Source organism: Ylistrum balloti, unplaced genomic scaffold (genome assembly GCF_031769215.1).
Source record: "Ylistrum balloti isolate Yb309-2 unplaced genomic scaffold, AGI_CSIRO_Ybal_v1 Utg371078, whole genome shotgun sequence".
Lineage (NCBI taxonomy): Eukaryota > Metazoa > Mollusca > Bivalvia > Pectinida > Pectinidae > Ylistrum > Ylistrum balloti.
Window position 1 is genome coordinate 3,269 of NW_026782595.1, and position 72,089 is coordinate 75,357.

The window sequence follows — 72,089 nt, forward strand, 5'->3', positions numbered from 1 at the left end:
CGTTTAATTTCACATGCATCACGATCTTCAAAACAGATTTATCAAAACACTGAAATACTGTCAGAAAGACAAAAACTAATTTTTAAACTAAAACTATAACTTCACTTGTAAACATTATAATTAGCATAGCTGTAGCCTAAGTTCAATACATGCGATAGCTCATTTCAAATGAGTATTTTGCAAAAAATACCCTGGCCTTGAGGTACTTCTAAATTATCTCCGATCAGAAATTTGTCAAAAAGAGCTATTCTTATCTACAATAGTATGGACAGTGACCGATATTTTATGGCGGCAGTGCCCAGCTTGCGCGTCGCCGTCAAGCCTAAATTCAATACATGCGATAGCTCATTTCAAATGAATTTTTGCAAAAAATGCAATTGCTAGTTCAGTATAAGTATTGACTTCAGATTCAGCTTATATATATATATATATATAGAGTGATACTTACCTACATAAAATACCCGCCATCTTCTTTCTGCCGCCGTCTTCTTTCAGGGACCAGCAGCAAACAACACCCCGGCTGTTTCCGTCAAAATTTTATGCTACTCTAAATCATTCTTATTTTAGTTTCATTCTTATTTTCAACTACATATTTCAGTATTTTCAAAAGTTTTCAACAGTATTAAACAGGATGAAAATTTTCGAAAAAGAAAAAAAAAGAAAGATATATGACACCCACAATGCATCACGCGGAAAAGAAAGTTAAGCCGCCATATTGGCATCGCCTTGCAAAATTTACCACCATAAAACGTGAGTCTTTGTCATTGTATTTACAAATTTCGATGTCTGATTATCATTAATACACAACACAAAACGTTTTCTTGATGTACAAGTAATGAAGAAAATGTCGATAAGGTTGTTTCATTTAATGACTGGCATCAGCAACTTGTAGGGGCGATAATCCAATGATTACGGTAATGTCCGGCAGATGGAGTAGGAGTAAACTTTCGATTTATGAACCAATGAAAACGAAGTACTGATACTCGGGGCCAGGGGCGACAGCAACATGCTGAAGAGCATTGAAAATGCTCTTAGCATAAAAAATACAAAGTATTTCTTATCACTAGAAAAAACTAGACAAACACAAAAATCTATAGTGAAAGTATATGACAGTCAAGGTAATATTTTATCAAATCAATTTGACATATTACAGCGTGAAAGGAGATATTATGAACAATTATATACATAAAAAAAACCAGACGTAAAACAAATTTATAGTTACATAAACAATATAAAACTAGAGCAATCCTTATCGGAGAGTGAAGCAAATACATGTGAAGGACTACTTACGTTAGAAAAATGTACAAAAGCTATTTATAGAATGAAATTAGATAAATCACCTGGGTCAGATGGACTGACAGTAGAATTCTACAGAAAATTTTGGCCTAATTTGAAATCAATTGTTGTAAACTCATTAAATGAAGGCTATCTGACTAACAAATTATCAAACTCACAAAGGAAAGGTATATTATCTCTCATATATAAAAAGAAGGATCCACTTGATTTAGGTAATTGGCGACCGATAACACTATTAAACACTGATTATAAATTAGCAGCCTACTGTTTAGCACAAAGACTAAAACCTATACTTCCAAATATAATAAATACAGATCAGAATGGATTCATTAAGGGCAGAAACATACACTACAGTATCAGACTTATTCAAGATGTTATTGATTATGCAGAGAAATTTGATGTAGATGGGGCGGTTCTTTTCTTAGACTTTTCTAAAGCTTTTGATTCTATTGAATTTGACTATATGTTTGCAACTTTACAACATTTTGGGTTCAGGGAATCTTTTCTTAAATGAGTTTCTACCTTGTATAATGATATCAGCTGTGCAGTTTCAAATAATGGTTGGATATCTAAATCTCTTAAAATAACACGGGGAATTCGACAAGGCTGTCCCTTGTCTGCCTTATTATTTGTTATTACAGTAGAAACAATGGCATTAAAGATAAGACAAGATGAAAATATTAAAGGTATAAAGTTTTTCAGTAAACAAAGAGAGTTCAAAATATCTCAACTGGCAGACGATACAACTTTGTTTTTAAAGTCAAAAAAAGATATAAGCAAAGCATTAAACTTAATTGAAATATTTGGTACTTTATCAGGATTAGTCCTAAATAGACAAAAAACTCAAGGAATAAAATTAGGACAAAGGTTACTTATAGGTGAAAACTTTGAAAACATTGAATGGTCAAGTACATATGTGAAAGCATTAGGAATATACTTTTGTAAAAATAAACAGTATGATTATAAAAACTGGGAAACTAAGATAGAAAAAATTTAAAAACTTTTAATTTCTTGGAACAAACGGAAATTAACAATGATTGGCCGAATACAAATTATAAAGTCCTTACTTATACCACAAATTACATACACCTATTCGGTGCTACCAATAACAAAAACAAAAATAAAAGAAATAGAAGGCATATTGTATAGTTACATCTGGGGAGGGAAAAAAGAAAGGGTTAAGCGAAAAACTATAGTTCAAAATTATGAGAGGGGAGGATTAAATACAGTTGACCTCACAGCACATGTTAAGTTAATGTTAATAAAATGGGTGAAAGCGCTAACAGACGAACAGGATAGTCAATGGAAAATAATTCCGGGGAGATACCTTACCAAGGCTGGGAGAAAATACATAATTTTTGCTATGAATATTGATAATATAAACCAATTGAAAGAATTTGACATTCCCACATTTTATAAGAAAATTATAAAGGCCTGGATTGAAATGGGAGGGGGACAAAAACAATATCCAAAACACACTGTAGACATTGGAGGCCAGATAATATGGGGAAATAGATTCATCACATATCAAAATAAAGTTATAGTCTTTGAAAAATGGATTGAATCAAATATTATAAGAATAAAAGATTTATTAGATAATCAAGGAAATATTAATGAAAATATTATATTAGCAAAATTAAGAAACAAACACAATTGGATTTCAGAATTCACTATTTTAAAGAAATCCATTCCAAATAAATGGAAAAATAAATTAAAAAACTCAAATATACACAAACATATATGGAATACAGAACCTTTTAAACCTACTATAAAACTGAAAACATCAACAGCTATATGGGAATTAGATCAGTTGTGCAACAAATATACAACTATCTTAAACACTTAAAACTCCCAAAAACCAATCTCCTACATCTATTGGGCTTCCCAATTTCCTGATGAAGAAGACTTAGACAAAAAAATGGCAAATGCTCTGAAATTCACTTTCACTCACATTTATGATAATAAGCTGAGAATATATCGATGGAAATTGATTCATAAAATCTTAATAAACAATCAGTTATTATATATATATAAAATAAGGATTAATCCACTATGCAACTTATGCAGTGTAGTTGAAGATTTTGATCACTTTTTTACAAAATGTGACTTTATAGTTCCTATAAACAATCAACTGAATAAAATTTTTGAGTTGATAGGCTATAGAAAAGACATGATAACATTAAAAAACTTAGTGCTAGGTTATAAACTCCACAGTGACAACCATGTGAATATAAATATTTTACTAACACTCATTGGATTCACAATCTATAAGGGTTACTGTATGAGTGATAACAAACAACAAGTTAACTTAATAAACGTTCTAAAACAAGAATTAGAAATGTTTCTTGAAATTCAAAAACACAAAAATAAAAGTATTCCTAAAATTATAAGTAATTTCTTCAACCACTTAGAATAATCTAAGTATTAATTTTAATCTATAACTCTTGTACGTCTTATCTTGGTCAATGCACCCGGATGGCCGCGAACAGCATGTAAACATAACAACACGTGACCATTTCCAATGTAAAAATAGCTTCCTCAAACCGTTAAGCCTGCCTGAAACAAAGTCATTTGATATTAAATATTACTTTACCTAATACTAATAAATACACTGTAATTACTATAAATTACATAAGACAGTCATAACTTATTATCTAATTTGCAAGAAAGCGGGCTTCAACCAAACTTACGCCTGCTACTCTGTTTCTGTTAATGTATATAGATCTACCTGTAATTGAGCTTCAGAAATATCATGCCACGATAAACAAAAAACGAATTCAATAGACTAAAAATACCCTAACAAATAAACTGAGGTTTTGGAAACAAAATAAATGTCTAGACTTACCATGTCAAGCAGTAAATGCTCAGCGTTATGCAGCCATGTGCTCCGGTGAAAGTACCGTTGGCGCCTATACTCGTGCATGGAATAATCGTGGGTGCGTTCGACTCAAGCGACGCGCATACAACAAATAGTTATGAATACTTAATACGTCTTTTTATTGTCTTAATATTTTAATATGTTTATATACTTATAAACAAATCGAAATTCTTTGTTGGAATGAATGTGATATCTATTTTATCTACTGTAAACAAATAGCTATAGGTCAGGCTACAGCTACAAGTATTTAGGATGAATGGTTATGTGAAAGGCGAGTGAAGAATGTGAGCCCTCCTGCGAGAGGATATTTCTGTATCTATTTGTTTATCACTGAATAAAAAGAATGTAAAAAAAAAATTCACTCTGTCATGTGTAACGTAACGATAGCACAGTGGTAAGCTCTCCGCTCTGAGGTCTTCAAGAAGAAGCCAAGTGTGATTTTCCTGTCAAGCATGGGTTGTCACATGAACAAAGCTCCCTAAAAGAGTGCTCCGCTTGTGCCCATTCCTAATCGCTTCTATAAAAGCGGTCGTGTCATATGCGGTACGATATACTGAGGTTTTGTACACCGTTCCGTTTTCTTGTGAGTACAAAACTGGGTCACGTACTGTCCCTCGTTATTCACGTGAGATTTATCGTGCACTGTTACGCATATATTTCAGAAAACCGGCCGCGTTGTCGTTCTGGTCCAGTAGGACTAAGACCACAATTAAATACTTCCGGGTTCAGTACCCACGAATGAAGTCCCTAAAAAATGTATGTATGTTAGGGAAAAAAATAATATGCCTCTTTGAATTAGATTTTTGCCTATAAATTTGATGTAGATGTGTTATAGAGATGATAATCTAACTGTCAGTGTGTAAATCATTCATATTGAACATGTATTTTGTGCTGCAGGATCCGGTGTAAAAAGTCCTGTTTTCACCTTTACCCCTGACCCGGATGTATATAATTGACGTTGGTGACACATATGGAGGTATATCTCCAGAAAATGCCCAACATGATGGGTTGAAACTTTTACATTTTGCTTCTCAGATGTTGATCTTGGCCAGGTGAAATGGAAATTTGCAGATGAAACTTTGGGACTTAGTTATGAATTTTAATGTTACAATGAAACATATAGTGAAATTAATTGTGGTCTTAGTCCTTAATGACATGCCTAAAAATCCATGTTTTTATTTCTCATACCCACATTTTTTGACCGATTCTCATACAAATTGGCATGGTTGTTCTATATTTCATGACTGATTAGGTAGTGAAATAATTTTTAATTCATCACTTCGATTATAATTAAAATTTTAATTAAATTAAATTTTTAGAAAATTTTTAAACTATTTTCCGGAGTGATCAGGACATCTATAAATAACATCAAATTAACATATTTGTGTTCTTGTGTATTCCTACGCCAGATTTTTAAAAGTTAAGATGGAGGATTTTTTTCAAATTATACAAGTACAAGATCTTAGAAAATTCTGTGGTTAGCCCAGATAATGGCTTGTGTAGGATTTGGATTGGACCTGTAACAAGGACAGGGAAATATGGAATTCTGTCATTTAAGGACCCCAGTGATTTAAAATGGAAAAAGAAACATGCACACAGACTTGCTTTTATTTGTTTTTCTGAAAATTTAGAATTGTCAAGTGATCTGGACTGTTCCCATCTCTGTCATAATAGTTTATGTTTAAATGTAGAGCACATAAGTTCAGAACCTCATTTTGTAAATAATAACAGGCAGTACTGTTTAAATTCAAATGTGTGTTATGGTCATTTAGGGTTCAGTGACTGCATGTTGAATTTGAAAATGTAATTGAGTTTTTATTGATTTGAGGGTATTAGCTATTGTACACTGATGTATACAACATTGTCCGACTACCACCACGTGGAGGTTCCCTCATTAGGTAGTCATATATTTTGTTGTTGTTGTTGCTGTTGTTGTTACATTATTTTGTGGTTTTTTCTGATTGTTGACATGTCTCTAATAAATTTGTTGTCACCTCTTCTTCTCAATACAGGTGGTCCTGAGGTCGGTTGTCTCCCCTACATGGATGGATGTTGGGATCTAGCTGACCTCTCCTGTAGTCAGACTTCCGAGCGGACCTGGACCTTTTCGCATGCTGCTTGTGCTGTTCTGCTAACAACAACATACTTCTTTTCTTGACAGCAGGTTTGTATTGGTGGTGGCGTTGATATATTTCCTCTGAGCTGAGTTGATTACGTTTATGTTTGACCTCCCTACTTGATTGAAGAAGCAGTTGTATTCAAACCTAATGACACAGTGATCAGGTGACATCATATCCTTTCCCTCTCAGCCAAGCTCCTGTCCAGCAAAGTTTGTTGTGGAGGGCACGTCCAAGTATCCACTTCTTAGGGGTAGATGTCTCGATACCCAGACTTAACCCCTGTGAGGCATTCATCCCTGGCTTCTTAGCACTTCCAAATGATGTGCTGTTGTACCGCCCATCCACAGCTAGTCCGATGGTGCTCGGGGAATCATCTCCTCTCAGGGTGTTGGCCTCCACCACCAGTCTGGTCTTCTCGGACATGTCCTTTTTGTTGAGGGCAGTAATGTCCTTGGACACTTGATTTGCCTGTCGCTGCACTCCACTCTTGGCTCCTGCAGGTATATTCAGGTGTCCGAGAAGTAACGTGGCTCCTTTGGTGCTGACAGCCTGGCCACACAAAGCTGAAGGCAGGTACTTGTTTAGAAGGGCTGGCTTTGGTCCGGGCTTATCCGTGTCTGCCTCTCTATGTAGTTTGTACAGTGGAGATCTGTACTGGCATTTATTACATCGGACAGCACAACTCCATCCCAGAGCCCTTTTCCGCTCGGTGTCCAGTTCAAACTCCGGTACCATGCATGATGTAGTGTTTGGTTGTCTGGCGTGAAGTCTGATGATGTTGTTCCACATTTTCACCATCAACACTATGTCGATGATCCGGTTTCCTTCTATTACAGGCTCACAGTTGGATTCTTCAGCTGTAACAGTTGCCGGCCGTAGTATCCGTGTTGGACAAGGTCTGTCTCCAGTATCTGTTGTTACCAGGGAAAGGCCGTCAGGACTGGGCTTGGTGATCAGCTGAAATTCCTGGGTGGTCAGTCTTCTGGTCAGAGCTGGTCTCTCTTCTCTGGTGACAGGTACCTCAGGATCTTCAACTTTAAATACCTGGCCCTTATTCTTTGGAACATTTCCAGGCTTGAAATAATTGTTCCTTCTCTTTCTGTCTCCCTTCATATTGGTAATGGTCAGTAATGGTCAGTAGTGGTCAGCAGTGGTCAGTCAGAAGTAGTCAGATGTATTAAGAATACAAAATTCAAACTGAAGCTGACCACTTGATTGGTCATTGTGATATACACATCATTGCCTGTTTGATAATATAACATCAAAGGTGTTTCAGAGACAGGGAGAGCCCCAAAAGTAAACATAAAGGCCCAAAGAGAACACCCCCCCCCTCCCCTGCCTTTGGCATGGATAGTCTTTGTATGTATACATGTGGCTGTTAGTTAGTCCAGTGGGTGTCATTCACTGTGATTGTTTACTGCAAGTCTTCACTGTTATCTATTGATTATTTCATGTCCAAATCAAAGCTGAAAAATGCTTTAAAGCAGATTAAATGTTCAGTTAATATTAAAATTTGGTAATTTAAAAAAAAATTAAAATTCTACGAAAAAAAATGAAGTTGTAATTTGAAATTGAAAAACTTTTTTGTATAGGTATATGTAGGAATTATTCAAGTTTATATACCAATTTACAGAACTGAAATATCTTAATAATTGCAAAATCTGTTTCATTTTTCCTGACGCTTGGTGTCTGTGATATGTACAGCAAAGTGTATGTAAAGCTGAGTTAAAATCTCAGTCTGAGAGGGGTTTTTCAATTCTTCATAACTCCTGTTTTATTTGACCTACGCTGATTCTGTTTACGCCGAAATGTTTGAAATAGCTCACAGTTGATGAAAATATTTTTTTTAAATTAAAAAAAAAAAAGTGTCCTATAATAGGACTAAGACCACAATTAAATACTTCCGGGTTCAGTACCCACGAATGAAGTCCCTAAAAAAATGTATGTATGTTAGGGAAAAAAATAATATGCCTCTTTGAATTAGATTTTTGCCTATAAATTTGATGTAGATGTGTTATAGAGATGATAATCTAACTGTCAGTGTGTAAATCATTCATATTGAACATGTATTTTGTGCTGCAGGATCCGGTGTAAAAAGTCCTGTTTTCACCTTTACCCCTGACCCGGATGTATATAATTGACGTTGGTGACACATATGGAGGTATATCTCCAGAAAATGCCCAACATGATGGGTTGAAACTTTTACATTTTGCTTCTCAGATGTTGATCTTGGCCAGGTGAAATGGAAATTTGCAGATGAAACTTGAATTTTAATGTTACAATGAAACATATAGTGAAATTAATTGTGGTCTTAGTCCTTAATGACATGCCTAAAAATCCATGTTTTTATTTCTCATACCCACATTTTTTGACCGATTCTCATACAAATTGGCATGGTTGTTCTATATTTCATGACTGATTAGGTAGTGAAATAATTTTTAATTCATCACTTCGATTATAATTAAAATTTTAATTAAATTAAATTTTTAGAAAATTTTTAAACTTTATTTTCTGGAGTGATCAGGACATCTATAAATAACATCAAATTAGCATATTTGTGTTCTTGTGTATTCCTACGCCAGATTTTTAAAAGTTAAGATGGAGGATTTTTTTCAAATTATACAAGTACAAGATCTTAGAAAATTCTGTGGTTAGCCCAGATAATGGCTTGTGTAGGATTTGGATTGGACCTGTAACAAGGACAGGGAAATATGGAATTCTGTCATTTAAGGACCCCAGTGATTTAAAATGGAAAAAGAAACATGCACACAGACTTGCTTTTATTTGTTTTTCTGAAAATTTAGAATTGTCAAGTGATCTGGACTGTTCCCATCTCTGTCATAATAGTTTATGTTTAAATGTAGAGCACATAAGTTCAGAACCTCATTTTGTAAATAATAACAGGCAGTACTGTTTAAATTCAAATGTGTGTTATGGTCATTTAGGGTTCAGTGACTGCATGTTGAATTTGAAAATGTAATTGAGTTTTTATTGATTTGAGGGTATTAGCTATTGTACACTGATGTATACAACATTGTCCGACTACCACCACGTGGAGGTTCCCTCATTAGGTAGTCATATATTTTGTTGTTGTTGTTGCTGTTGTTGTTACATTATTTTGTGGTTTTTTTTCTGATTGTTGACATGTCTCTAATAAATTTGTTGTCACCTCTTCTTCTCAATACAGGTGGTCCTGAGGTCGGTTGTCTCCCCTACATGGATGGATGTTGGGATCTAGCTGACCTCTCCTGTAGTCAGACTTCCGAGCGGACCTGGACCTTTTCGCATGCTGCTTGTGCTGTTCTGCTAACAACAACATACTTCTTTTCTTGACAGCAGGTTTGTATTGGTGGTGGCGTTGATATATTTCCTCTGAGCTGAGTTGATTAAGTTTATGTTTGACCTCCCTACTTGATTGAAGAAGCAGTTGTATTCAAACCTAATGACACAGTGATCAGGTGACATCATATCCTTTCCCTCTCAGCCAAGCTCCTGTCCAGCAAAGTTTGTTGTGGAGGGCACGTCCAAGTATCCACTTCTTAGGGGTAGATGTCTCGATACCCAGACTTAACCCCTGTGAGGCATTCATCCCTGGCTTCTTAGCACTTCCAAATGATGTGCTGTTGTACCGCCCATCCACAGCTAGTCCGATGGTGCTCGGGGAATCATCTCCTCTCAGGGTGTTGGCCTCCACCACCAGTCTGGTCTTCTCGGACATGTCCTTTTTGTTGAGGGCAGTAATGTCCTTGGACACTTGATTTGCCTGTCGCTGCACTCCACTCTTGGCTCCTGCAGGTATATTCAGGTGTCCGAGAAGTAACGTGGCTCCTTTGGTGCTGACAGCCTGGCCACACAAAGCTGAAGGCAGGTACTTGTTGACAAGGGCTGGCTTTGGTCCGGGCTTATCCGTGTCTGCCTCTCTATGTAGTTTGTACAGTGGAGATCTGTACTGGCATTTATTACATCGGACAGCACAACTCCATCCCAGAGCCCTTTTCCGCTCGGTGTCCAGTTCAAACTCCGGTACCATGCATGATGTAGTGTTTGGTTGTCCGGCGTGAAGTCTGATGATGTCGTTCCACATTTTCACCATCAACACTATGTCGATGATCCGGTTTCCTTCTATTACAGGCTCAGAGTTGGATTCTTCAGCTGTAACAGTTGCCGGCCGTAGTATCCGTGTTGGACAAGGTCTGTCTCCAGTATCTGTTGTTACCAGGGAAAGGCCGTCAGGACTGGGCTTGGTGATCAGCTGAAATTCCTGGGTGGTCAGTCTTCTGGTCAGAGCTGGTCTCTCTTCTCTGGTGACAGGTACCTCAGGATCTTCAACTTTAAATACCTGGCCCTTATTCTTTGGAACATTTCCAGGCTTGAAATAATTGTTCCTTCTCTTTCTGTCTCCCTTCATATTGGTAATGGTCAGTAATGGTCAGTAGTGGTCAGCAGTGGTCAGTCAGAAGTAGTCAGATGTATTAAGAATACAAAATTCAAACTGAAGCTGACCACTTGATTGGTCATTGTGATATACACATCATTGCCTGTTTGATAATATAACATCAAAGGTGTTTCAGAGACAGGGAGAGCCCCAAAAGTAAACATAAAGGCCCAAAGAGAACACCCCCCCCTCCCCTCCCCTGCCTTTGGCATGGATAGTCTTTGTATGTATACATGTAGCTGTTAGTTAGTCCAGTGGGTGTCATTCACTGTGATTGTTTACTGCAAGTCTTCACTGTTATCTATTGATTATTTCATGTCCAAATCAAAGCTGAAAAATGCTTTAAAGCAGATTAAATGTTCAGTTAATATTAAAATTTGGTAATTTAAAAAAAATTAAAATTCTACGAAAAAAAATGAAGTTGTAATTTGAAATTGAAAAACTTTTTTGTATAGGTATATGTAGGAATTATTCAAGTTTATATACCAATTTACAGAACTGAAATATCTTAATAATTGCAAAATCTGTTTCATTTTTCCTCACGCTTGGTGTCTGTGATATGTACAGCAAAGTGTATGTAAAGCTGAGTTAAAATCTCAGTCTGAGAGGGGTTTTTCAATTCTTCATAACTCCTGTTTTATTTGACCTACGCTGATTCTGTTTACGCCGAAATGTTTGAAATAGCTCACAGTTGATGAAAATATTTTTTTTTAAATTTAAAAAAAAAAAAGTGTCCTATAATAGGACTAAGACCACAATTAAATACTTCCGGGTTCAGTACCCACGAATGAAGTCCCTAAAAAATGTATGTATGTTAATAATATGCCTCTTTGAATTAGATTTTTGCCTATAAATTTGATGTAGATGTGTTATAGAGATGATAATCTAACTGTCAGTGTGTAAATCATTCATATTGAACATGTATTTTGTGCTGCAGGATCCGGTGTAAAAAGTCCTGTTTTCACCTTTACCCCTGACCCGGATGTATATAATTGACGTTGGTGACACATATGGAGGTATATCTCCAGAAAATGCCCAACATGATGGGTTGAAACTTTTACATTTTGCTTCTCAGATGTTGATCTTGGCCAGGTGAAATGGAAATTTGCAGATGAAACTTTGGGACTTAGTTATGAATTTTAATGTTACAATGAAACATATAGTGAAATTAATTGTGGTCTTAGTCCTTAATGACATGCCTAAAAATCCATGTTTTTATTTCTCATACCCACATTTTTTGACCGATTCTCATACAAATTGGCATGGTTGTTCTATATTTCATGACTGATTAGGTAGTGAAATAATTTTTAATTCATCACTTCGATTATAATTAAAATTTTAATTAAATTAAATTTTTAGAAAATTTTTAAACTTTATTTTCTGGAGTGATCAGGACATCTATAAATAACATCAAATTAGCATATTTGTGTTCTTGTGTATTCCTACGCCAGATTTTTAAAAGTTAAGATGGAGGATTTTTTTCAAATTATACAAGTACAAGATCTTAGAAAATTCTGTGGTTAGCCCAGATAATGGCTTGTGTAGGATTTGGATTGGACCTGTAACAAGGACAGGGAAATATGGAATTCTGTCATTTAAGGACCCCAGTGATTTAAAATGGAAAAAGAAACATGCACACAGACTTGCTTTTATTTGTTTTTCTGAAAATTTAGAATTGTCAAGTGATCTGGACTGTTCCCATCTCTGTCATAATAGTTTATGTTTAAATGTAGAGCACATAAGTTCAGAACCTCATTTTGTAAATAATAACAGGCAGTACTGTTTAAATTCAAATGTGTGTTATGGTCATTTAGGGTTCAGTGACTGCATGTTGAATTTGAAAATGTAATTGAGTTTTTATTGATTTGAGGGTATTAGCTATTGTACACTGATGTATACAACATTGTCCGACTACCACCACGTGGAGGTTCCCTCATTAGGTAGTCATATATTTTGTTGTTGTTGTTGCTGTTGTTGTTACATTATTTTGTGGTTTTTTTCTGATTGTTGACATGTCTCTAATAAATTTGTTGTCACCTCTTCTTCTCAATACAGGTGGTCCTGAGGTCGGTTGTCTCCCCTACATGGATGGATGTTGGGATCTAGCTGACCTCTCCTGTAGTCAGACTTCCGAGCGGACCTGGACCTTTTCGCATGCTGCTTGTGCTGTTCTGCTAACAACAACATACTTCTTTTCTTGACAGCAGGTTTGTATTGGTGGTGGCGTTGATATATTTCCTCTGAGCTGAGTTGATTAAGTTTATGTTTGACCTCCCTACTTGATTGAAGAAGCAGTTGTATTCAAACCTAATGACACAGTGATCAGGTGACATCATATCCTTTCCCTCTCAGCCAAGCTCCTGTCCAGCAAAGTTTGTTGTGGAGGGCACGTCCAAGTATCCACTTCTTAGGGGTAGATGTCTCGATACCCAGACTTAACCCCTGTGAGGCATTCATCCCTGGCTTCTTAGCACTTCCAAATGATGTGCTGTTGTACCGCCCATCCACAGCTAGTCCGATGGTGCTCGGGGAATCATCTCCTCTCAGGGTGTTGGCCTCCACCACCAGTCTGGTCTTCTCGGACATGTCCTTTTTGTTGAGGGCAGTAATGTCCTTGGACACTTGATTTGCCTGTCGCTGCACTCCACTCTTGGCTCCTGCAGGTATATTCAGGTGTCCGAGAAGTAACGTGGCTCCTTTGGTGCTGACAGCCTGGCCACACAAAGCTGAAGGCAGGTACTTGTTGACAAGGGCTGGCTTTGGTCCGGGCTTATCCGTGTCTGCCTCTCTATGTAGTTTGTACAGTGGAGATCTGTACTGGCATTTATTACATCGGACAGCACAACTCCATCCCAGAGCCCTTTTCCGCTCGGTGTCCAGTTCAAACTCCGGTACCATGCATGATGTAGTGTTTGGTTGTCCGGCGTGAAGTCTGATGATGTCGTTCCACATTTTCACCATCAACACTATGTCGATGATCCGGTTTCCTTCTATTACAGGCTCACAGTTGGATTCTTCAGCTGTAACAGTTGCCGGCCGTAGTATCCGTGTTGGACAAGGTCTGTCTCCAGTATCTGTTGTTACCAGGGAAAGGCCGTCAGGACTGGGCTTGGTGATCAGCTGAAATTCCTGGGTGGTCAGTCTTCTGGTCAGAGCTGGTCTCTCTTCTCTGGTGACAGGTACCTCAGGATCTTCAACTTTAAATACCTGGCCCTTATTCTTTGGAACATTTCCAGGCTTGAAATAATTGTTCCTTCTCTTTCTGTCTCCCTTCATATTGGTAATGGTCAGTAATGGTCAGTAGTGGTCAGCAGTGGTCAGTCAGAAGTAGTCAGATGTATTAAGAATACAAAATTCAAACTGAAGCTGACCACTTGATTGGTCATTGTGATATACACATCATTGCCTGTTTGATAATATAACATCAAAGGTGTTTCAGAGACAGGGAGAGCCCCAAAAGTAAACATAAAGGCCCAAAGAGAACACCCCCCCCCCCCTCCCCTGCCTTTGGCATGGATAGTCTTTGTATGTATACATGTGGCTGTTAGTTAGTCCAGTGGGTGTCATTCACTGTGATTGTTTACTGCAAGTCTTCACTGTTATCTATTGATTATTTCATGTCCAAATCAAAGCTGAAAAATGCTTTAAAGCAGATTAAATGTTCAGTTAATATTAAAATTTGGTAATTTAAAAAAAAATTAAAATTCTACGAAAAAAAATGAAGTTGTAATTTGAAATTGAAAAACTTTTTTGTATAGGTATATGTAGGAATTATTCAAGTTTATATACCAATTTACAGAACTGAAATATCTTAATAATTGCAAAATCTGTTTCATTTTTCCTGACGCTTGGTGTCTGTGATATGTACAGCAAAGTGTATGTAAAGCTGAGTTAAAATCTCAGTCTGAGAGGGGTTTTTCAATTCTTCATAACTCCTGTTTTATTTGACCTACGCTGATTCTGTTTACGCCGAAATGTTTGAAATAGCTCACAGTTGATGAAAATATTTTTTTTAAATTAAAAAAAAAAAAGTGTCCTATAATAGGACTAAGACCACAATTAAATACTTCCGGGTTCAGTACCCACGAATGAAGTCCCTAAAAAATGTATGTATGTTAGGGAAAAAAATAATATGCCTCTTTGAATTAGATTTTTGCCTATAAATTTGATGTAGATGTGTTATAGAAATGATAATCTAACTGTCAGTGTGTAAATCATTCATATTGAACATGTATTTTGTGCTGCAGGATCCGGTGTAAAAAGTCCTGTTTTCACCTTTACCCCTGACCCGGATGTATATAATTGACGTTGGTGACACATATGGAGGTATATCTCCAGAAAATGCCCAACATGATGGGTTGAAACTTTTACATTTTGCTTCTCAGATGTTGATCTTGGCCAGGTGAAATGGAAATTTGCAGATGAAACTTTGGGACTTAGTTATGAATTTTAATGTTACAATGAAACATATAGTGAAATTAATTGTGGTCTTAGTCCAGTAGTTTCCCCACTCAACCGGTTGGTTCTATTTTTCGAGTCGTACACGCACCACACTATCCGGGCGATTGCATAGAAGTGCATTTCAAAGTTGCGCATAACGCTATTTTTACAAAAAAGAAACTATTGAAATGTGGTATGACGGATTCAGACCAGTGTCCGGTATGTTTAACTGAGTCTGAAGATATTTTTCATTTGTTTTTTAACTGTCCGGAACTGTCTGGCTTAAAGGAGTTTTTAGTTAATATGTTAGACAACCTGTTTGCTCATGCTGATGTGGAAAATATTAATTCAATACAATTTGACAGACTTATCATGCTGGGGTTTTGTGAAAAATGGAAGAATGTGAATTGTTATTTTGTTAATTTTGTATTGAGTGTTGCAAGGTTTTGTATCTATAAAAGGAGGAATATGGTGATGTTGAACGAAGGAAACGTTCCGATTTTACCCTTTTTCAAATTTACTGTGAGGAAATTCATAAATTATTCCTTCGCATATTATAACAATCCTCTGTTTCGCAAATTCTTTGTACATTTTAATCAGTATGTTTCTGTAGATGAGGCAAATGTGTCTGTGAAAGTTCAACTGTGATATCTAAGGATAACGTTAAATTCTACTTTTCTTTTACTTGTGATACTGTGTGTGGTTAAATAGAGTGTGTATATTATATTGTTTTTAACTGCATTGTACGGAATCTCAGGGGCCCCAACCCCTGAGACCCTATGTATGGGATATTAAAATTATTTTTAAAGAAAAAAAAAAAGCTCTCCGCTCTCGACTCCAAAGGTGCTTGGATCGAAACCTCAGTTGACTTTTTTTTTTCTTTTATTTTTCCAACTGAAAAGGGAAATTACATGATATTGAAAGTTGTTGATAAGGAGATATTTCAATTTTTGGCATTTTAACATAAACAGTCATTAATGTACTGACCACATCATTGTCATCTTTGTTTTTCTTGACACATGTTTTGCATTTCACACAAACACAAAATATGTTCAATAGATAAAGTAAACTACATACTTCATAAGATTCCTATTTACTTCACTACTATGCTTCTATTGTCTAGTCGTCGGATATAAATTCGATTAATCAGAAGCCATTGTTCGGCAGTCATTTTTCGGGCAGTGTCATTCCTTTACAGTCCTACAGCATGTTGCTGTCTGGATCTTTCCACTTTTTTCATTTCAAAATCTAAATATATAAAAAGGTTATGGGTGAAAATGTACATATCAAAAAGGCACACATTGTGAATTTCGTCACGAGGCATGCCCGTTGCACAACTAGTACGACGCGTGTTATTTTTTAATCGGACGGTATTTGAATTTGGACCAATCCGAGATCAGAAAACATGTTGAAATATACAACTGATACTATCATACATGTAATGGTCGATGTGCCATGTTCACCCTAGATATAAAATTTCATAGAAACCTATGTTTGGCGGTCATTTTGTACTAAGAATGCGCTCTCTCTTTTAAAAACAAGCGCTGTCAGGTCATCCATTCTTCCATGTTCCATTTGGCTTATAAGCATATATGAGTTCAACCAATCAGAGGACGCGGCGGCCATATTGAAAGTTAGACCCGAGGAAAAAGTGAGATGCACATCTACTGTAGATATCGCACTGATTAAGAAAGCAAATTTTGATGAAAACCTCTCGCGTAGTTTCTGACATTAGCTGCGGACAAAAGCGTCTGAATAATAATAATTTGGTAATCAAATAACTATATATATAATCCAAAAGTTGTAACTGTAGCGACTATACAACAACTGATCTGAGTATATTGTTACTGAATTCAATCGGACTACATGGGGACGTTGTATGACTTGCCAACATGTACGCTTGTTAAACACACTCTGATCGACGTTGTCTGCTCGAAGGCTGAAAACTATTTACTTAAGTAGCAAGCTATGCACCAGATCATTTATAACTTAATTAGTTAAGGAGCAAACAGCAAATAAATTCACCGTCTTGTATCTATGTGATAGTACACCGGAACACCTTGGTTAATTACTTAAAACACCAGAAATGTACTTTTTCCTTACATAGAAAGCTGTACAGATTTGTGCAAAATGTTGATTTTTGGATTTAATGTACATCGTCCTAATGACTTGTTAAACGATAATGGACGTAGGAAACCACCTTGTTACACTCCAAACCTTCATGTACACGTGTTCCTTTCCTAATATATAACAATTCGTAGCAAGCATAAAAATAATGCCGGTATCTCCCTGAATGACTTTATCTGATAAATCTGCTATGCAAATCTTCCAACTTCACATTATATACCTCATACTACTACTACTATGCTGACGGTCGCAATGCGACAAAGTCTGTTCCTCTGTTCTATCCAACTGCTGATCTCCATATGCTTCTGTCATTACACAACTCTGGCCAGGAATTCAAGTTGATGTTCCTCCGTTTCAAATTTCTTTTGACTGTATCTTTAAACCGTAGTCGGGGTCTGCCTCTCTTCCTACTACCAACTGGAAGCTGTGAGAACAGGATCTGTTTTGGAAGTCGGTCTTGCGGCATCCTCATGATGTGCCCTGTCCATCGAAGGTTCTTTCTGATCAGCATGTCTTCCATGGGTGTTAATCCAGTTCTTTCAAGTATTTCCTTGTTGGTAACTTTGTCTTTCCAGGTTACTTTCATGATGGTTCTAAGGTGCCGCATCATAAAAGCATGAAGCTTCTTCACATGGCTTCTGTATACCGTCCACGACTCGGCACCATACAAGAGAGTGGATATGACAATGGCTCTGTATATCTTTCCTTTCACCTTCAATGAAACATGATGGTTGTTCCAGAGTCTCTGATGTAATCTGCCAAAAGATGAACTGGCCTTAGCAATTCTTCTCTGTATTTCGGCATCAATACGCCCATCTTTCGCTGCTGTGCTACCAAGATAGCAAGATAACCCAAATATCATCAATTGTTCATTTGACGTTTTCTATATTTCCTACTAAGACGGAGACTTTCAACACTTAATGCAGTACCGTTTTCACACCGAGAGGTAGATGTGTAGGTGCAGGTTATTAAATTGTCTTAAGGAGAGACATTAAAAACAAGAAATCTTCTAGAAATACTAGACTTCCCCAGCACAACTGGTTTTTTTTAAAGCAGATGACAATACTGACGATCAAGAGATTGGTATGTATGCTAGGTGTTTTAAGAGTTATCAGGAATTTCAGCACGTCAATTTCCCGTATATCAAAAACATTTCATTCCATGATAAATACCTAAGAAATAGCCATTTTCTATTTGTTCCTTGAACTGAATATCTACAAGAAAAAATATTCTGGAGCTCAACACTGTCCTCAGAAGCATTTCTTGGTCACCAGGCGATGGTCATACTGACGGCACATATTATTTATAAGAGTCCTGATAACAAGCTCCAGACAATATCCTACTGTGGCCAAAAGAAGCGGAACTATTTGAAGTTGGTGAGCATAGCCCTGCCTGACTGTTACATTCTGGACACAGTAAGACTTTTACCTGGAAGCGATAATGACGAGAAGATTACAAAAGCCATCATGGATATTCTCTCCTGCCTGGAGAAAGATGACAACGTCCTTATTGATCGAGAGTTCAGGGATATTTTACCAGATTTGGAAACACGTTATTTGAAAACAAATTTGCCGTCTTATAGTTTATTTCAATTTCAATTCAATTCAACAGACCCGAAGACCCCATTACAGAACTGATAACAATGGAAACAAATATCAAAATATCACAGATACATACATATACACAGTTTGTAAGATGGGTATAGCATTAGTAAGATAGAGAGAAAGGCACGTATCATAATAATCATCTAAAACATGTTGCCTTAAGGCGAGATTTAAAAGAAGGCAAAGTTCAATTTAACATACTACCTAATTTACAGGTGTTTCTGTTAAAAGAATTCACTGTACGGTTAATAGTACTCAGTTTGATCCTATCAGGCAAACAAATAAATTGTAAAACTCCAGAGCAAAGTAAAACATTTTCTAGGGACTAAGATACCTATCTTTTCTACTAAAACGAAAAAAAGTCCATGAAAACATTTAAAAAGGAAATAAATATCCATATATTACCGTCTGCTTTCCAAAGTAGGCCGGTTAAAATGTTTACATAAATCAGCACAACAATGACTGAGGTAATCAAAGTTCGCCTTTAAACACATCAATTTCAAAAAATGTCTTTAGGCCGATTCAAGTTGGTGAATTAAAGTAGTTTGGTGCGGTGACTAGATCTCACTGCAGTATTCCAACTGACTTCTAACTAAACTGATGTACATTGTATAATAATCTTATTATAGAAATGTTTTTGAAATATCAACAAGAACGCTTTAAACATCCAAGCATTTGCATACCTTTCGACACAACGTTTTTTACATAGTATGAAAAGGTAATGTCCAGACTCCTAGGTCTTTAACATGAGTGTCCATCATGTAAGAGCAGAGAAGAGGAGAAAGGGAATTTTATGGTACAACATTTGTCAGTATTGACTTGCATCCGCTATCTTTTACACCAGTAAAACACTTTATCGATGACGTCCTGTAATCGCTTACATTCATATACAGATGTTATTTTTTAGCAAAATTTATTGTCATCAGCAAACATAAAACAGGTAGAATGTTTCAAAACAGCAGGTAAATAATTGATAAAAATCAAAAATAAATTGGGCCCTTCAATAGAACCTTGGGGAAACCGGAATATACATTACACCACCCAGATGTCGGTCCATTTACTGTTACTCTCTGTCGCCTTTCGTTAAGAAAAGGGTGATGAACCAGTTAAGAATGCTACCTCTAAAACCGTGGTTTGCACAATGATAATTTGTGCCTGACTTCGTCAAACGCTTTAGAAAAATCAGTATACACAGCATGAACATCCATCTTTTTATCAAGTACATCAGACACAAAATCAGAAAATCATGTAATACTTGTAACTATTAGGCATAAAATCATGTTGCTCATTACAAATCAGAGGATTAATGAAGGATGAAAAATTATCATCAACAGCTTTTCCAAAGTTTTGACAATAATGACAATGATGACACTGGTCTGTAGCTTTCAACACAGTTTCTGAGACAAGACTTAAATATAGGACTTGCATTTGCTTTTTTAAGACAATCAGGAAAAATACCATCGCGAAGTGATTTGTTAAACAGAACGCACAGTTCATGTACACATTCTTTAAAAACTTTACCAGAGATATTATCATACCATCAAGCCTACTTTACATTGATATTTTATAGAAAATTTAGTACTTTAATACAGTCAATTTCAATTGAGGAGAGTGGATTTCCAAAAGTGTTGTGATTTAGAACATCAGGTAACTGGTCTAATGTGAAACCTTTATCAGAAGTTAAGGCACTCTGCAGATTTAACATTATATTCAGACTTGTGATCAGAATAAGGTACTGAATCTGGAATTCGCCCTGATTTCCTTTTAATGTTTACATAACCCCAGAATCGCTTCGCGTTTTCATTTATAGAATGCTCAACATTAGTTAAAAATCGTTATATTTCACAGTTTGGAGATTTTTAAAACTCAGCATATACTACGGAACTCTAATGTAGATCCATGACTAAATCCAGAATAGTAACAGCCTGTCCCAATGGAATCCAAGGACCCATATACACAAGAGCGAGACGCAAAGGATAGGGTGCTGACTGCCATAATGAAAGCGCGTCTTAGTGTTCACAACAACTAAGCTCAGCGTGTGACAAATGAACCAGATCTTACCACAAGGGCCAAGTCTATACTGTCAAACTAGATGTGTCTGCAGATAATTATGACTTTCCAAAGTCATACGTGGAATGCCTTCTGATAATATCCTGTGGCAGTTGGCTACTTAAGTGACCACCTCAGTGATGATGGTGACTACGAATTCTGGATCTATCGACACTCAAGAGACATTGTACGATGTCAGAACCACTCGAGACATAAGTGAGCACCTCAGTGATGATGGTGACTACGAGATCTGAATCTATCGACACTCAAGAGACATTGTACGATGTCAGAACCACTCGAGACATAAGTGAGCACCTCAGTGATGATGGTGACTACGAGATCTGGATCTATCGACACTCTCGATACATTGTACGATGTCAGAACCACTCGAGACATAAGAGCAGTGTAAAAGTACAACGTTTCGATCCAGCAATGACAGCTCCGACGCCATTCATCCCATAAAGGTTTATCATTGTCAGGATCCCACTGGACAGAGAACCATGGGGTAGTGCCCATGTTGCCAATATCCTGTACTTTTTATTACACTACATGCATTTGGAAACCAGTAAGCCTTTGCATCCAGAGGTTTAAGACAAACCTCACGAAATACTTTGGCCTAATTGTTTAAACAAAAATATTTCTTTGTTATTTTTGACATATTTTCTTTTAAGTGGTTGTCCGTCATCTTCAAGTCATTAGACATGGTCGACTTTAACAATTAACTACATTACTGTACGATGTAGATCAGCACTGAATTATCAATCCGATTTTAGGACGAAGAAGCATTATTGGATTCCAGGTTAGGTAGTGTAATGTGTAAACCAACTTAAAGCCTTCATCATTCATGTTAGAATATTGATTTAGCAGTTATAAGAATATTTAAATTTTTGTGCTGACCAGGGAACATGACGGCCATTTTGAAAGTTGGAATTCCACTTTGGTGGGTTATAAGTGTAGCTGGCAATCTCTTTTTACTAATAAAACCATTTCAGTTCACTTTGCAATACTTCAATCCAAAACAGATTTCCCCTTTGCTAGTTTTGACTTAAAATTTTAATAACTTTGTACAACACTCCTATTTTACTATTTTGGGCAATTTATTTAATATTGTTTGAAGATTTTCTTTAAGACATATTTACGAATGGACTACAATTGGAAATTCAAATAGGCCTTCAGAAATTTTACTTGGTATCAAAATACCATGTTCTTTCTCTAAATCCATCACATTTTAATCTCTTGTTCTTGTATTCAAAACTCTGTTTTTTGCATTGCATATAATAACATGTTATTAAATTTTTAGGTTTCTTTTTTAAAAATGAATCAATTAAATTATAACATTTACCAAACAAAACATGCAAATTTCCTTCTTTCTTTTTTCATTGATTTACCATCAGCACATACAAGCTGTATTTGCTTTTTAGGCCATTTGGAAATCCAATCTTTAATCATTATCTAGCATACACTCAAAATCGCATATCATGAAAAACATTCCAGGATTCGTTAACACATAGAGATGATATCTTCTTTTAAAAGAAATGAAAATTTCCAACAAAAATTGTTGACTACGTTCTTGATGCCACAGATACATAGGCAACTAAGAAAGTTCATTAAACACACGAAAAGACAATTAAAAAATTGTTGCCGTCCAGATCCAAACGAAGCGGGACAACCGTAGAAATCAGTAAAGACGTTTCTCTTTCGCGCAGTGAAATAGATATATAATTATGATAAAGCGCAGAACAGCCGTATAATTACATCTAAAACCAATCTACCCACTATTTTATATGTTATGATTGACAAAAAGGGCTATGAGCACAGCGTCGTATTAGGCGTCTCTGTTAGATCTGTCCATTGTGAGATGTCCACGTCAACACCCAGATCTCTGGCAACCCTTGACACTTCACAAACATACTTGAGAGCGATCGTCTTTTGTTCTGCAGTAAAGGTATTGGATACTTTGGTCATTGTGTTGTTCTCTGGGATTCGATGTTTTTTCCCCTCCTGATTCACAAAAGCACACCAGAAGTCCCTCGGGGCTACCGGTAGTTTAAGATATCGAACTATCCTTGTCATATCTTCTACGAGATTTTGTTTCATATGCTCATATACAAGAATCAAACACTTCCTATTAAACACATTCAGCCAGCTTATGTATGAATTCCTCCACCAACGCAGTCCCTTTGCAACATGTTTTGTCCATTCTGAAACACAAAAACATATAAAAGATATACAGATATGAAATTCTGAACTGCATATTGTATAGACACAAATAGGAACATTGTTGATCATTAAATGATACTAATCCTTCTCGATCTGTAGATTGTCTGTATTTTTAATTGATCAGTTCAGAGAACTCGAGTTATGGCGAGTAACCTACAATTGTGTAAAATTGTGGTAATAATCTGCCGTATACATCCAAGTGTGCGGTTGTTTTTTGTCTGCGTCTCCATGTTCAGTGAAATATCAAAATATGTCATATCTCAATAGAGATGAAAAAAAATCACATCAGCATTATTTTATCCAACATATACATCATCTTAGTAACGAGTTTCGTCCAAAAACTGTTGAGAAAAACATTCTTTACATATTTTTGGCTTTCGGTAATAGCCGAGGACTCCACCGAAATATTGAAAGAATTGTAGGGCCACAGGATATCATAATGACAGTTTCCATTACCACTACACTTCAAAACCGCTATGTACTTTGTGTCTATAATGAGTTGTATATTCTCTCCCTTTTGAGGTGTATAGATTGGACGCAAACAAAACATTTATGGAAATGTATGGCAACAGGGTATGATGTTATCAGCTTCCGTCACCACGGCTTTTAAAATCTGTTTTTAAAACAGGGATTTGTTTGTCGTACTTTAAAGCATCTTTTATTTCTTTCTATCAGTACTTTTATCATCTACTTCTCAAGAACTAACAATATCAAACCTCATCTTTCTAAATCTATCATAGTGATGAAAGTAGCTCGAGTGATGCGACGGTGGACTAACAGATTGGAATTGTCGTGAGGTCTTCAAACAAACATATACTATTAGGAGCACACCAAACATAATGGCCTCTGGAGAGATTGGAAGATTTCCTTTATATGTTGAAGTTAAAAGCCGAGTCATGTTTTGGTATAAATTGATAAAAAATAATAACTGTGAAACATGAGGTATAACTTCATGTTTCACTTACAAACTTTAATCAAAACTTTAAAAAAAAATATGTTGAAAAATAGTCATTATTGAACGCAGTTTAATTGTTGCATGTATTTCACTACAAACATTTAACATTTGTATTCAGCATTTACGATAACTATGCCTTTACAATACTAACGTGTAGGTGTTGAGTTGCACTACCTCGGACAAACGCACTAGCGAGCAGGTGTCCCGCCAAAGAAGAATCACCCTAAAGCGATTATATATATTACATACTATTCTCAAATTTCGTATGTATGTTAACCTTCATATCTACTATATTCCGAAGGATCGATTTGCCGATACGCTGCAATGTTGGATTTTGAAAGTTGACGCTTGATATCACAATTTCAGATGACCCGAAAATTCATAGGTTGGTTCTATAAATAGAAACCTCTCTGGTTGTGCTTCACTCACTTCTCATTTATTGCATTTCAGAATACAATTAGATATATATTGCGCCTGGAGACTTTTGAATATCTCAAAAAAAAAAAAAAGGAATATTTCTTTTAAAACCAAAAGGCCAAAGGCCACAAGCTCTCTCCCCGAATAAATTACTGGTTTGTGTGATGAGAGGAAAAAAATATATATGCAAATAAAAGTGCTAAAGCCCCGGGAGCCAAGAATGTATTATAAAAATGTTGCGAAGACAATGTAGACTTTTGGATAAGTTAGAGATTTGTTATTTGTACATCTCTGTTGAGTAGTATTAGGTAGTATGTTGTAATATGTGCAGCATGGCGTAAAACTCCACCCTTAAGTCACGCGTGTTATGCAACTCGCCAAAGGCCTCATTTCAAGAGACATCATAGAACAGTCAGACATTAGTCAGACCACAAAGGTGATCATACACGGCAACATGTTCCAGCAAAAAACTTCTTGTATTTTTGTTATAGTCGCAATTATGCTATGTTATGTTTTGTTGAAGTTTCATTTGAAAAGTCAATACAATATAGCATTTAGAAAATTCGAAGATGTGGATTTCAATCGATTTGGAGATGTTTTATCTGCTTACAAAAACGCCATACAACACGAAAAGCAACTGTCAGCATTGAAGGAGAAGTTCGACTTTGGACTTCTACAGAATAAGTTTAAGAATGAATCGTGCCCATTAAGGAACTTGACTTTGATGGACGAAAAATCCACAACAGCACTTCTAAGTTATCCTGCATCCGGAAACTCGTGGACCAGACATCTTATCGAGCAACTTTCAGGTACAGAACTGATTGTAAGTTGTAGTAAATAAAGTATGTGAACAGCTGTTAATTTTACACGATAATTACTAATATTTTCTTTATCATGTTGAAAGGTGCTGATTATTGTGTGCATTAACGCAATTTACTATATTTATATCATGTAAAAACACGTTTAAATAGCGCAGAATAGGTTTTTTTACCATGGTTTCTCTGTGTACCTTTAGATTTTGTTTTAGTTTCGTCGTATAATATATTAATCGAATTTACTAGCTCTGATGTTCACAAACACACAACTATGAGTGTCTGCTTACACATGACTACTTATTCGGAATACACATACAGACACATGACACATCCATCGGTTAAATAGTAAATAATTAGATACATTGCACTCTTATTATGAAGTCTTTATATGGTTCAAATTGATATTCTGAAGAGCTCTATGGATGGAGTGCAAATGTTGTATATATTTATCTTCTTAATTATCTATTATTAATGAGGTAATATTGACAGTACGATCAAATATATTATCATATTTTCGAGACAATCTTACCCATTATCAAGACACAAAGTATTACAAAAGTTTTATGACATACACATAACATGAAATAAAGACAAAATTTCCAACTATAGCCGAAATCAATACCATGAAGTGTCTCAATAATACTTTAGGTCGGTTATACACCGAAGGCCCAATACCCTGTAAAAAATCAAACTCAAGAACAAATTAGTTTAATGTCATTTCACAAACATACTTCATTCCCTGGATCTATGTCACATGCTTAATCATTATCTAATGTACAGCCACCATGGCTTATAACGAATATCTGGAGACCGTGAAAAACACTTCATTGTTTCCAGAATTCGTTCATTTCTTATTCGAAGATTTTATAGCAAAATTACATGAACACGATACCGATCATTCAGTTTAATTATAATTACTCAATCCCCCGTGTGACTCGATAGACAAACATCTTGAATTGAAATTACTAGCACGATAATATTGAAGCATGTCTCCACATATCAGGATATTTAGTTGAGAAGAAAACTGAAACTAAAACGAATATAAATGATTAAGATAAATGTTCTGTATAATGTTGATATAATGTAAGATCTCCGATTCGGGAATAGCGAATTCCGGACACAACTTTAGTTTTTTCGAAGTCCCACAAATTCGTTATATGCGAGTTTGACAATATTTTCATATGTTTAAAAAAGTCATTTGTTTCAGGAATATCAACATGTGCACCATCCAATAGAAAGAGAGGCTGTATCGTGTTCAAAATGCACAGGCATACGCCTGAAGTTCTGAAACGATTCGACAATGCTATAATTATCATAAGGAACCCGTTGTATTCTTCGAAGTCATTTTTCCATTTCAAATATGGAAAACAAAAAGACAAGCCACTGTCTAATCGCACCGCAATAGAGAGGCACAAAGGGTATGCAGATCCGTCATTGTTCTTTTCGTCAAGTAAGTAACAACAGTTTCCGTCTTTTCCGATAATATTATTTACATACCTAGAATAATTTTTTTTATATAGTTGTGCGAAATGAAGCTAGACATGTTCACTCTCATAAAAATAGAACGAAGACGTGTTTAGGGTATGTTGGTGTACAGAGTGGAAAAAACCAAAGGTTCTGATGAAAGAAATGGGTTTTTTTGTAGAAGAAGGTATTGATGATTGGTCAAAAGCTCTCCGGTGACATTAGTCGTGGTTCGACATAAATAGTTGAGAGAACTGAGACACAGTTCAGTCCACATATACTGTTGTTAATATATGGTATATTGAGATATATTCGTGCACACATACTAACAGAGTGTAAACGCTACACAATTTAAGTCTCACCAGCTAATGGTAAGTGCCGAAACTATTGTAAACTCATAAACAATGCTTTATTGGCACCTCTTCGTTATCAAGAATGTTCCTATTTATGTCTATACATTTTGCGGTTCAGAATTTTATATCGGTCATCGTTTAGAATGACATTATTACAATATTATTGGTAATATAAAGCTTCAGTATTAAAGAATAAAATCTTTTGTGTTTCAGAATGGACAAATCATGTTACAAAGGGACTGCTTAAGTGGAGAAATTCATACATAGGCTGGCTGAATGTGTTTAAAAGGAAGGGTATGATACTTGTATATGAGCATATGCAACAAAATCTCGTAGAAGATATGACAAGGATAGTTCGATATCTTAAAATACCGGTAACCCCGAGGGACTTCTGGTGTGCTTTTGTGAATCAGGAGGGGAAAAAACATCGAATCCCGGAGAACAAAACGGTGACCAAAGTATCCAATATCTTTACGGCAAAACAAAAGAGGACCGCTCTCAAGTATGTTTGTGAAGTGTCAAGGGTTGCCAGAGATCTGGGTATAGACTTAGACATCTCACAATGGACAGATCTAACAGAGACGCCAAATACGACGCTGTGCTTATAGCACATTTTATCAATCATAACATATAAAATAGTGGGTAGAAATGGTTTTAGATGTAATTATATGGCTGTCTTACACTTCATTATAATTATATATCTATTTCACTTCTTATAGAAACATAGGATCAAACTATTATGGATTCTGTTACTATAATGTATTTTCAAAATGAGGAAAATTCTATTCTTGTTGAAACGCAGTAGCATATTGAAATGACATAAACTACGGTTCCCATTATAAATATAGATTTACATATAAAATCCGTCTAGCAAATTACTGTCGATTATCCTAACAACTTTTAACAACAAAGTAAGATTCTTTATTTCACCTACCACAATACATGTGTATATGTATTCTTCGAATTTCTTTCAGTTTACTGTTCGTTGATATTTCTTCTTAAAAAATATAGTATTCACAATTAAAGTTAATAAAGTAAATATATACAAGTACATAAGAGACCATACGAGGATAAACAGATACATTCGCACTAGAAAATATTCAATGCAACTAAAATGTTGTAGTGTAGAAATGGAAGTCTTCCTTCCTCTGCTGCATAAGCGTCACGTTTTTATCTGACCAAGCGCAAATAAGAAAAAAATCTCAAAAGAGATTGTAACAGAAACCGAACTCTTAACTACGCTAAAACATATTGATTTCTTGACCAGAAGCTGCGTTAGTTTGTTTGCCGGATTTATCGCTCCATCACCAGGGTCATTTTGAGGCAAGGTCACGATGCAGTAGCAAGAATAACATACGGACGGTCGCCGCATACCATCCACGGCACAAATGTTTAACAGTCATTTTTAGACAGTATCCAAGTAGAAGCAAGTGGTTACCATACTGAACAAATCACTAGATACCCGTCACATGTCATTCAGAGATAGTAGGATAAAATGTCACAAATACAACAAAACAGACCAACCTGCTTTTGCTTTTTAGATTATAGAGAACCCTACGTTGCCATTGGTACATGTATGGGGCGTCAAAGGACGCACCTCGGTTCTTCACCGAACGTTACTCAGGCCAACGCTATACCAAATGAGTATCGCGAAATTATCGATTTGCTGCTTAAAAGCAGGTAATGACCTAATTCCTGACATTTCATGAAATATCAATGTTTAGTGAATTTCCTTCAGTGGGAATAGACATCTTTGAGCCATCATTCGGATTTTTTTTCAAGTTCGAAATAATTGCCAACGTCAAAAGAAATCAAATTAAAGAATTCAAGCTAATGAATTATTCAATAACATTACAATTGTTATTATCTTTTTAATTTAACTAATTGACATTTAAAATGTTTTGTTTTAACATCTTAAATGTTTTTTTCTTTCTTCACGAAAGCCTGTCAAACTGCTGTACATATCTTACATGGCACAGCCAGTTCAAACAGTCGCAAGACCAATGACCAAATGTACATTGCTCTCACAAGAAAATACGAGCATGTCAATATCATCTGCATTCAAACGTATAATCATGGAAACAATTGTAAGATATTTAAAAAAAATTAGGTTAACATGAAATTGTAATATTTCTCAATGACGAATGTATAATTTTCCCATGATCGTCATCAACTTGCATTTCTCGAAATAGTTTGCCGTGAGTTTATCAAGAAGTTGTCGACATCTTGTACGAAAATAATGATAATGGGAACAAGCCCGTGTGTTAAGCATTGACTCCTTATTTTGTCGATTTCTTGTGGTGAGGAATCGAGTTGATCTTGAAATTGAATGAATTGTTAAATTAGAACTTCGAGTCAATTCATTTTGAATTTGTCTGAAGAGCAACTCAATTCATCACCCCATAAAATTGACAAAAGAAAGATTCAATGTTTATATTCCAGTTAAAACGGTTTGTTTTCAATATATTTGACAGATCGGAGTCTTCAGTTACTGGAAATTGTGCACGTCTAATGGATTACGTTAAAAATGTAGTCCGACATTTTGAATAAGATGATGATGAAACAGTATTACTCAGGCTAAATACGATTATTCAACAGAATTTAAAAAAGACATAATTCAATTCATTTTATCAATATCATTTTGAAATTATGAATATTCTGGAACAGCTGTGCGAAAGAACAACGGTTCTACGGTCTTCCTTCCTTCGCTTCGAACTAGGCGGCAGCAGTTTCTAAATTGTCATGGAGAGTGTTTTATAACCTTTCTACAATAGCCTATGTATCCCTAAAGTAATTCTGTATTAGAATTACCCAGTATAGCTAGGCGGAAGCTCCTGTGGTATGACAGTAAGAGTTATTTCCCTTTTGATTTTTCGGATGAACAAGATGAAAGCATGTATCCTTATATGATTGATATCCTCATCTGCCGATCAACAAACAATACAGTTGACCAACGATAATTAGATCAATACCATCGGAGATTTTCTTCATTCTCTTACAAGGTTTCATATCTTAGACCATTAACATCACTAAAGAATTCTAGGAGAACGAAACAACTTATTATGAAGTTGAATTAAATTTTTCATTCTACCATATTATTTATACCAAAAATGTAACTTTATAATAAGAATGTTGCTTAGATGATGAATAGTTTTGGATGAAATTGAATTGTTATTTGCATATCTCTATTGAATAGTATGGGGGTAGTATGTGTTAGTATGTGTAGTATGGCGTGTCGCGCATAATGTGTAACACGCCTAACGATCGGACCAATCACGGCAACGGAAAACCTGAAAACAACCAATCAAACCTGGCTGAACAGTATAACTCCTCATCCCAGGTGACGAAATGGAACAGTCAGATAAAAGTAAGACAGCACTTGCTATTTTGCGCTGAAACCTGTCCTGTCACAAAACAGTTTGTATTTTTTTAGGTTACCAGATAGAAAATTTCATGGTGACTTTCCAGATCAAAGAAAACCATCAACGATCTTTTGGAGATATCATATATGCTATCAAAGCAGGAGTCTTCTTTTACTCTGCGTTTCTCCTCTCTGAATGATGCAGATTGTAACGCCTGGACTGGTTGGACAAGAACACAGTTTCTGAAAATCCTTTCTTGTTGTTCATCCTCTATTGGCACTGGAATCCACACTCCAAACCATGAAGGATTGATTACTATTGTTCTTGGTAAAAATGAAGACGGGCATATTATGGAAACAGTGTTTCACTCTTTTCAACATGACAGTTTCCAGTATATCGAAAACATTTCATTCCATAGTAAAAACTATTTTTCCTTTCCTCCTTGGAAAGAATATCTGACAAGAGAAATTATTCTGGAGCACAACACGGTCATACTTGATGGTAGATAGTATTCCTAAGACCTCTGATCACTGACTATAGAGGTTTTCTACTGTTGCCAGAAGAAGCGGAACTATTTAAAGTTCATGAGCATATCCCTGCCTGAGGGTTACATTCTGGACACAGTGTGGCTTTTACCTGGATATGATAATGATGCGAATATTACAAAAGCCATCATGGATATTCTCTCTTGCCTGAGGAAAGATGGCAACGTGGTTGTTGATCGAGGATGGTAGGAATGTTTTGCCAGATTTAGAACCATGATGACCTGCAAGTTTACCTTGATAGACCCATAGCTATATCATATCACGGACGATTCAAGCAATAGCTGTTTTCAAAACCCAACTTGCCCCCAACTATTTCATTAATATCTTCTAGGTACTCGTTAGAATAGTAACAGCCTGTCCCAATGGAATCCGAGGACTCATATATACAAGAACACAAGAGCGAGACGCAGTCGATAGAGTGCTGACTGCCATAATGAAAGCGCGTCTTAATGTTCACAACAACTTAGCTCAGCGTGTAAAAAAACGAGTCAGATCTTACCAAAAGGGCCAAGTCTATACTGTCAAACTAGATGTGTCTGCAGATAATTATGACTTTCCAAATTTATTCATGGAATGCCTTAGAACAATATCCTGTGGCACATACCAAATATTATTGGCAGGTGGCTACATAAGTGACCACCTCAGTGATGATGGTGACTACGAGATCAGGATATATCGGCACTCACGAGACATTGTACGATGTCATATCCACCCGATATAAGAGCAAAAGATTAAAGACAAACCTCAAATGATGTAGATTTCGCTACAAACCGACATCTTCATGGCATTAGATATGGTCGATATTGACAATTATAACTACATTATTTTACGATGAAGACCAACACTGACCAGCTTGAATGGTTTTACTATTCGCTAACAGTCATTTCGGCACTTGTCAGCATGTCCGAAATCGACGCTATTCCACGACAACTCGTACCCATATCACACCTTTGTGTACATGCTTTACTGGTCATTTGTCTGAGGAAGGTGACAGCGTACGCATCGTACTGGTCACCGAAACGTCACATATTAAAATTCCTGGTTGTGTATAAAGAATCTTTACATAATCCTTACTTTCCAACCTGACGAAAATGTTCAGTATTATACGATTTGCCGATAGGCTGCCATGTTGGATTTTAAAAATTGAAGCTTGATATTAATATTTCAGAAGCACTGGAAATTCATAGGTTGGTTATATAAATAGAAACCTCTCTGGTCATGCTTCTGTCACTTCGCATTGCATTTCAGAATACAATTAGATATATATTGCGCCTGGAGATAGACTTTTGACGGCATATCAATATTGTAAGAAAAACACATTAAAAGGAATATATATTAAAAACAACAAAGAAATATTTTTTCTTAAAACAATAAGGCCAAAGGCCACAAGCTCTCTGCCTGAATCAATTACTAGTGTGTGGAATGAGAGAGAAAAATATATCAATAAAAGTAAATATAGGAAAAGATGATACATGATTTTTAAAATGAATTTTTAATCTATTGCTAGAGCCCTCGGCTATCACCGTGAACCAAAAATGTATCAATATGAAAATGTTAAGATAATATAGTTTTTAATAACATAGGAGATTTGTTATTTGTACATCTCTGTTAAGTAGTATTTGTTAGTATGTGGTAGAATGTGCAGCATGGCATTAAACTCCGCCCCTAAGTCGCACATGTTATGTAACTCGCCAAAGGCCTCATTTCAAGAGACATAATAGAACAGTCAGACATTAGTCAGACAACAAAGGTGATCATACACGGCAACATGTTCCATCACAAACCGTCTTGTTTTGTTTAAGTTTCATTTGAAAAGTCAATACAATATAGCATTTAGAAAATTCGAAGGTGTGGATTTCAATCGATTTGGAGATGTTTTACCTGCTTATAAAAACGCCATACAACACGAAAAGCAACTGTCAGCATTGAAGGAGAAGTTCGACTTTGGACTTCTACAGAATAAGTTTAAGAATGAATCGTGCCCATTAAGGAACTTGACTTTGATGGACGAAAAATCCACAACAGCACTTCTAAGTTATCCTGCATCCGGAAACATGTGGACCAGACATCTTATCGAGCAACTTTCAGGTACAGAACTGTATGTAATAGCATTATGTAAAAGTATGTGAGCAGCTGTTGATTTTACACATTAATTACTACTAATGTTCTCTTTATCTTATTGAAAGGTGTGTGCTTTAACGCAATTTACTATGTTCATATCATGTAATACCACGTTTAAATAGCCAGAACAGGTTTTTTTTACCAGGGTTTCTCTGTGTACCTTTAGATTTTGTTTTAGTTTCGTCGTATAATATATTAATCGAATTTACTAGCTCTGATGTTCACAAACACACAACTATGAGTGTCTGCTTACACATGACTACTTATTCGGAATACACATACAGATACATGACACATCCATCGGTTAAATAGTAAATAATTAGATATATTGCACTCTTATTATGAAGTCTTTATATGGTTCAAATTGATATTCTGAAGAGCTCTATGGATGGAGTGCAAATGTTGTATATATTTATCTTCTTAATTATCTATTATTAATGAGGTAATATTGACAGTACGATCAAATATATTATATTTTCGAGACAATCTTACCCTTTATCAAGACACAAAGTATTACAAAAGTTATATGACATACACATAACATGAAATAAAGACAAAATTTCCAACTGTAGCCGAAATCAATACCATGAAGTGTCTCAATAATACTTTAGGCCTGTTATACACCGAAGGTCCAATACCCAGTAACAAATTAAACTCAAGAACAAATTAGTCAAAGTCATTAAAAACACTTCATTCCCTGGATCCTATGTCACATGTTTAATAATTATCTAATGAACAGTCAACATGGCTTATAACGAATATCTGGAGACCGTGAAAAACACTTCATTGTTTCCGGAATTCGTTCAATTCTCATTCGAACATTTGATAGCCTAATTACATGAACACGATACCGATCATTCAGTTTAATTATAATTACTGAATCCCCCGTGTGACGCGATGGACAAACAGATTGAGATTGTCTTGAGTTCTTAAAAAGCTTCAAATTACTATGACGATAATATTGAAGCATGTCTCCACATATCAGAATATTTAGTTGAGAAGAAAATTGAAACTAAAACGAACACGACGATTTTTTAAAATATATATGATTAAGATAAATGTTCTGTATAATGTTGATATAATGTAAGATCTCCGATTCGGGAATAGCGAATTCCGGACACAACTTTAGTTTTTTCGAAGTCCCACAAATTCGTTATATGCGAGTTTGACTATATTTACATATGTATATGAAGTCATTTGTTTCAGGAATATCAACATGTGCACCATCCAATAGAAAGAGAGGCTGTATCGTGTTCAAAATGCACTGGCATACGCCTGAAGATCTGAAACCATTCGACAACGCTATAATTATCATAAGGAACCCGTTGTATTCTTCAAAGTCATTTCCCATTTCAAATATGGAAAACAAAAAGACGTCACTGTCTAATCGCACCGCAATAGAGAGGCACAAAGGGTATGCAGATCCGTCATTGTTCTTTTCGTCAAGTAAGTAACAACAGTTTCCGATAATATTATTTACATACCTAGAATAATTTTTTTATATAGTTGTGCGAAATGAAGCTAGACATGTTCACTCTCATAAAAATAGAACGAAGATGTGTTTAGGGTATGTTGGTGTACAGAGTGGAAAAAACCAAAGGTTCTGATGGAAGAAATGTATTTTTAGTAGAAGAAGGTATTGATGATTGGTCAAGAGCTCTCCGGTGACATTAGTCATGGTTCGACATAAATAGTTGAGAGAACTGAGACACAGTTCAGTCCACATATACTGTTGTTAATATATGGTATATTGTGACAGGGAACAGGGATATCTTTCAATCAAGTTGTATAGATGTGATCTATACCCTGTCAAGGGTTTTCATGTAAACCCTTCCTTTTTTCCAAATATCCTACAGTTGTTTCCCTGATTGTAAGTTTGAATGCAGACTTTATTGACAAGCTGGTATTTTTTTGTGAGAGCAATGTACATTTGGTCATTGGTCTTACGACTGTTTGGACTGGCTGTGCCACGTAAGATATATACATCAGTTTGACAGGCTTTCGTATTGACGTGAAGATAGAAAAACATTTCAGATGTTAAAACAAAACGTTTCAAATGTCAAATAGTTTAATTAAAAAAATGATAACAATTGTTATGTTATTGAATAATTCATCAGCTTGAATACTTTAATTTGATTTCTTTTGATGTCGGCAATTATTTCGAAGTTTTGAAGTTAAAGATGTCTTTCCCCCTGAACGAAATTCACTTAACATTGATATTTCATGAAATGTCAGGAATTAGGTCATTACCTGTTTTTAAGCAGCAAATCGATAATTTCGCGATACTCATTTGGTATAGCGTTGGCCTGAGTAACGTTTGGTAAAGAACCGAGGTGCGTCCTTTGACGCCCCATACATGTACCAATGGCAACGTAGGGTTCTCTATAATCTAAAAAGCAGGTTGATCTGTTTTGTTGTATTTGTGACATTTTATCCTACTATCTCTGAATGACATGTGACGGACCTCTCTAGTATTGTTCAGTTAGGTAACCACTTACTTCTACTTGGATATTGTCTAAAAATGACTGTAAAAAGACCTGTGCTGTGGATGGCATGCGCTATACCTCCCGTATGTAGTTCTTGCTACTGCATCGTGTCCTTACCTCAAAACGACCCTGGCTGTTGATGGAGCGATAAATCCGGCAAACAAACTAACGCAGCTTCTGGTCAAGAAATCAATATGTTTCTGGTGGTTAAGAGTTCGGTTTCTGTTACAATCTCTTTTGAGATTTTTTCTTATTTGCGCTTGGTCAGATAAAAACGTGACGCTTATGCAGAGGGATGTTAATTCTCCGCGTTGAAAAGTTAACATCTTGCTTATGGCTGCAACATCCTAGCTGCAGTGGTACTTAAAATGCTGTTAGGATTATTGCTAAGCTGAATACTCTGTGCTAAGGTAGTAAGAGTTATTTCTATTATGACTGACCGGATTTTTAATACGCTGTTTGAAGAGTTCTAATTTGAAATTAAATAAAGATCAAATTGGAAGCGCAAATTAAGAAAAAACTTCTTGAGACAGATATGTTTGTAAAATTTACCATACATCCTAAACAGCAATTGAATTATGTTTACGCATCTTTAAATGGGAAGGGAAAATTATTTCAAAAACAAAATTAAGAGATCTTACTGAAATTCGTATACAAATCGCTATGTACTCTGAACTTTCATGTGCGAACCAGGCTCGAAAAACATGTCATACAGCATTCAAATAAAATAGTCGAGACAATTGGTTACAGAACATCAACTTCCCCACCTGTACAGGTTCCAGTCAACTTTAACTCATGGTCTCTTCCGGTTCTTGTTAGTTCACGCTGGCAGCAAATAAGAAAAGGGAGCCAGTGTGGCTGGGCGGACGCTCCTGTGTTATGACAGTAAGAGTTATTTCCCTTTTGATTTTTCGGATTTTGTTTACGCTGTCCGAGTTGTAATTTGGAGTGAAATAAAGAACAAGATGAAAGCATGTATCCTTATATGATTGGTATCCTCATCTGCCGATCAACAAACAATACAGTTCACCATCGATAATAAGATCAACACCATCGGAGATTTTCTTCATTCTCTTACAAGGTTTCATATATAAATATAATATTCTACTATATTTAATTCTAAATTTGTATTGAAGGCATAACAATCTTGTGTATTCTATACAACCACCACTCTTTCACCGGTCCAGAAAATGCCCATGCTTGATTCTGTACAAACGTTTTCAGCAATGAGACCTTGTTTTGTACAAATAAGATAGTAAAATATGCCTAAGCTGGTTCTGTGTTGTTATTATTTTGACTGTAAAAATAGGAAGATGATGACACAAGTGATCTCTGACCCCCAAACAGGTCATCAAGACACAGTATATTCGCAAATAATGAGAGTAAATATGAACCATTCCAAAGTGTGAATGTATCTGTACAGTATGTACAGTAATATTGTTCACAGTGTATGAGTTTAGCAATATGTGGTTGCATGGCTACATTTGAATAATATATTGGCACGCTTCTTAATGATGTGTGTGGTAGGGAGATGTCTGGTCGGGGCACGGTGAGAGATGAGAGTTACTGTGTGGAGAAAAGACTGGTGTGTGACTGTGTCTGGGTACTTAGTTGAGGTCTGTTAGCTCAGTGCTTCTCGAGTGTTGATCTGGACTAATATAGTATGTGTAGTATAATGTGTAGATATTCACTGACTCTGCAGTTATATATCAACGTTACAATATGTGTGAGGTAATGTAGTGCTTTTTTACTTCAAATGTATGATTCAAAGTCTTCTGTTGTCGTTCAAAGCCATATTTTACTGCTAAAGTAGGCAAATGTGATCATTCTAAATAAATCTTTACTTTTACTCATAACTCGAAATGTGATATTGTCATGGGTTCACTAAGACTTTCTTGCCTCAATCTTTTAATGACAATTCAGTTCTTAAAGTAATACCATTGTTTATCATTCTCAATATGAATATATATTGTTAACCTTACCTGCTGTATTCTGCGTGATCAATTTACCGACAGGCTGCCATGTTAAAACTTGAAAGATGGAGGTTGATATCGCTAGTTCTTGAAAAGTACATGATGGTATATTCTCAAATTTCATATATAAAATTCATATTGCGCTTGGATGTGCATATTCCTTGTTGAGACTTTTTGGAGATGGGTGGATCTTTAGGATCTTTACACAACACGATTGTTATCACTATTCATTGAGAAGCATAATAATTTCATATGTAAGTTCTAATTATTGAAACCTATCAGGTCATTTCCCTCTCATTTCCCTCTCACTGCGCCTCATTACAATTCAAAATGTAAAATGAAATACGCTAGGGAAAAGACTTTTGAGGGCATATCAATATTGTCAGATATGAAATATTCAAAATAACATTCAAAAAGTAAATCAAAGAATATTTCTGGTAAAACCAAAATGCCTGAGGTAGCAAGACAAGCTCTCGATTAGAATCAGTTACTGGTTTATGTGATGAAAGGAAAAGTACATATGCTTAAGTAAAGAAAGGAAAACATGAAAGATGCTTTTAAAACTGATTTCGCCTCGAGCCAAAAATGTAACTTTATAATAAGAATGTTGCTTAGATCAGTTTTGGATGAAATTGAATTGTTATTTGCATATCTCTATTGAATAGTATGGAGGTAGTATGCGTTAGTATGTGTAGTATGGCATGTCGCGCATAATGTGTAACACGCCAAACGATCGGACCAATCGCGGCAACGGAAAACCTGAAACCAACCAATCAAACCTGTCTGAACAGTTTTACTCCTCATCCCAGGTGACGAAATCGAACAGTCAGATATAAGACAACATTTGTTATTTGGGCTGAAACCTGTCCTGTTGCAAAACAGTTTGTATTTCAGATATTCAGTCCGAGGAACAAAGGACGGTCATACTTGACGGTAGATAGTATTCCTAAGGCTTTGGATCACAAGCTCCAGATAATCTCCTACTGTGGCCAGAAGAAGCGGAACTATTGCTAGTTCATGAGCATAGCCCTACCTTACGGTTACATTCTGGACAAAGTATGGCATTTTCCCTGGATGCGATAATGATGCGAAGATTACAAAAGCCATCATGGATATTCTCTCCTGCCTGGAGAAAGATGACAACGTCGTTGTTGATCGAGAGTTCAGCGATATTTTGCCAGATTTGGAAACACGTGATTTGAAAACAAATATGCCGTTTTATAGTTTATTTCAATTTCAGTTCAATTCAACAGACCCGAGGATTCCATTACAGAACTGATAACAATGGAAACAAAGGTATATCAAAATATCACAGGTACATACATATACATAGTTTGTAAGATGGGTATAGCATTAGTAAGATAGAGAAAAAGGCATGTATCGTAATTATCATCTAAAACATATTACCTTTAAGGACTTGTATCAAAAGTTACTAAAAGTTATGTTTTTTTAGAGTAATACTATATATTATATCTGAAGTAATTGTTATATCAGTTTCGGTGAATTATTTAAAAAATAAAATGCTTTAAAAACGATTTTTGCTTCAATATCAAACTTTCTATCAAGAAACGGCATTTATGCATATTTGTTTATCAACAACGAGGCTCTAAAATTAGTGACGTCAGACTAGCAGGACAGCCTCATCAATCAACCGCAGGCCAGTAGCGTTCAATTTCAACAAATTTTATTGCTCAATATAAACAATTGAAGCAAAGGGATCAGGCATCAGGCATAGCCTATTTAAGCCTTCTCCAGTAACTTCCGTTTGGCAACAATATAAATCAAACAATAAGGTTTCTAAAAACTAAAATCTATACAGAACTAGTATACAGTAGAATACAATTGAATACAATAGTGTCTCCATTTCCCCATTATATTACATCCTAATACATTTCATTCAAATCTTTTAGTGTCAATTATGTATTCTGAGATACTTTGTAATAAAGAAACATTTATTTCGTTACTGCATTCATGACATCCATGAAGCAAAACATTAACATTATAGTGATCATGAGTAATATTTTGGTTTATTAACTGATTTTGCAGAATAATTCTTGAATGGTTATAAAGTGGACAGGTCATAAAGTAATGTTCTGCAGATTCCTGTCCAGTATTACATGAACACAGTGGTGAATCATTTAAATGATCAATAAAAAGGTCAGATTTCAAATTACTAGCCTCGTTTCTCAGTTGGCACATAATTATATTTATTTTTCGGTTACCACCCTTTTTGAAAATTTCAGTTGTATCACTGGCAATTTCGTCTTTATTGAATAATAAAGATTTAAATTGCGATTTTGAATGTACATTTGATAAATCAAAGTTATGAGCGAAAGCATTAAATTCTCTAAATGTACTCGGGAAAAAACTACTAAAATAGCTAGTTGTTCGACAAATAGGAATATTAAAAATTCTAGTGGTTCGTAGTTGATACCGTTCATTTTCACTTACATATAGAAAAGGTTGCACAATATCTTGTAAATATTTTGGAGTCATGCCACGAAAAATCTTAAACATTAATAAAAGTTTATGTTTTTTACGCCTGTCAGAAAGAGTTTCCCAGTTAAGTTCTTGATAAAGCTTGAGGTGGGAGGTGCCTCTGCGCAATCCTGTAATAACTCTCGCAGCTTCTAGTTGTACTGATTCGATCTGTTGCTTACATTGATCAGGACAATTATCCCATAGCACATCAGCATATTCTAATATTGGCATTATATATATTTTATAAATTTTCAAAAGAGTGTTCCTAGATACTTTATTTTTTAAGGTTTTTAATACATTTACTCTTTTAGAAGCTTTCCCATATATATAATTGACATGATGGATCCATTTACAATCATCAGAAAAAAATACGCCTAAATGTTTATGAGTTGCACTTGAGTATACAGGAGTGTTATCAAAAAAATATAGGTGGGTGTACTGATTCTCTCTTCCTGGTAAAAATCATAGAGACTGTTTTTGTGGGATTAAAGTTTATATCCCATTTCTTACCCCAATTACTTATATTCAACATATTATCTGATATTTTATTTGCTACTTCAATATTATTATTGTCAACAATTTCACTTAAGGACGTATCATCTGCAAATAATTTAATGTCACTGGTCACTATATAAGAAATAGAAACGGGGCTAAAACTGACCCTTGTGGGACGCCGGCATTTACAGATTTATAGGTTGAAAATATACCCTCAGTTAAAACCCGTTGTTTTCTTTGTGATAAGTAGTTAGTAAACCAATTAAGCAAATTACCTTTGATACCGTAGGATTCAAGTTTATATAGTAACCCTTCATGCCACACTCTATCAAAGGCCTTACTTATATCACAGAATATAGATCGTACTTCTTGTCCTTTATCTAAAGAATTCATGATATTGTGATAAATCGATAACAACTGATTCACGGTTGAATCTCCTGGAATAAAACCAGATTGGTGTTTAGAAATAATTTCACATTGCCGAAGATAGTTGTATAAATATTTGCGTTGCGACCTATGAAAGTTTTTTAAATTGTTTCTCTGTTTTTCTCGTTAGTAAGATATAAATTATTGAATAACTCAAGCATTTGCAATTAAATGACTTTTCCGAGAGCAGCAGGATGCCGTATTGTACCGCATTCGGCTACAATAACGAATCCAAGAAGGGGTGCGGTGTAAGTTTTTTCGCCTTTCCAAAAGACGGACGACGAAAATCATGATTCACTACTGCAGACGTGCAAACTTTGTGCCGAAGGCATATCATAAGTTGGCGGAGTTAAGATATCCCAATGCTGAAGCGAAGCATCTTCCTGATGCGGTACCTGACGTACAACTGCAAGTTTATAGCCGCTATCCCGACGAAAATAGGCCGAGGTCACCTGTCAACGCTCCACCGCGAGGGGCGTTTCTTAAGCGTCAGAGGGCTGAGGTAAGAGAGCTTAGCCTTAACAGTATGCAAGTATCTGGAAGTTTTGTGATTTACCGATAATATTAAGGTTATTGTTGATTTATAATGATAATGGTCAAACACATCTGTATAATAAAAAAAATCAGACTGTTTGTAAACATGCATAGCCTTGCGACTTTGTCACGGTCTCGTGTAGTTTACCTTTTAAGTAATAATCAACCGCTCTTTCGGAGTTGAGGAGGTTGGAAGACCACGTTTAAGATTACAGTAGTTTAATTACCAGCTCATAGATTCAGATACGTAGATATCTATGCATCCAATTCTGCAGGCTGCCGGCAGGTGTGTCAAAATTGATAAAGAATGTAACAGTGTCAGTACAAGTGATATTAAATGTAGGTAATTACATTTACACCACTCCCATGAACATACCCAGATAAGTAATTCACACATTGTTGTATTTCTCATATGGTTGCTATGAATTAAAAACTAAGATATTAAAATGAAGCTTATTGATTATAATTAATAAAACCATTATGTAATGACAATTTGCAGTGTAACGAGTTAAACATTAGGTCAGCTAGTATTGGGCCAATGCACACAAGTTATTATACGTCCCTGCTATTTATAAATAATCATGTAGTGTCATTGAAATGTCATTTATGTCATATTCAATATCAAGCGTAAGCTAAGTTCTTGGTTATAATGTAATTCATGTAATTCTATATGTATATATGTGTTATCATAATCCAGCTGAGTACTGGTACTCTTGCTACACCCTCAAATATAATTAGAATCGAAGATTAAAGTAAATAAAACCTTATTCTTTGAAATAGAAATACTTTGTAGGCAGTTCTGTTTTGTAAAATTTGATCTAGATTGTTTATTGATAGTATCTATACTGTTTTGATGATTTTTACAGGTAACAAAGCAAGTCCTCCAAATGTGAGCCTTTAATTAAGTTTACAATGGGAACTCTTATTTCAGCTACAATGAAATGTGTAAATGGACACGCAGAAATGTGGGAAAATCAGAAAAGTCATCGTGGTATGCCAGTATCAAATCTCCTTGTTGTAGGGGCTATTGTTTTAGTGGAAATAATATTTCATAGACTTGTTGCTTAAGGTATAAAGTTATTATCAAGCAGTATCTTTCTCCATGAGCACTAGACAATTTAAATCTTTATCTCTCGATCTCTATTTGGTTCTTCTTCTTTTTTGTATTAGTGGGAAACCTGAAATGTTTCTGGATTAAAATTCTACAATTCAATGGTTTACATTATTGGTTTTACATTTTATTAAATTATCAGGTGTGATTATCCATAATCCAGCATTATGACTATAGCTATTATAGAAAATTTACATATTATTAATCAATTGTTTGATTTCATTAACCTCTAATATTAAATCTTTTTTGCAGTTGAATGCTTACAAAATTATCTCGAATATAAACAGGGCTAAGTGATAATTGAAGGCTTAAATTTGTAATGTATTATTATTTCCTGTCTTTTATCGTTTGACTAGGTTATAGATCACACAAAATGCTCCGAGGGGTGGTGGAAAGCAAATTTCTTCTAAGTGACGTACCAAAGCTTTCTCCAGTGCACCAGACCTATGGACTGGACGTATTTCACAGCGTATTCAACAACTTTGCACCAAAAAGTACTCACTTCTATTACTCTGTAATGGTGGCCAGGTAAAGTTAGAAAAAATACTCAAGAAGTGTCACACTGCAGTATTTGTTCTCAGCTACATTTGTTAAATTCTCAAAATTTATTTGAAAGCCTTTAGAATGTATTTCTTTATTGTTTAAATGCTTTACTTCATTGTTACAGACTCAGTATTGCTGCACTACTTTTCAATGAAAATGGAAAGCGTCACCAGGCAAGTACTCTAGATGGACAGCTTTGCTGGCGAGTAAGCTATCCTAAAGGGAAAAAGGGAGAATCGGTTTAGTGAAACAACCAACGAGAGCAGCTGTCACCTATATTGTTCTATGTGGGGAACATTTTACCAGCACACAGTTATATTTGTAATGTTTTGACAAAATTGAAGGAAAAGTAAATCTTTACAATCAGTATTTTATGTGTTTTTCTTTCATATTATATTGATCTTCTGAAGCAGTCATTGATGGAAAGAAGACGACTGATTCCATGCTACCAGGAAGCCTTTAGGGAAGCCATCACTTTTCTTTGATATAAACCTCCAGCTGTTACTAGTTCTTTTCCAAAGGTTGACAAAAGAGCACTGATTTTACAGCGTCGGTCACGTTTTGCTAACGTTCAAAATAATGGAGCCATGACATCACAGTTATCTTCGACATGTCATCATTCTGCGTAGACATATAGGAGTAGTTTGCTTCCATCTTTACACTGTGGTAAAGTTTATCATTAAATTCAGCTGTCTGTTTTGAACCCAATTATTTAGTTTTAAATCTTCCAGTTGTCAAAGAGTTAAGACATTTATACTCAACACTAATAGAATAATATTTCAGTGTAATTTCACACCTGTGTTCTGTAGACTGGGATATCTCGACTCGAAGGGTGATTTTTTTTAAAAAGTTTATAGAGCTAGAAAATTACCCGAGGGGTTGAGATATTCCTGTCTTCAAAATACTGGGGTGATGGGTTATTTTTCTCCCATGCTTTAGAAGATCTCTCCTATATGGTCCACGGAAAATGCCATGAAATTGACACCATTGATTGGTGACGTGTTTACACAACAAGAAGTGATGACATCATCCAATCACTTAGGATCATCCCAGTGTGTGCCATATGTCTTATCTACCCCAATAAAGATAGATTTATCTTTTCCTACACAACACAGAGATTACTCTAAATTATGGGAGAATAAAATGCCTTGTCAGGTGAAATTTGACATAAAATATATGTTGATATATATTGATCAAGAAGTAAAAAAGACATCGTAGGAGGAAAGCAGAATTATTGTTTTTTATTTTTGTTTTATTATGGATGTGGTCTTATTTTGGTCTGGTATATTTAAATCCTGTTGTAATGCTCCGAATGAAAAGTATGTCTTATATTAGTAACAACACGAGCTGAAAGAATTTTTTCTATTTCCCCGACCTAGATGTGCCATATCCAGAAAACAAACCTACTGTATGCTGTGTGGTGATAAGCCCTGAAAATGAATAGGCAATAATAATAACATTGTGCTAGTTTTTATTGTTCTATAGTTCTGTTACCATTGTTTTACAATGCACATGTCTTTACAAAAACAAATTAAATTATGTTAAAACCTTTCAATAGAGATTGTTGTGTTATACATGTTTCAAATGATGTTCAAATTTTCAACATACTTTCTAAAATCACAAAGTCAAATGTGCAATTTAAAATGTTTAACTTGTGTACTGAATGTAATGAAATAGTCATGTGATCTACCAAAATATCAATAAAGAAACTCACTCATGAATTGGTTAATTGCCATCCACCAGTCCATCATGCTGTACAAATTCAGACACGCTAACTTCCAGGACGTTCCTGTTTAGGCAGTTGTCTATAAATGTCTGATGATGCGTAATGCGCTTCTGCATTCTCATTTTTCTGCTTTATAAAACCGAATTTAGCACATCACAAACACACTTCAGACTTCATTCTCCACATTCACACCTGTTCATAAAACAACACTAGCTTTGTAACAGATCATAATTTATAAAGAAAAACTTGCCAGAGACACGTATAACCAAATTCTTATTCTAAGCTTAAACTTCCGGGTTCACGTCTCCAACAGTACCTCTCAAAAAACATACATAACCTAATACAGAGCCCCGTTGAATTGTTTCTATTATTTTCAATATTTTCACACTAACTGAGATAAACTGCGTATTTTTCCCCGCCGATTTCTGACTAGCAAGGGCAAGCTCATTAAGCTAGTTTACCTGCTTTGTACAGCAGGTGCAGTATGCCTAAAGTACCTAAGACGAAGTCGTAAAATTTACATATCAAGGGTCTGCCAACTTCCTATCAATATTCTAAATTGATACGTGACTAGTAATCTACTGAAGATCAGTTATAGCACATTCTTACCAGTTTTTATTTTGGAGACGACCAACTTCGGCTATGTCATCTTCCATTGGACTCCAGGAACCGTCGCCTGTCGCTTCCTCGCTGTCACTTGGCCTAACGTCTTCCGAATTTGCTGCACCGCCGTTCACTCTAACCTCAAACTGATGCGGAAGTACTTCCATGTGTCTGGGGATTTCTTCGAGGTCTAAGTCTTCCCAGCGAATCATTTCGAAAGTCGATATGCGTGACCTCAATCATTTCGCTTTTGTATACACTTCAGGAATGCGGGAGAGTTTTGCTAGTCTGACGTAACGAAGTCACGTAACAGGTAAAGTCATTATAGATCGACTACCGCGCTTATTCCAACGAAAGAAAACAAATAAAAACAAAAATTCACACCACAGAAAATATTTTTATTTGTTTCATAATGTTTTTATATAAATTTTGAACAAAATAAAGTAGAAAGAGCACGTTATAAAATATTGATAAAAGTCCTTTAGGGCGAGTAGGCAAAGTACAATTAAACATACTATCTAGTTTACAGGTGTTTTTTTTTTAAAAAGAATTCACTGTACGGTTAATAGCACTTAACTTTCTAAGCTTAATCCTATTAGGCAAACAAATAAATTGTAAAACTCCAGAGCAAAGTAAACATTTTCTAGGGACTAAGATATCTATCTTTTCTACTAAAACGAACAAAAAGTCCATGAATACATTTAAAAAGGAAATAAATATCCATATATTACCGTCTGCTTTCCAAAGTAGGCCGGTTAAAATGTTTACATAAATCAGCACAACAATGACTGAGGGAATCAAAGTTCGCCTTTAAACACATCAATTTCAAAAAATGTCTTTAGGCCGATTCAAGTTGGTGAATTAAAGTAGTTTGGTGCGGTGACCAGATCTCACTGTAGTATTCCAACTGACTTCTAACTAAACTGATGTACATTGTATAATAATCTTATTATAGAAATGTTTTTGAAATATCAACAAGAACGCTTTAAACATCCAAGCATTTGCATACCTTTCGACACAACGTTTTTTACATAGTATGAAAAGGTAATGTCCAGACTCCTAGGTCTTTAACATGAGTGACTTGGGATAAATTATGACCGTCATGCAAGAGATTTGTCAGTATTGACTTGCATCCGCCATTTTTTTACACCAGTAAAACACTTTATCGATGACGTCCTGTAATTGCTTACATTCATATACAGATGTTATTTTTTAGCAAAATTTATTGTCATCAGCAAACATAAAACAGGTAGAATGTTTCAAAACAGCAGGTAAATAATTGATAAAAATCAAAAATAAATTGGGCCCTAAAATAGAACCTTGGGGAAACCGGAAATATACATTACACCACCCAGATGTCGGTCGATTTACTGTTACTCTCTGTTGCCTTTCGTTAAGAAAAGGGTGATGAACCAGTTAAGAATGCTACCTCTAAAACTGTGGTTTGCACAATGATAATTTGTGCCTGACTTCATCAAACGCTATAGAAAAATCAGTATACACAGCATGAACATCCATCTTTTTATCAAGTACATCAGACACAAAATCAGAAAATCATGTAATACTTTTAACTGTGGATCTATTTGGCATAAAATCATGTTGCTCATTACAAATCAATTGGACAATAATGGCAATGATGACAATGGTCAATAGTTTTCAACACAGTTTATCAGATCAGACTTAAATACAGGATTTGCATTTGCTTTTTTAAGACAATCAAGAAAAATACCATCGCGAAGTGATTTGTTAAACAGGTAGCGAACTGGAACGCACAGCTCATGTGCATATTCTTTAAAAACTCTACCAGAGATATTATCATACCCACAAGCCTACTTTACATTGATATTTTATAGAAGATTTAGTACTTTAATACATTCAATTTCAATGGAAGAAAGTGGATTTCCAAAAGCGTTGTGATTTAGAACATCAGGTAACTGGTCTAATGTGAGACCTTTATCAGAAGTAAAGACACTCTGAAAAAAGTTTTTAACATTTCTGCAGATTTAACATTACATTCAGACTTGTGATCAAAATAAGGTACTGAGTCTGGAATTCGCCCTGATTTCCTTTTAATGTTTACATAACCCCAGAATCACGTTTTCATTTATAGAATGCCCAACATTAGTGTAAAATCGTCATATTTCACAGTTTGGAGTTTTTAAAACTGAGCATATACTACGGAACTCTCATGTAGATCCATAACTAAATCCAGATAGGTAGTGGAGTCATATCACGGACGATTCAAGCAATAGCTGTTTTTCAAAACACAACTTTCCCCAAACTATTTCATTGATGTCTTCTAGGCACTCGTTAGAATAGTAACAGCCTGTCCCAGTGGAATTCGAGGACCCATATACACACGAGCGAGACGCAAAGTATAGGGTGCTGACTGCCATAATGAAAGTGTTCACAGCAACTAAGCTCAGCGTGTGAAAAATGAACCAGATCTTACCACAAGGGCCAAGTCTCTATTTGTCAAACTAGATGTGTCTGCGTATAATTATGACTTTCCAAAGTCATACGTCGAATGCCTTTGCACAATATCCTGTGGCACATACCAAATATTATTGGCAGTTGGTTACATAAGTGAGCACCTCAGTGATGATGGTGACTACGAAATCTGGATCTATCGACACTCAAGAGACATTGTACGATGTCAGAACCACTCGAGACATAAGAGCAGTGTAAAAGTACAACGTTTCGATCCAGCAATGACAGCTCCGACGCCATTCATCCCATAAAGGTTTATCATTGTCAGGATCCCACTGGACAGAGAACCATGGGGTAGTGCCCATGTTGCCAATATCCTGTACTTTTTATTACACTACATGCATTTGGAAACCAGTAAGCCTTTGCATCCAGAGGTTTAAGACAAACCTCACGAAATACTTTGGCCTAATTGTTTAAACAAAAATATTTCTTTGTTATTTTTGACATATTTTCTTTTAAGTGGTTGTCCGTCATCTTCAAGTCATTAGACATGGTCGACTTTAACAATTAACTACATTACTGTACGATGTAGACCAGCACTGAATTATCAATCCGATTTTAGGACCAAGAAGCATTATTGGATTCCAGGTTAGGTAGTGTAATGTGTAAACCAACTTAAAGCCTTCATCATTCATGTTAGAATATTGATTTAGCAGTTATAAGAATATTTAAATTTTTGTGCTGACCAGGGAACATGACGGCCATTTTGAAAGTTGGAATTCCACTTTGGTGGGTTATAAGTGTAGCTGGCAATCTCTTTTTACTAATAAAACCATTTCAGTTCACTTTGCAATACTTCAATCCAAAACAGATTTCCCCTTTGCTAGTTTTTACTTAAAACTTTAATAACTTTGTACAACACTCCTATTTTACTATTTTGGGCAATTTATTTAATATTGCTTGAAGATTTTCTTTAAGACATATTTACGAATGGACTACAATTGGAAATTCAAATAGGCCTTCAGAAATTTTACTTGGTATCAAAATACCATGTTCTTTCTCTAATCCATCACATTTTAATCTCTTGTTCTTGTATTCAAAACTCTGTTTTTTGCATTGCATATATGCTATCTAACATGTTATTATCAGCATGTTTATTTTTAGGTTTCTTTTTTAAAAATGAATCAATTAAATTATAACATTTACCAAACAAAACATGCAAATTTCCTTCTTTCTTTTTTCATATTCTTGCGTATGTAAACGTATGAATACAGAGACTACCATCCATCACATTTTAATCTCTTGTTCTTGAAATGAAAATTTCCAACAAGACTGATTCATTGATTTTAGACTACGTTCTTGATGCCACAGATACATAGGCAACTAAGAAAGTTCATTAAACACACGAAAAGACAATTAAAAAATTGTTGCCGTCCAGATCCAAACGAAGCGGGACAACCGTAGAAATCAGTAAAGACGTTTCTCTTTCGCGCAGTGAAATAGATATATAATTATGATAAAGCGCAGAACAGCCGTATAATTACATCTAAAACCAATCTACCCACTATTTTATATGTTATGATTGACAAAAAGGGCTATGAGCACAGCGTCGTATTAGGCGTCTCTGTTAGATCTGTCCATTGTGAGATGTCCACGTCAACACCCAGATCTCTGGCAACCCTTGACACTTCACAAACATACTTGAGAGCGATCGTCTTTTGTTCTGCAGTAAAGGTATTGGATACTTTGGTCATTGTGTTGTTCTCTGGGATTCGATGTTTTTTCCCCTCCTGATTCACAAAAGCACACCAGAAGTCCCTCGGGGCTACCGGTAGTTTAAGATATCGAACTATCCTTGTCATATCTTCTACGAGATTTTGTTTCATATGCTCATATACAAGAATCAAACACTTCCTATTAAACACATTCAGCCAGCTTATGTATGAATTCCTCCACCAACGCAGTCCCTTTGCAACATGTTTTGTCCATTCTGAAACACAAAAACATATAAAAGATATACAGATATGAAATTCTGAACTGCATATTGTATAGACACAAATAGGAACATTGTTGATCATTAAATGATACTAATCCTTCTCGATCTGTAGATTGTCTGTATTTTTAATTGATCAGTTCAGAGAACTCGAGTTATGGCGAGTAACCTACAATTGTGTAAAATTGTGGTAATAATCTGCCGTATACATCCAAGTGTGCGGTTGTTTTTTGTCTGCGTCTCCATGTTCAGTGAAATATCAAAATATGTCATATCTCAATAGAGATGAAAAAAAATCACATCAGCATTATTTTATCCAACATATACATCATCTTAGTAACGAGTTTCGTCCAAAAACTGTTGAGAAAAACATTCTTTACATATTTTTGGCTTTCGGTAATAGCCGAGGACTCCACCGAAATATTGAAAGAATTGTAGGGCCACAGGATATCATAATGACAGTTTCCATTACCACTACACTTCAAAACCGCTATGTACTTTGTGTCTATAATGAGTTGTATATTATCTCCCTTTTGAGGTGTATAGATTGGACGCAAACAAAACATTTATGGAAATGTATGGCCACAGGGTATGATGTTATCAGCTTCCGTCACCATGGCTTTTAAAATCTGTTTCTAAAACAGGGATTTGTTTGTCGTACTTTAAAGCATCTTTTATTTCTTTCTATCAGTACTTTTATCATCTACTTCTCAAGAACTAACAATATCAAACCTCATCTTTCTAAATCTATCATAGTGATGAAAGTAGCTCGAGTGATGCGACGGTGGACTAACAGATTGGAATTGTCGTGAGGTCTTCAAACAAACATATACTATTAGGAGCACACCAAACATAATGGCCTCTGGAGAGATTGGAAGATTTCCTTTATATGTTGAAGTTAAAAGCCGAGTCATGTTTTGGTATAAATTGATAAAAAATAACTGTGAAACATGAGGTATAACTTCATGTTTCACTTACAAACTTTAATCAAAACTTTAAAAAAAATATGTTGAAAAATAGTCATTATTGAACGCAGTTTAATTGTTGCATGTATTTCACTACAAACATTTAACATTTGTATTCAGCATTTACGATAACTATGCCTTTACAATACTAACGTGTAGGTGTTGAGTTGCACTACCTCGGACAAACGCACTAGCGAGCAGGTGTCCCGCCAAAGAAGAATCACCCTAAAGCGATTATATATATTACATACCATTCTCAAATTTCGTATGTATGTTAACCTTCATATCTACTATATTCCGAAGGATCGATTTGCCGATACGCTGCAATGTTGGATTTTGAAAGTTGACGCTTGATATCACAATTTCAGATGACCCGAAAATTCATAAGTTGGTTCTATAAATAGAAACCTCTCTGGTTGTGCTTCACTCACTTCTCATTTATTGCATTTCAGAATACAATTAGATATATATTGCGCCTGGAGACTTTTGAATATCTCAAAAAAAAAAAAAAAAAAAAGGAATATTTCTTTTAAAACCAAAAGGCCAAAGGCCACAAGCTCTCTCCCCGAATAAATTACTGGTTTGTGTGATGAGAGGAAAAAAATATATATGCAAATAAAAGTGCTAAAGCCCCGGGAGCCAAGAATGTATTATAAAAATGTTGCGAAGACAATGTAGACTTTTGGATAAGTTAGAGATTTGTTATTTGTACATCTCTGTTGAGTAGTATTAGGTAGTATGTTGTAATATGTGCAGCATGGCGTAAAACTCCACCCTTAAGTCACGCGTGTTATGCAACTCGCCAAAGGCCTCATTTCAAGAGACATCATAGAACAGTCAGACATTAGTCAGACCACAAAGGTGATCATACACGGCAACATGTTCCAGCAAAAAACTTCTTGTATTTTTGTTATAGTCGCAATTATGCTATGTTATGTTTTGTTGAAGTTTCATTTGAAAAGTCAATACAATATAGCATTTAGAAAATTCGAAGATGTGGATTTCAATCGATTTGGAGATGTTTTATCTGCTTATAAAAACGCCATACAACACGAAAAGCAACTGTCAGCATTGAAGGAGAAGTTCGACTTTGGACTTCTACAGAATAAGTTTAAGAATGAATCGTGCCCATTAAGGAACTTGACTTTGATGGACGAAAAATCCACAACAGCACTTCTAAGTTATCCTGCATCCGGAAACTCGTGGACCAGACATCTTATCGAGCAACTTTCAGGTACAGAACTGATTGTAAGTTGTAGTAAATAAAGTATGTGAACAGCTGTTAATTTTACACGATAATTACTAATATTTTCTTTATCATGTTGAAAGGTGCTGATTATTGTGTGCATTAACGCAATTTACTATATTTATATCATGTAAAAACACGTTTAAATAGCGCAGAATAGGTTTTTTTACCATGGTTTCTCTGTGTACCTTTAGATTTTGTTTTAGTTTCGTCGTATAATATATTAATCGAATTTACTAGCTCTGATGTTCACAAACACACAACTATGAGTGTCTGCTTACACATGACTACTTATTCGGAATACACATACAGATACATGACACATCCATCGGTTAAATAGTAAATAATTAGATACATTGCACTCTTATTATGAAGTCTTTATATGGTTCAAATTGATATTCTGAAGAGCTCTATGGATGGAGTGCAAATGTTGTATATATTTATCTTCTTAATTATCTATTATTAATGAGGTAATATTGACAGTACGATCAAATATATTATCATATTTTCGAGACAATCTTACCCATTATCAAGACACAAAGTATTACAAAAGTTTTATGACATACACATAACATGAAATAAAGACAAAATTTCCAACTATAGCCGAAATCAATACCATGAAGTGTCTCAATAATACTTTAGGTCGGTTATACACCGAAGGCCCAATACCCTGTAAAAAATCAAACTCAAGAACAAATTAGTTTAATGTCATTTCACAAACATACTTCATTCCCTGGATCTATGTCACATGCTTAATCATTATCTAATGTACAGCCACCATGGCTTATAACGAATATCTGGAGACCGTGAAAAACACTTCATTGTTTCCAGAATTCGTTCATTTCTTATTCGAAGATTTTATAGCAAAATTACATGAACACGATACCGATCATTCAGTTTAATTATAATTACTCAATCCCCCGTGTGACTCGATAGACAAACATCTTGAATTGAAATTACTAGCACGATAATATTGAAGCATGTCTCCACATATCATGATATTTAGTTGAGAAGAAAACTGAAACTAAAACGAATATAAATGATTAAGATAAATGTTCTGTATAATGTTGATATAATGTAAGATCTCCGATTCGGGAATAGCGAATTCCGGACACAACTTTAGTTTTTTCGAAGTCCCACAAATTCGTTATATGCGAGTTTGACAATATTTTCATATGTTTATAAAGTCATTTGTTTCAGGAATATCAACATGTGCACCATCCAATAGAAAGAGAGGCTGTATCGTGTTCAAAATGCACAGGCATACGCCTGAAGTTCTGAAACGATTCGACAATGCTATAATTATCATAAGGAACCCGTTGTATTCTTCGAAGTCATTTTTCCATTTCAAATATGGAAAACAAAAAGACAAGCCACTGTCTAATCGCACCGCAATAGAGAGGCACAAAGGGTATGCAGATCCGTCATTGTTCTTTTCGTCAAGTAAGTAACAACAGTTTCCGTCTTTTCCGATAATATTATTTACATACCTAGAATAATTTTTTTTATATAGTTGTGCGAAATGAAGCTAGACATGTTCACTCTCATAAAAATAGAACGAAGACGTGTTTAGGGTATGTTGGTGTACAGAGTGGAAAAAAACCAAAGGTTCTGATGAAAGAAATGGGTTTTTTTGTAGAAGAAGGTATTGATGATTGGTCAAAAGCTCTCCGGTGACATTAGTCGTGGTTCGACATAAATAGTTGAGAGAACTGAGACACAGTTCAGTCCACATATACTGTTGTTAATATATGGTATATTGAGATATATTCGTGCACACATACTAACAGAGTGTAAACGCTACACAATTTAAGTCTCACCAGCTAATGGTAAGTGCCGAAACTATTGTAAACTCATAAACAATGCTTTATTGGCACCTCTTCGTTATCAAGAATGTTCCTATTTATGTCTATACATTTTGCGGTTCAGAATTTAATATCGGTCATCGTTTAGAATGACATTATTACAATATTATTGGTAATATAAAGCTTCAGTATTAAAGAATAAAATCTTTTGTGTTTCAGAATGGACAAATCATGTTACAAAGGGACTGCTTAAGTGGAGGAATTCATACATAGGCTGGCTGAATGTGTTTAAAAGGAAGGGTATGATACTTGTATATGAGCATATGCAACAAAATCTCGTAGAAGATATGACAAGGATAGTTCGATATCTTAAAATACCGGTAACCCCGAGGGACTTCTGGTGTGCTTTTGTGAATCAGGAAGGGAAAAAACATCGAATCCCGGAGAACAAAACGGTGACCAAAGTATCCAATATCTTTACGGCAAAACAAAAGAGGACCGCTCTCAAGTATGTTTGTGAAGTGTCAAGGGTTGCCAGAGATCTGGGTATAGACTTAGACATCTCACAATGGACAGATCTAACAGAGACGCCAAATACGACGCTGTGCTTATAGCACATTTTATCAATCATAACATATAAAATAGTGGGTAGAAATGGTTTTAGATGTAATTATATGGCTGTCTTACACTTCATTATAATTATATATCTATTTCACTTCTTATAGAAACATAGGATCAAACTATTATGGATTCTGTTACTATAATGTATTTTCAAAATGAGGAAAATTCTATTCTTGTTGAAACGCAGTAGCATATTGAAATGACATAAACTACGGTTCCCATTATAAATATAGATTTACATATAAAATCCGTCTAGCAAATTACTGTCGATTATCCTAACAACTTTTAACAACAAAGTAAGATTCTTTATTTCACCTACCACAATACATGTGTATATGTATTCTTCGAATTTCTTTCAGTTTACTGTTCGTTGATATTTCTTCTTAAAAAATATAGTATTCACAATTAAAGTTAATAAAGTAAATATATACAAGTACATAAGAGACCATACGAGGATAAACAGATACATGCGCACTAGAAAATATTCAATGCAACTAAAATGTTGTAGTGTAGAAATGGAAGTCTTCCTTCCTCTGCTGCATAAGCGTCACGTTTTTATCTGACCAAGCGCAAATAAGAAAAAATCTCAAAAGAGATTGTAACAGAAACCGAACTCTTAACTACGCTAAAACATATTGATTTCTTGACCAGAAGCTGCGTTAGTTTGTTTGCCGGATTTATCGCTCCATCACCAGGGTCATTTTGAGGCAAGGTCACGATGCAGTAGCAAGAATAACATACGGACGGTCGCCGCATACCACCCACAGCACAGATGTTTAACAGTCATTTTTAGACAGTATCCAAGTAGAAGCAAGTGGTTACCATACTGAACAAATCACGAGATGTCCGTCACATGTCATTCAGAGATAGTAGGATAAAATGTCACAAATACAACAAAACAGACCAACCTGCTTTTGCTTTTTAGATTATAGAGAACCCTACGTTGCCATTGGTACATGTATGGGGCGTCAAAGGACGCACCTCGGTTCTTCACCGAACGTTACTCAGGCCAACGCTATACCAAATGAGTATCGCGAAATTATCGATTTGCTGCTTAAAAGCAGGTAATGACCTAATTCCTGACATTTCATGAAATATCAATGTTTAGTGAATTTCCTTCAGTGGGAATAGACATCTTTGAGCCATCATTCGGATTTTTTTTCAAGTTCGAAATAATTGCCAACGTCAAAAGAAATCAAATTAAAGAATTCAAGCTAATGAATTATTCAATAACATTACAATTGTTATTATCTTTTTAATTTAACTAATTGACATTTAAAATGTTTTGTTTTAACATCTTAAATGTTTTTTTTTCTTCACGAAAGCCTGTCAAACTGCTGTACATATCTTACATGGCACAGCCAGTTCAAACAGTCGCAAGACCAATGACCAAATGTACATTGCTCTCACAAGAAAATACGAGCATGTCAATATCATCTGCATTCAAACGTATAATCATGGAAACAATTGTAAGATATTTAAAAAAATTTAGGTTAACATGAAATTGTAATATTTCTCAATGACGAATGTATAATTTTCCCATGATCGTCATCAACTTGCATTTCTCGAAATAGTTTGCCGTGAGTTTATCAAGAAGTTGTCGACATCTTGTACGAAAATAATGATAATGGGAACAAGCCCGTGTGTTAAGCATTGACTCCTTATTTTGTCGATTTCTTGTGGTGAGGAATCGAGTTGATCTTGAAATTGAATGAATTGTTAAATTAGAACTTCGAGTCAATTCATTTTGAATTTGTCTGAAGAGCAACTCAATTCATCACCCCATAAAATTGACAAAAGAAAGATTCAATGTTTATATTCCAGTTAAAACGGTTTGTTTTCAATATATTTGACAGATCGGAGTCTTCAGTTACTGGAAATTGTGCACGTCTAATGGATTACGTTAAAAATGTAGTCCGACATTTTGAATAAGATGATGATGAAACAGTATTACTCAGGCTAAATACGATTATTCAACAGAATTTAAAAAAGACATAATTCAATTCATTTTATCAATATCATTTTGAAATTATGAATATTCTGGAACAGCTGTGCGAAAGAACAACGGTTCTACGGTCTTCCTTCCTTCGCTTCGAACTAGGCGGCAGCAGTTTCTAAATTGTCATGGAGAGTGTTTTATAACCTTTCTACAATAGCCTATGTATCCCTAAAGTAATTCTGTATTAGAATTACCCAGTATAGCTAGGCGGAAGCTCCTGTGGTATGACAGTAAGAGTTATTTCCCTTTTGATTTTTCGGATGAACAAGATGAAAGCATGTATCCTTATATGATTGATATCCTCATCTGCCGATCAACAAACAATACAGTTGACCAACGATAATTAGATCAATACCATCGGAGATTTTCTTCATTCTCTTACAAGGTTTCATATCTTAGACCATTAACATCACTAAAGAATTCTAGGAGAACGAAACAACTTATTATGAAGTTGAATTAAATTTTTCATTCTACCATATTATTTATACCAAAAATGTAACTTTATAATAAGAATGTTGCTTAGATGATGAATAGTTTTGGATGAAATTGAATTGTTATTTGCATATCTCTATTGAATAGTATGGGGGTAGTATGTGTTAGTATGTGTAGTATGGCGTGTCGCGCATAATGTGTAACACGCCTAACGATCGGACCAATCACGGCAACGGAAAACCTGAAAACAACCAATCAAACCTGGCTGAACAGTATAACTCCTCATCCCAGGTGACGAAATGGAACAGTCAGATAAAAGTAAGACAGCACTTGCTATTTTGCGCTGAAACCTGTCCTGTCACAAAACAGTTTGTATTTTTTTAGGTTACCAGATAGAAAATTTCATGGTGACTTTCCAGATCAAAGAAAACCATCAACGATCTTTTGGAGATATCATATATGCTATCAAAGCAGGAGTCTTCTTTTACTCTGCGTTTCTCCTCTCTGAATGATGCAGATTGTAACGCCTGGACTGGTTGGACAAGAACACAGTTTCTGAAAATCCTTTCTTGTTGTTCATCCTCTATTGGCACTGGAATCCACACTCCAAACCATGAAGGATTGATTACTATTGTTCTTGGTAAAAATGAAGACGGGCATATTATGGAAACAGTGTTTCACTCTTTTCAACATGACAGTTTCCAGTATATCGAAAACATTTCATTCCATAGTAAAAACTATTTTTCCTTTCCTCCTTGGAAAGAATATCTGACAAGAGAAATTATTCTGGAGCACAACACGGTCATACTTGATGGTAGATAGTATTCCTAAGACCTCTGATCACTGACTATAGAGGTTTTCTACTGTTGCCAGAAGAAGCGGAACTATTTAAAGTTCATGAGCATATCCCTGCCTGAGGGTTACATTCTGGACACAGTGTGGCTTTTACCTGGATATGATAATGATGCGAATATTACAAAAGCCATCATGGATATTCTCTCTTGCCTGAGGAAAGATGGCAACGTGGTTGTTGATCAAGGATGGTAGGAATGTTTTGCCAGATTTAGAACCATGATGACCAGCAAGTTTACCTTGATAGATCCATAGCTATATATCACGGACGATTCAAGCAATAGCTGTTTTCAAAACCCAACTTGCCCCCAACTATTTCATTAATATCTTCTAGGTACTCGTTAGAATAGTAACAGCCTGTCCCAATGGAATCCGAGGACTCATATATACAAGAACACAAGAGCGAGACGCAGGCGATAGAGTGCTGACTGCCATAATGAAAGCGCGTCTTAATGTTCACAACAACTTAGCTCAGCGTGTAAAAAAACGAGTCAGATCTTACCAAAAGGGCCAAGTCTATACTGTCTAACTAGATGTGTCTGCAGATAATTATGACTTTCCAAATTTATTCATGGAATGCCTTGGAACAATATCCTGTGGCACATACCAAATATTATTGGCAGCTGGCTACATAAGTGAGCACCTCAGTGATGATGGTGACTACGAGATCAGGATATATCGGCACTCACGAGACATTGTACGATGTCATATCCACCCGATATAAGAGCAAAAGATTAAAGACAAACCTCAAATGATGTAGATTTCGCTACAAACCGACATCTTCATGGCATTAGATATGGTCGATATTGACAATTATAACTACATTATTTTACGATGAAGACCAACACTGACCAGCTTGAATGGTTTTACTATTCGCTAACAGTCATTTCGGCACTTGTCAGCATGTCCGAAATCGACGCTATTCCACGACAACTCGTACCCATATCACACCTTTGTGTACATGCTTTACTGGTCATTTGTCTGAGGAAGGTGACAGCGTACGCATCGTACTGGTCACCGAAACGTCACATATTAAAATTCCTGGTTGTGTATAAAGAATCTTTACATAATCCTTACTTTCCAACCTGACGAAAATGTTCAGTATTATACGATTTGCCGATAGGCTGCCATGTTGGATTTTAAAAATTGAAGCTTGATATTAATATTTCAGAAGCACTGGAAATTCATAGGTTGGTTATATAAATAGAAACCTCTCTGGTCATGCTTCTGTCACTTCGCATTGCATTTCAGAATACAATTAGATATATATTGCGCCTGGAGATAGACTTTTGACGGCATATCAATATTGTAAGAAAAACACATTAAAAGGAATATATATTAAAAACAACAAAGAAATATTTTTTCTTAAAACAATAAGGCCAAAGGCCACAAGCTCTCTGCCTGAATCAATTACTAGTGTGTGGAATGAGAGAGAAAAATATATCAATAAAAGTAAATATAGGAAAAGATGATACATGATTTTTAAAATGAATTTTTAATCTATTGCTAGAGCCCTCGGCTATCACCGTGAACCAAAAATGTATCAATATGAAAATGTTAAGATAATATAGTTTTTAATAACATAGGAGATTTGTTATTTGTACATCTCTGTTAAGTAGTATTTGTTAGTATGTGGTAGAATGTGCAGCATGGCATTAAACTCCGCCCCTAAGTCGCACATGTTATGTAACTCGCCAAAGGCCTCAGTTCAAGAGACATAACAGAACAGTCAGACATTAGTCAGACAACAAAGGTGATCATACACGGCAACATGTTCCATCACAAACCGTCTTGTTTTGTTTAAGTTTCATTTGAAAAGTCAATACAATATAGCATTTAGAAAATTCGAAGATGTGGATTTCAATCGATTTGGAGATGTTTTACCTGCTTATAAAAACGCCATACAACACGAAAAGCAACTGTCAGCATTGAAGGAGAAGTTCGACTTTGGACTTCTACAGAATAAGTTTAAGAATGAATCGTGCCTATTAAGGAACTTGACTTTGATGGACGAAAAATCCACAACAGCACTTCTAAGTTATCCTGCATCCGGAAACATGTGGACCAGACATCTTATCGAGCAACTTTCAGGTACAGAACTGTATGTAATAGCATTATGTAAAAGTATGTGAGCAGCTGTTGATTTTACACATTAATTACTACTAATGTTCTCTTTATCTTATTGAAAGGTGTGTGCTTTAACGCAATTTACTATGCTCATATCATGTAATACCACGTTTAAATAGCCAGAACAGGTTTTTTTACCAGGGTTTCTCTGTGTACCTTTAGATTTTGTTTTAGTTTCGTCGTATAATATATTAATCGAATTTACTAGCTCTGATGTTCACAAACACACAACTATGAGTGTCTGCTTACACATGACTACTTATTCGGAATACACATACAGATACATGACACATCCATCGGTTAAATAGTAAATAATTAGATATATTGCACTCTTATTATGAAGTCTTTATATGGTTCAAATTGATATTCTGAAGAGCTCTATGGATGGAGTGCAAATGTTGTATATATTTATCTTCTTAATTATCTATTATTAATGAGGTAATATTGACAGTACGATCAAATATATTATCATATTTTCGAGACAATCTTACCCTTTATCAAGACACAAAGTATTACAAAAGTTTTATGACATACACATAACATGAAATAAAGACAAAATTTCCAACTATAGCCGAAATCAATACCATGAAGTGTCTCAATAATACTTTAGGCCTGTTATACACCGAAGGTCCAATACCCAGTAACAAATTAAACTCAAGAACAAATTAGTCAAAGTCATTAAAAACACTTCATTCCCTGGATCCTATGTCACATGTTTAATAATTATCTAATGAACAGTCAACATGGCTTATAACGAATATCTGGAGACCGTGAAAAACACTTAATTGTTTCCGGAATTCGTTCAATTCTCATTCGAACATTTGATAGCCAAATTACATCAACACGATACAGAGCATTCAGTTATAATTACTGAATCCCCCGTGTGACGCGATGGACAAACAGATTGAGATTGTCTTGAGTTCTTAAAAAGCTTCAAATTACTATGACGATAATATTGAAGCATGTCTCCACATATCAGAATATTTAGTTGAGAAGAAAATTGAAACTAAAACGAACACGACGATTTTTTAAAATATATATGATTAAGATAAATGTTCTGTATAATGTTGATATAATGTAAGATCTCCGATTCGGGAATAGCGAATTCCGGACACAACTTTAGTTTTTTCGAAGTCCCACAAATTCGTTATATGCGAGTTTGACTATATTTACATATGTATATGAAGTCATTTGTTTCAGGAATATCAACATGTGCACCATCCAATAGAAAGAGAGGCTGTATCGTGTTCAAAATGCACTGGCATACGCCTGAAGTTCTGAAACCATTCGACAACGCTATAATTATCATAAGGAACCCGTTGTATTCTTCAAAGTCATTTCCCATTTCAAATATGGAAAACAAAAAGACGTCACTGTCTAATCGCACCGCAATAGAGAGGCACAAAGGGTATGCAGATCCGTCATTGTTCTTTTCGTCAAGTAAGTAACAACAGTTTCCGATAATATTATTTACATACCTAGAATAATTTTTTTATATAGTTGTGCGAAATGAAGCTAGACATGTTCACTCTCATAAAAATAGAACGAAGATGTGTTTAGGGTATGTTGGTGTACAGAGTGGAAAAAACCAAAGGTTCTGATGGAAGAAATGTATTTTTAGTAGAAGAAGGTATTGATGATTGGTCAAGAGCTCTCCGGTGACATTAGTCATGGTTCGACATAAATAGTTGAGAGAACTGAGACACAGTTCAGTCCACATATACTGTTGTTAATATATGGTATATTGTGACAGGGAACAGGGATATCTTTCAATCAAGTTGTATAGATGTGATCTATACCCTGTCAAGGGTTTTCATGTAAACCCTTCCTTTTTTCCAAATATCCTACAGTTGTTTCCCTGATTGTAAGTTTGAATGCAGACTTTATTGACAAGCTGGTATTTTTTGTGAGAGCAATGTACATTTGGTCATTGGTCTTACGACTGTTTGGACTGGCTGTGCCACGTAAGATATATACATCAGTTTGACAGGCTTTCGTATTGACGTGAAGATAGAAAAACATTTCAGATGTTAAAACAAAACGTTTCAAATGTCAAATAGTTTAATTAAAAAAATGATAACAATTGTTATGTTATTGAATAATTCATCAGCTTGAATACTTTAATTTGATTTCTTATGACGTCGGCAATTATTTCGAAGTTTTGAAGTTAAAGATGTCTTTCCCCATGAACGAAATTCACTTAACATTGATATTTCATGAAATGTCAGGAATTAGGTCATTACCTGCTTTTAAGCAGCAAATCGATAATTTCGCGATACTCATTTGGTATAGCGTTGGACTGAGTAACGTTCGGTAAAGAACCGAGGTGCGTCCTTTGACGCCCCATACATGTACCAATGGCAACGTAGGGTTCTCTATAATCTAAAAAGCAGGTTGATCTGTTTTGTTGTATTTGTGACATTTTATCCTACTATCTCTGAATGACATGTGACGGACCTCTCTGGTATTGTTCAGTTAGGTAACCACTTGCTTCTACTTGGATATTGTCTAAAAATGACTGTAAAAAGACCTGTGCTGTGGATGGCATGCGCTATACCTCCCGTATGTAGTTCTTGCTACTGCATCGTGTCCTTACCTCAAAACGACCCTGGCTGTTGATGGAGCGATAAATCCGGCAAACAAACTAACGCAGCTTCTGGTCAAGAAATTAATATGTTTCTGGTGGTTAAGAGTTCGGTTTCTGTTACAATCTCTTTTGAGATTTTTTCTTATTTGCGCTTGGTCAGATAAAAATGTGACGCTTATGCAGAGGGATGTTAATTCTCCGCGTTGAAAAGTTAACATCCTGCTTATGGCTGCAACATCCTAGCTGCAGTGGTACTTAAAATGCTGTTAGGATTATTGCTAAGCTGAATACTCTGTGCTAAGGTAGTAAGAGTTATTTCTATTATGACTGACCGGATTTTTAATACGCTGTTTGAAGAGTTCTAATTTGAAATAAAATAAAGATCAAATTGGAAGCGCAAATTAAGAAAAAACTTCTTGAGACAGATATGTTTGTAAAATTTACCATACATCCTAAACAGCAATTGAATTATGTTTACGCATCTTTAAATGGGAAGGGAAAATTATTTCAAAAACGAAATTAAGAGATCTTACTGAAATTCGTATACAAATCGCTATGTACTCTGAACTTTCATGTGCGAACCAGGCTCGAAAAACATGTCATACAGCATTCAAATAAAATAGTCGAGACAATTGGTTACAGAACATCAACTTCCCCACCTGTACAGGTTCCAGTCAACTTTAACTCATGGTCTCTTCCGGTTCTTGTTAGTTCATGCTGGCAGCAAATAAGAAAAGAGAGCCAGTGTGGCTGGGCGGACGCTCCTGTGTTATGACAGTAAGAGTTATTTCCCTTTTGATTTTTCGGATTTTGTTTACGCTGTCCGAGTTGTAATTTGGAGTGAAATAAAGAACAAGATGAAAGCATGTATCCTTATATGATTGGTATCCTCATCTGCCGATCAACAAACAATACAGTTCACCATCGATAATAAGATCAACACCATCGGAGATTTTCTTCATTCTCCTACAAGGTTTCATATATAAATATAATATTCTACTATATTTAATTCTAAATTTGTATTGAAGGCATAACAATCTTGTGTATTCTATACAACCACCACTCTTTCACCGGTCCAGAAAATGCCCATGCTTGATTCTGTACAAACGTTTTCAGCAATGAGACCTTGTTTTGTACAAATAAGATAGTAAACTATGCCTAAGCTGGTTCTGTGTTGTTATTATTTTGACTGTAAAAATAGGAAGATGATGACACAAGTGATCTCTGACCCCCAAACAGGTCATCAAGACACAGTATGTTCGCAAATAATGAGAGTAAATATGAACCATTCCAAAGTGTGAATGTATCTGTACAGTATGTACAGTAATATTGTTCACAGTGTATGAGTTTAGCAATATGTGGTTGCATGGCTACATTTGAATAATATATTGGCACGCTTCTTAATGATGTGTGTGGTAGGGAGATGTCTGGTCGGGGCACGGTGAGAGATGAGAGTTACTGTGTGGAGAAAAGACTGGTGTGTGACTGTGTCTGGGTACTTAGTTGAGGTCTGTTAGCTCAGTGCTTCTCGAGTGTTGATCTGGACTAATATAGTATGTGTAGTATAATGTGTAGATATTCACTGACTCTGCAGTTATATATCAACGTTACAATATGTGTGAGGTAATGTAGTGCTTTTTTACTTCAAATGTATGATTCAAAGTCTTCTGTTGTCGTTCAAAGCCATATTTTACTGCTAAAGTAGGCAAATGTGATCATTCTAAATAAATCTTTACTTTTACTCATAACTCGAAATGTGATATTGTCATGGGTTCACTAAGACTTTCTTGCCTCAATCTTTTAATGACAATTCAGTTCTTAAAGTAATAACATTGTTTATCATTCTCAATATGAATATACATGTATATTGTTAACCTTACCTGCTGTATTCTGCGTGATCAATTTACCGACAGGCTGCCATGTTAAAACTTGAAAGATGGAGGTTGATATCGCTAGTTCTTGAAAAGTACATGATGGTATATTCTCAAATTTCATATATAAAATTCATATTGCGCTTGGATGTGCATATTCCTTGTTGAGACTTTTTGGAGATGGGTGGATCTTTAGGATCTTTACACAACACGATTGTTATCACTATTCATTGAGAAGCATAATAATTTCATATGTAAGTTCTAATTATTGAAACCTATCAGGTCATTTCCCTCTCATTTCCCTCTCACTGCGCCTCATTACAATTCAAAATGTAAAATGAAATACGCTAGGGAAAAGACTTTTGAGGGCATATCAATATTGTCAGATATAAAATATTCAAAATAACATTCAAAAAGTAAATCAAAGAATATTTCTGGTAAAACCAAAATGCCTAAGGTAGCAAGACAAGCTCTCGATTAGAATCAGTTACTGGTTTATGTGATGAAAGGAAAAGTACATATGCCTATAAAAGTAAAGAAAGGAAAGCATGAAAGATGCTTTTAAAACTGATTTCGCCTCGAGCCAAAAATGTAACTTTATAATAAGAATGTTGCTTAGATCAGTTTTGGATGAAATTGAATTGTTATTTGCATATCTCTATTGAATAGTATGGAGGTAGTATGCGTTAGTATGTGTAGTATGGCATGTCGCGCATAATGTGTAACACGCCAAACGATCGGACCAATCGCGGCAACGGAAAACCTGAAACCAACCAATCAAACCTGTCTGAACAGTTTTACTCCTCATCCCAGGTGACGAAATCAGTCAGGTATAAGTAAGACAACATTTGTTATTTGGGCTGAAACCTGTCCTGTTGCAAAACAGTTTGTATTTCAGATATTCAGTCCAAGGAACAAAGGACGGTCATACTTGACGGTAGATAGTATTCCTAAGGCTTTGGATCACAAGCTCCAGATAATCTCCTACTGTGGCCAGAAGAAGCGGAACTATTGCTAGTTCATGAGCATAGCCCTACCTTACGGTTACATTATGGACAAAGTATGGCATTTTCCCTGGATGCGATAATGATGCGAAGATTACAAAAGCCATCATGGATATTCTCTCCTGCCTGGAGAAAGATGACAACGTCGTTGTTGATCGAGAGTTCAGCGATATTTTGCCAGATTTGGAAACACGTGATTTGAAAACAAATATGCCGTTTTATAGTTTATTTCAATTTCAGTTCAATTCAACAGACCCGAGGATTCCATTACAGAACTGATAACAATGGAAACAAAGGTATATCAAAATATCAAAGGTACATACATATACATAGTTTGTAAGATGGGTATAGCATTAGTAAGATAGAGAAAAAGGCATGTATCGTAATTATCATCTAAAACATATTACCTTTAAGGACTTGTATCAAAAGTTACTAAAAGTTATGTTTTTTTTAGAGTAATACTATATATTATATCTGAAGTAATTGTTATATCAGTTTCGGTGAATTATTTAAAAAATAAAATGCTTTAAAAACGATTTTTGCTTCAATATCAAGCTTTCTATCAAGAAACGGCATTTATGCATATTTGTTTATCAACAACGAGGCTCTAAAATTAGTGACGTCAGACTAGCAGGACAGCCTCATCAATCAACCGCAGGCCAGTAGCGTTGCGACCTATGAAAGTTTTTTAAATTGTTTCTCTGTTTTTCTCGTTAGTAAGATATAAATTATTGAATAACTCAAGCATTTGCAATTAAATGACTTTTCCGAGAGCAGCAGGATGCCGTATTGTACCGCATTCGGCTACAATAACGAATCCAAGAAGGGGTGCGGTGTAAGTTTTTTCGCCTTTCCAAAAGACGGACGACGAAAATCATGATTCACTACTGCAGACGTGCAAACTTTGTGCCGAAGGCATATCATAAGTTGGCGGAGTTAAGATATCCCAATGCTGAAGCGAAGCATCTTCCTGATGCGGTATCTGACGTACAACTGCAAGTTTATAGCCGCTATCCCGACGAAAATAGGCCGGGGTCACCTGTCAACGCTCCACCGCGAGGGGCGTTTCTTAAGCGTCAGAGGGCTGAGGTAAGAGAGCTTAGCCTTAACAGTATGCAAGTATCTGGAAGTTTTGTGATTTACCGATAATATTAAGGTTATTGTTGATTTATAATGATAATGGTCAAACACATCTGTATAATAAAAAAAATCAGACTGTTTGTAAACATGCATAGCCTTGCGACTTTGTCACGGTCTCGTGTAGTTTACCTTTTAAGTAATAATCAACCGCTCTTTCGGAGTTGAGGAGGTTGGAAGACCACGTTTAAGATTACAGTAGTTTAATTACCAGCTCATAGATTCAGATACGTAGATATCTATGCATCCAATTCTGCAGGCTGCCGGCAGGTGTGTCAAAATTGATAAAGAATGTAACAGTGTCAGTACAAGTGATATTAAATGTAGGTAATTACATTTACACCACTCCCATGAACATACCCAGATAAGTAATTCACACATTGTTGTATTTCTCATATGGTTGCTATGAATTAAAAACTAAGATATTAAAATGAAGCTTATTGATTATAATTAATAAAACCATTATGTAATGACAATTTGCAGTGTAACGAGTTAAACATTAGGTCAGCTAGTATTGGGCCAATGCACACAAGTTATTATACGTCCCTGCTATTTATAAATAATCATGTAGTGTCATTGAAATGTCATTTATGTCATATTCAATATCAAGCGTAAGCTAAGTTCTTGGTTATAATGTAATTCATGTAATTCTATATGTATATATGTGTTATCATAATCCAGCTGAGTACTGGTACTCTTGCTACACCCTCAAATATAATTAGAATCGAAGATTAAAGTAAATAAAACCTTATTCTTTGAAATAGAAATAGGCAGTTCTGTTTTGTAAAATTTGATCTAGATTGTTTATTGATAGTATCTATACTGTTTTGATGATTTTTACAGGTAACAAAGCAAGTCCTCCAAATGTGAGCCTTTAATTAAGTTTACAATGGGAACTCTTATTTCAGCTACAATGAAATGTGTAAATGGACACGCAGAAATGTGGGAAAATCAGAAAAGTCATCGTGGTATGCCAGTATCAAATCTCCTTGTTGTAGGGGCTATTGTTTTAGTGGAAATAATATTTCATAGACTTGTTGCTTAAGGTATAAAGTTATTATCAAGCAGTATCTTTCTCCATGAGCACTAGACAATTTAAATCTTTATCTCTCGATCTCTATTTGGTTCTTCTTCTTTTTTGTATTAGTGGGAAACCTGAAATGTTTCTGGATTAAAATTCTACAATTCAATGGTTTACATTATTGGTTTTACATTTTATTAAATTATCAGGTGTGATTATCCATAATCCAGCATTATGACTATAGCTATTATAGAAAATTTACATATTATTAATCAATTATTTGATTTCATTAACCTCTAATATTAAATCTTTTTTGCAGTTGAATGCTTACAAAATTATCTCGAATATAAACAGGGCTAAGTGATAATTGAAGGCTTAAATTTGTAATGTATTATTATTTCCTGTCTTTTATCATTTGACTAGGTTATAGATCACACAAAATGCTCCGAGGGGTGGTGGAAAGCAAATTTCTTCTAAGTGACGTACCAAAGCTTTCTCCAATGCACCAGACCTATGGACTGGACGTATTTCACAGCGTATTCAACAACTTTGCACCAAAAAGTACTCACTTCTATTACTCTGTAATGGTGGCCAGGTAAAGTTAGAAAAAATACTCAAGAAGTGTCACACTGCAGTATTTGTTCTCAGCTACATTTGTTAAATTCTCAAAATTTATTTGAGAGCTACTCTGTATTTAGCAATTTTTTTATGTTCAACCTTTTGTGTGGTATATTCTTTGGAAATTATTATATCCTTATAATACAAACTATCAAGAACAAGTATACGAAAGCCTTTAGAATGTATTTCTTTATTGTTTAAATTCTTTACTTCATTGTTACAGACTCAGTATTGCTGCACTACTTTTCAATGAAAATGGAAAGCGTCACCAGGCAAGTACTCTAGATGGACAGCTTTGCTGGCGAGTAAGCTATCCTAAAGGGAAAAAGGGAGAATCGGTTTAGTGAAACCAACGAGAGCAGCTGTCACCTATATTGTTCTATGTGGGGAACATTTTACCAGCACACTGTTATATTTGTAATGTTTTGACAAAATTAAAGGAAAAGTAAATCTTTACAATCAGTATTTTATGTGTTTTTCTTTCATATTATATTGATCTTCTGAGGCAGTCATTGATTCCATGCTACCAGGAAGCCTTTAGGGAAGCCATCACTTTTCTTTGATATAAACCTCCAGCTGTTACTAGTTCTTTTCCAAAGGTTGACAAAAGAGCACTGATTTTACAGCGTCGGTCACGTTTTGCTAACGTTCAAAATAATGGAGCCATGACATCACAGTTATCTTCGACATTCTGCGTAGACATATAGGAGTAGTTTGCTTCCATCTTTACACTGTGGTAACGTTTATCATTAAATTCAGCTGTCTGTTTTGAACCCAATTATTTAGTTTTAAATCTTCCAGTTGTCAAAGAGTTAAGACATTGATACTCAACACTAATAGAATAATATTTCAGTGTAATTTCACACCTGTGTTCTGCAGACTGGGATATCTCAACTCGAAGGGATTTTTTTTAAAAAGTTTATAGAGCTAGAAAATTACCCGAGGGGTTGAGATATTCCTGTCTTCAAAATACTGGGGTGATGGGTTATTTTTCTCCCATGCTTTAGAAGATCTCTCCTATATGGTCCACGGAAAATGCCATGAAATTGACACCATTGATTGGTGACGTGTTTACACAACAAGAAGTGATGACATCATCCAATCACTTAGGATCATCCCAGTGTGTGCCATATGTCTTATCTACCCCAATAAAGATAGATTTATCTTTTCCTACACAACACAGAGATTACTCTAAATTATGGGAGAATAAAATGACTTGTCAGGTGAAATTTGACATAAAATATATGTTGATATATATTGATCAAGAAGTAAAAAAGACATCGTAGGAGGAAAGCAGAATTATTGGTTTTTATTTTTGTTTTATTATGGATGTGGTCTTATTTTGGTATGGTATATTTAAATCCTGTTGTATTGCTCCGAATGAAAAGTATGTCTTATATTAGTAACAACACGAGCTGAAAGAATTTTTTCTATTTCCCCGACCTAGACGTTGCCATATCCAGAAAACAAACCTACTGTATGCTGTGTGGTGATAAGCCCTGAAAATGAATAGGCAATAATAATAACATTGTGCTAGTTTTTATTGTTCTATAGTTCTGTTACCATTGTTTTACAATGCACATGTCTTTACAAAAACAAATTAAATTATGTTAAAACCTTTCAAAAGAGATTGTTGTGTTATACATGTTTCAAATGATGTTCAAATTTTCAACATAATTTCTAAATCACAAAGTCAAATGTGCAATTTAAAATGTTTAACTTGTGTACTGAATGTAATGAAATAGTCATGTGATCTACCAAAATATCAATAAAGAAACTCACTCATGAATTGGTTAATTGCCATCCAGCGGTCCATCATGCTGTACAAATTCAGACACGCTAACTTCCAGGACGTTCCTGTTTAGGCAGTTGTCTATAAATGTCTGATGATGTGTAATGCGCTTCTGCATTCTCATTTTTCTGCTTTATAAAACCGAATTTAGCACAGCACAAACACACTTCAGACTTCATTCTCCACATTCACACCTGTTCATAAAACAACACTAGCTTTGTAACAGATCAGAATTTATAAAGAAAAACTTGCCAGAGACACGTATAACCAAATGCTTATTCTAAGCTTAAACTTCCGGGTTCACGTCTCCAACAGTACCTCTCAAAAAAACATACATAACCTAATACAGAGCCCCGTTGAATTGTTTCTATTATTTTCAATATTTTCACACTAACTGAGATAAACTGCGTATTTTTCCCCGCCGATTTCTGACTAGCAAGGGCAAGCTCATTAAGCTAGTTTACCTGCTTTGTACAGCAGGTGCAGTATGCCTAAAGTACCTAAGACGAAGTCGTAAAATTTACATATCAAGGGTCTGCGAACTTCCTATCAATATTCTAAATTGATACGTGACTAGTAATCTACTGAAGATCAGTTATAGCACATTCTTACCAGTTTTTATTTTGGAGACGACCAACTTCGGCTATGTCATCTTCCATTGGACTCCAGGAACCGTCGCCTGTCGCTTCCTCGCTGTCACTTGGCCTAACGTCTTCCGAATTTGCTGCACCGCCGTTCACTCTAGCCTCAAACTGATGCGGAAGTACTTCCATGTGTCTGGGGATTTCTTCGAGGTCTAAGTCTTCCCAGCGAATCATTTCGAAAGTCGATATGCGTGACCTCAATCATTTCGCTTTTGTATACACTTCAGGAATGCGGGAGAGTTTTGCTAGTCTGACGTAACGAAGTCACGTAACAGGTAAAGTCATTATAGATCGACTACCGCGCTTATTCCAACGAAAGAAAACAAATAAAAACAAAAATTCACACCACAGAAAATATTTTTATTTGTTTCATAATGTTTTTATATTAATTTTGAACAAAATAAAGTAGAAAGAGCACGTTATAAAATATTGATAAAAGTCCTTTAGGGCGAGTAGGCAAAGCACAATTAAACATCTAGTTTACAGGTGTTTTTTTATAAAAAGAATTCACTGTACGGTTAATAGCACTTAACTTTCTAAGCTTAATCCTATTAGGCAAACAAATAAATTGTAAAACTCCAGAGCAAAGTAAACATTTTCTAGGGACTAAGATATCTATCTTTTCTACTAAAACGAACAAAAAGTCCATGAATACATTTAAAAAGGAAATAAATATCCATATATTACCGTCTGCTTTCCAAAGTAGGCCGGTTAAAATGTTTACATATATCAGCATAACAATGACCGAGGTAATCAAAGTTCGCCTTTAAACACATCAATTTCAAAAAATGTCTTTAGGCCGATTCAAGTTGGTGAATTAAGTAGTTTGGTGCGGTGACCAGATCCCTCTGCAGTATTCCAACTGACTTCTAACTAAACTGATGTACATTGTATAATAATCTTATTATAGAAATGTTTTTGAAATATCAACAAGAACGCTTTAAACATCCAAGCATTTGCATACCTTTCGACACAACGTTTTTTTACATAGTATGAAAAGGTAATGTCCAGACTCCTAGGTCTTTAAAATGAGTGACTTGGGATAAATTATGACCGTCATGTAAGAGATTTGTCAGTATTGACTTGCATCCGCCATTTTTTTTACACCAGTAAAACACTTTATCGATGACGTCCTGTAATTGCTTACATTCATATACAGATGTTATTTTTTAGCAAAATTTATTGTCATCAGCAAACATAAAACAGGTAGAATGTTTCAAAACAGCAGGTAAATAATTGATAAAAATCAAAAATAAATTGGGCCCTAAAATAGAACCTTGGGGAAACCGGAAATATACATTACACCACCCAGATGTCGGTCGATTTACTGTTACTCTCTGTCGCCTTTCGTTAAGAAAATGGTGAT

General features: G+C 35.3%; 2 protein-coding genes across 2 annotated transcripts; both read left to right on the forward strand.

Moving 5' to 3' along the window:
• Positions 1-25,040: 25,040 nt before the first annotated feature.
• Positions 25,041-27,781, forward strand: LOC132560554 (sialate:O-sulfotransferase 1-like). The gene is made up of 3 exons (XM_060225219.1): positions 25,041-25,350; positions 26,564-26,806; positions 27,387-27,781. The coding sequence occupies exons 1-3, from the start codon at positions 25,041-25,043 to the stop codon at positions 27,779-27,781; spliced, it is 948 nt and encodes a 315-aa protein (XP_060081202.1).
• Positions 27,782-51,891: 24,110 nt separating this feature from the next.
• Positions 51,892-54,632, forward strand: LOC132560555 (sialate:O-sulfotransferase 1-like). The gene is made up of 3 exons (XM_060225220.1): positions 51,892-52,201; positions 53,414-53,656; positions 54,238-54,632. Exons 1-3 carry the CDS (start codon positions 51,892-51,894, stop codon positions 54,630-54,632), a joined length of 948 nt encoding a protein of 315 aa, XP_060081203.1.
• The last annotated feature ends 17,457 nt before the right edge of the window (positions 54,633-72,089 follow it).

Coding starts and splice junctions, on each gene's coding strand:
- LOC132560554 (XM_060225219.1), top strand. CDS start 25,041: ATGCTATGTTATGTTTTGTTGAAGTTTCATTTGAAAAGTCAATACAAT. Junction 25,351..26,563: donor TCTTATCGAGCAACTTTCAG/GTACAGAACTGA, acceptor CATTTGTTTCAG/GAATATCAACATGTGCACCA. Junction 26,807..27,386: donor GTCATTGTTCTTTTCGTCAA/GTAAGTAACAAC, acceptor TTTGTGTTTCAG/AATGGACAAATCATGTTACA.
- LOC132560555 (XM_060225220.1), top strand. CDS start 51,892: ATGCTATGTTATGTTTTGTTGAAGTTTCATTTGAAAAGTCAATACAAT. Junction 52,202..53,413: donor TCTTATCGAGCAACTTTCAG/GTACAGAACTGA, acceptor CATTTGTTTCAG/GAATATCAACATGTGCACCA. Junction 53,657..54,237: donor GTCATTGTTCTTTTCGTCAA/GTAAGTAACAAC, acceptor TTTGTGTTTCAG/AATGGACAAATCATGTTACA.